General features: G+C 42.7%; 1 protein-coding gene across 1 annotated transcript; it reads left to right on the forward strand.

Annotated features, from left to right (window-relative positions):
• Window positions 1–12848: 12848 nt before the first annotated feature.
• Window positions 12849–40099, forward strand: LOC311124295 (uncharacterized protein; the record flags this gene model as incomplete). The annotated part of the gene is made up of 3 exons (XM_084198463.1): window positions 12849–13227; window positions 19417–20070; window positions 40026–40099. The coding sequence occupies exons 1-3, from the start codon at window positions 12858–12860 to the stop codon at window positions 40097–40099; spliced, it is 1098 nt and encodes a 365-aa protein (XP_084054589.1). The 5' UTR covers window positions 12849–12857.
• Window positions 40100–72089: the final 31990 nt, after the last annotated feature.

Genomic DNA, 72089 nt, shown 5'->3' on the forward strand with positions numbered 1-72089 from the left:
GTTTTAGCCAATACGTAATGTAGAATGATGAAAACAATTTTGGTTGCCTTCTAGAGTGTCGTGAGGATTGCACAGAAACCGAACTTGACTGGGTGAAACCAGGTTTAGCGTTTAGATTTCATCGATTGTTTTGCTGCAAGTTGAGAGAGTCGGAATTCATGCGAAACGCTGTATACAACATGGTTCGTGTTAGGATATAAAAATGGATTTTATCATTATTACCAAATACTTATTTATCATTATTGTAGGATTTTTAATGAATTTATTTGCAAATTATGGTGGAAAATAAGTATTTGGTCACCTACAAACAAGCAAGATTTCTGGCTCTCACAGACCTGTAACTTCTTCTTTAAGAGGCTCCTCTGTCCTCCACTCGTTACCTGTATTAATGGCACCTGTTTGAACTTGTTATCAGTATAAAAGACACCTGTCCACAACCTCAAACAGTCACACTCCAAACTCCACTATGGCCAAGACCAAAGAGCTGTCAAAGGACACCAGAAACAAAATTGTAGACCTGCACCAGGCTGGGAAGACTGAATCTGCAATAGGTAAGCAGCTTGGTTTGAAGAAATCAACTGTGGGAGCAATTATTAGGAAATGGAAGACATACAAGACCACTGATAATCTCCCTCGATCTGGGGCTCCACGCAAGATCTCACCCCGTGGGGTCAAAATGATCACAAGAACGGTGAGCAAAAATCCCAGAACCACACGGGGGGACCTAGTGAATGACCTGTAGAGAGCTGGAACCAAAGTAACAAAGCCTACCATCAGTATCAGTAACACACTACGCCGCCAGGGACTCAAATCCTGCAGTGCCAGACGTGTCCCCCTGCTTAAGCCAGTACATGTCCAGGCCCGTCTGAAGTTTGCTAGAGTGCATTTGGATGATCCAGAAGAGGATTGGGAGAATGTCATATGGTCAGATGAAACCAAAATAGAACTTTTTGGTAAAAACTCAACTCGTCGTGTTTGGAGGCCAAAGAATGCTGAGTTGCATCCAAAGAACACCATACCTACTGTGAAGCATGGGGGTGGAAACATCATGCTTTGGGGCTGTTTTTCTGCAAAGGGACCAGGACGACTGATCCGTGTAAAGGAAAGAATGAATGGGGCCATGTATCGTGAGATTTTGAGTGAAAACCTCCTTCCATCAGCAAGGGCATTGAAGATGAAACGTGGCTGGGTCTTTCAGCATGACAATGATCCCAAACACACCGCCCGGGCAACGAAGGAGTGGCTTCGTAAGAAGCATTTCAAGGTCCTGGAGTGGCCTAGCCAGTCTCCAGATCTCAACCCCATAGAAAATCTTTGGAGGGAGTTGAAAGTCCGTGTTGCCCAGCGACAGCCCCAAAACATCACTGCTCTAGAGGAGATCTGCATGGAGGAATGGGCCAAAATACCAGCAACAGTGTGTAAAAACCTTGTGAAGACTTACAGAAAACGTTTGACCTGTGTCATTGCCAACAAAGGGTATATAACAAAGTATTGAGAAACTTTTGTTATTGACCAAATACTTATTTTCCACCATAATTTGCAAATAAATTCATTAAAAATCCTACAATGTGATTTTCTTGAAAAAAAATTCTCATTTTGTCTGTCATAGTTGACATGTACCTATGATGAAAATTACAGGCCTCACAATTGGTGGCTGACTAAATAAACATTTTCCCCACTGTACTCCTGCGGTTAAATTCCCATCTACCGAATAAAGAAACAACAAGTTCAATGGGAATCGGCAGCCAAGCATCGATCATCATGTCACCAGAATAAGACCGTCGATACTTATTGGAATTGGAGCGTCAAGCTCATCACCGTGGCACTTTCACCACCCTGTGAAGTTCATCATAACTTATTTCATCTGTAGCCTAAATAAACTGCATGGTTTCCTGAGTGTTGGTGGGAGGACCACACAACATGTCATCGCTTGACTCCAAGTGTACTTTGATATGATGGTTATTATATCAATATTGGCACATAAAAGCGTTTCCGCTGCCATTTCTCGAATAATTAATATTACTGACAGAAAAGATTCCCACCATGTTGAATGAACAAATGTCTGTCGGTATTTATAAAATTGTACCTGCATTTCCTGTTTCCATCAGCCCAGTCCTGACCTTTTTCATGTGTTCATCTGAATGAAATGGTTGAATGGAAACCTGGTTAGTGACTGTGTGACTTTGTCGTTCACACAGGAGAGAGACGTGACTATCGTGGATCCTCTGGGGAGCCTCAACAACATCATGATGCTGACGAGGCAGAGAAGAGTCTCTCCACATCAGAACACCTCAAGAAACCTCACTGTGGGAAACGTTGCAAATCTTCATCAAAACATGAAATACACCAGCGAGTACACACAGGAGAGAAATCTTATAGCTGTGATCAATGTGGGAAGTGTTTTGCTCATTCAAGAAATATGAAAACACATCAGCGGATACACACAGGAGAGAAACGTTATAGCTGTGATGAATGTGACAAGAGTTTTACTCAGCCAAGCAACCTGAAAACACACCAGCGGACACACACAGGAGAGAAGCTTCACCACTGTTCAGATTGTGGGAAAAGCTTTTCAACATCACAGACTTTGATGCTGCACCAGAGAACCCACACAGGAGAGAAGCCTTATAGCTGTGATCGGTGTGGGAAAAGTTTTTCTCGTATAGAACACCTTAAAGACCACCAGAGAACCCACACAGGAGAGAAGCCTTATAGCTGTGATCAATGTGGGAAGAGATTCACTCAGTCAGCACACCTGACTGTACACCAGAGAATCCACACGGGAGTGAATCCTTATAGCTGTGATCGGTGTGGGAAAAGTTTTTCTCGTATAGAACACCTTAAAGAACACCAGAGAACACACACAGGAGAGAAACCTTATAGCTGTGATCAGTGTGGGAAAAGCTTTGGTAGAGCTTATTATCTGACTGAACATAAGCAAACACACACAGGAGACAAACCTTACCACTGCTCTGACTGTGGGAAGAGCTTTGCTTCCCTAAGAAACCTGACACAACACCAGAGAACACACACAGGAGAGAAACCTTATAGCTGTGATCAATGTGACAAGAGATACTCTCATTCAAGTTCTCTGATTAAACATCAGAAAATACATGCGGGAGATCCACAGAGTGTGGAATGATCTCCAACACCAGACCTGGGTAGTAGAACACAGAGTGTGGAATGATCTCCAATACCAGACCTGGGTAGTAGAACACAGTGTGGAATGATCTCCAACACCAGACCTGGGTAGTAGAACACAGTGTGGAATGATCTCCAACACCAGACCTGGGTAGTAGAACACAGAGTGTGGAATGACCTCCAACACCAGACCTGGGTAGTAGAACACAGAGTGTGGAATGATCTCCAACACCAGACCTGGGTAGTAGAACACAGAGTGTGGAATGATCTCCAATACCAGACCTGGGTAGTAGAACACAGAGTGTGGAATGATCTCCAATACCAGACCTGGGTAGCAGAACAATCATCATTGCATATCGTTTTTATATAGCACATGCGCAGAGCGTTATGTCAGACATTTAGAAAATGCAAAAAAGTTTGTTTGTGTTGGAGGTGTTTTTATTCACACTCATGGGTTATTAAATCACTTTTTATCTTTAGTTTTTACCGCATGGAATGGGCTTTAAAATTATGCTCCCTAGTGAAAATTATTGTTATCAATCAATAATGACAAACCTCCTGGCATTGACAACTTAGATGAAAAGCTACTGAGGATGTTAGCTGACTCTATAGCCACTCCTATCGGTCATAACTTTAATCTGAGCCTAGAGGAAAGTCTTTGTCCTCAGGCCTGGAGGGAAGCCAAAGTCATTCCGCTACCCAAGAATGGTAAAGCATCTTTACTGGTTCCACCAGCCGACCTATCAGCTTGCTGCCAGCTCTTAGTAAACTGTTTGACCAAATACATTTTCTCTGTAAACAACAGACTTTTCAGCATGCTTATAGAGAAAGGCACTCAACATGTACTGCACTGACGCTAATTACTGATGATTGGTTGAAAGAAATTGATAATTAGAAGATTGTGGGAGCTATACTGTTAGATTTCAGTGCAGCCTTTGATATGATTGACCATAACCTGTTGTTGAAAAAAAAATTGTGATGGCTTTTCAACCTCCGCCATATCGTGGATTCAGAGCTATCTATGTAAAAGAACACAGAGGGTTTTCTTTAATGGAAGCTTCTCTAATGTTTAACATGTAAAGTGTGGTGTACCGCAGGGCAGCTATCTAGGCCCTCAACTCTTTTCTATTTTTACCAATGACAACGTAATGGATCCAGATAAAATAAAATAAAATAAATACTCAATTCTGTTCTTTGTATTTTATGCTACCCTTGTAAAAGAGACAGTCTCAATGTAACCCAGAACTAAAATATTTCTAAATTTGGTCAGATGCTCTATTTAATTCTGGTTTAAATTGAGATTTTCCACCCTCACCAATGGAAACTCTCAGCAAAAGGCTGATGTTTACATGCACACCATGTGAAGCAGTGAAGGAACATGGAAGTGTTCAGACTACATTTTACATTCGGAAAGTATCCAGTGAGCTCGGGACAGACACAGCTGTAGGCGATTTTGCGCCAAGGGATAAGAAGCGGTGGTTGACTAGCTGAGTACCAGCACCTCAGATGTTCTACTGCTTGAGCTCCTGTTCCTTCCTTTTATAGAATTATTAGCTCAAAAGAATTGTGGAGCTCCTGCACCTAAATATAAACAGTACCAGCACCCAAAATGAGTACCGGAACCTATTTCAGTCCAAGTCAAGCACTGATAAGAAGGAATCGGCTAGGCCTGTTTTATGATGTTTCCACTGGATCAGAGCATGACATTTTTCGCTTTCACGCTGAGTGGTTATCGAAAGGGAGAGAGCTGGAAAGATTTTTTTCAGGCCAGGTAGCCTATAGTCCTACTTCTATGCGTAATCAGGTGAGTGTCCATTACTCAACATTGACAGGAGCGCTCCAAACAAAAGACAAAACTCGTAAATGTTAATTTAGGTTAATCAAAATTCTATCTAAATCTAAATGAAGATTATACAAATCTAAAAGTAACTTCTATTGCCATGGTCAACTATTTAAAAATAGCCAACATAAAGCTAACCAAAAAAAATCTTTGCAGCCTGCAGGTAGAAAATCTCCTGATCAAAATAAATATCCTATAAATCACATTGACTACGAATGGCCTGTCTGCAACGAACTTGAAACATGGTATCAACTGGGTCCGGCCTGAAGCTCATGCTGGCAAACTTGCAACATTGTATAAAATATTCTGGGCCCTCAGACTTTTCGATGCCAGTGAGCTCCGAACAGACACAGCTGTAAGCTATTTGCGGGATAAGAAGTAATCAGGTAAGGCCCTATTTTATGATGTTTCCACTGGATCAGAGCAAGACCATTTCTTTCCTTTCACGGTGAGTGATTATCGAAAGGGAGAGAGCTGGAAAGATTTGAGGAACTATTGTAATTCTCAATTAATGTAAAAACAGACTTTGTTTACTTGCTGTTTGAGGTGAAGAAAAAAAATAATTTGAGAAGCTCTACAGCTCATTAGTGGTGGTGCGTTAAGCCAATCAGAAATACTATCAGATCCCCAAATGGGGACAATTAATAAATTGACAAAACTCATAAATGCAATGAAATAAACCATAACTTGTTTCTCACAAGTGTAGCAGGTTGTTGTGGTCCTCAAACAACGTGTCCACTCTGACAATGAGAATGTTTAAAATGCTGTAATAATAATATATTGAATGCATTAACAGAAGTTACCGTAACAAACATTGTAGATTAGAAATTATAGAAATTACGGTAAATGTACTTCTGGTGATGTATGTAATGGGGAATTGATAGACACTGACAATCAAACACAAACAATTCACACAATGAAGTTATGAAACAATGAATGTGCACAAATTGGTGGGAGAGAGTGCATTCTGGAGAGAGAAGTGCATTGTGCATCTGAGTGCATGGTCAATCCCAACGTCTCCATTGGCCATGCAGTATTTACGGTGATACGGCCTCAGCAGAAGTTAGGGCATTCACACTTCTTGCTCTTCACGGAGCAGTTCATTGTTACAAACATTTTGGGAGGCGCACGGCGATGCGGTACAGTGCGTCGATTTGGCCTCTGGAGGCTGTGCAATTGCGTCTTAATATGGAGCCTCTGACCACATTTTTGGATCAAGCATTAATTGTATTTTAGTCTAGGACTCCGCATTGGATTAGAACACAGAGATGGGCGCAAGTTTAAATTGATTTGAGCTGCAAATATACAGCCTTTTTTTTATTGAACCTTTACTTTAGCAGGGAAATTATATTTTACACATGTACAAACACAGTCATGGGAAAATATATTTTACACATGTACAAACACAGTCATGGGAAAATATATTGAGTCCTAGGTCTCTTTTACACATGTACATACAACATCAATATACACATTATACACAAACATATACTAATTAAAATACAAAAACACAGTCATGGGAAGCAAAAATAAAACATCGCAAAATCTCCCAGAAAAACAGTTACATTCCTCCACAAATAATTCCCCAATCAATACTTTAAATTGCCTGAACAGCGCCAGAACATCAAGATAAAATGTATTTAGAATTTTATTCCAGCAACACGGTGTGTGATGGACATTTTATTTTATATTTAGCACAATGCTGCTTTTCTAATATCCAACTTGCGAGTGACTGACTGATTGTACATCGAGGAATCCCTTCTATCACTGATAAGCATTGGCAGTACGCCCAGAACATTGCTCTGGGAACTATAAGGAGTATCACAGTTTCAAGGTAAGAAGCCTGGTGTGGTATATCAGTCAGTCTCATGCAGGAACCAACCATGGTTATAATGACTTGTTTGTGTAGCAGTATAAAGGGACTGAAAAGGGAACGTCCCTTTTCAGAGTTTCATCGGGCTTGTATTGAGTTTGTGAACCTCTCCGTGATAATAAAGATTGCTTCATTTACTTTGAATTTGAGTCCTTAGTGGTGAATTTAAACTAAAAGCAGATTTACCCAGCTCGGTGGAGAACCTAGGAAACTCAAGAGTTAACCAATCCTGTGAACGAGTTAAACAACTCAGGTGCCTATACTTCAACAGTAAAGTTAGATAAGACAGAAGGTTATGAAGTAGGGCCTTGGAAACAGAAAGGGGGTAATGTAGAAATCTACGGGTCTTTAGCGAAGTCCAGCCAACCTTTTGAAACAGGATGCAGTGATGAGTATTAAAACTGTCGCCTGTAACAAAACGAAGGGCACTGTGGTAGACGGCATCCAAAGGTTTAGGAGTCGTAGCAGCTGGACTTTGATAAATAATATCACCATAATCAAGAACAGTTAAAAAGGTTGACTGAATAATCTGCTTCCTACTGCTTAGAGAAAGGCACCATCTGTTTCTGTAGAAAAAAACAACTTTAAATCTTAGCTTCTTAACCAGCTCATCTATATGTATTTTAAACATAAAATCCATGTCAATCCAAATGATTAAGTATTTATATGCGGGGCACACGTTCGATTGGAGAACCATCTAATGAGTGAACATGTAGTTCATCTGAAACATTCTTACGAGAGTTTGAAAACAACATGTATTTAGTTTTACTTGTATTAAGCACACGTTTTAAATCAGCAAGGGATTCCCGCATAGCTCTAAATTCTGACTAGTTTTGACACAGCCAGATCATTACCCATCATACCATGAGACATCCATGTCTTCATCACTGGAAAAGATAAAACGGTTCAGATCGATATCATTTAAAACAAACAGGGTTATCAAACTATTTCATCATTTCTGGGAAAAAATCAAATAAAATCTGTAATATTTGCACCTTTAAAGTCAATTATCTTAAACTTGTAAACTCAGATTTTTTTTTCATATTCGCATTCAGTATGTTGTAGCTTAGACCCTATTTTACATGAGAGGTTCCTGTGTTGTGCCGTCTGTTGAGAATAAAAGGTGGTGTCATGTTTTGGCTGATACATTTTACTAAAATGGGAATAACATTTCAACTTTCAAATGGAACCACAAAGATCGTTGGAGGTCCACAGAGAATGTTGACTTGAAAATATGTGTTAAATCCGGGACGGGCAGCTCCAGTCCTCGGGGACGGAGTGGTGTCACACTTTCCCCCCATCCCTAGAAAACACAGCTGATTAAACTAAATGCATTCTAAACTGAAGATCATGATTAGTTGATTATTGGGGTCAGGTTTATTAGCTGGGATTGGGGCAAAAGTGACACCAATCAGGCCTTTATTAAAACACTTTTTTCTAAAGAAATAATCAAATAGTTTGACCACCCTGTTTGGAAGCTTTTAAATGATCTCAAACTCAACCGTTAATATTTTCCAGTGATGAAGACGATGGATGATTCATTGCATGGTGGGGTTTGCAAAAAGAGTCAACTTTGAGCACCTTTTATGTCATGAATGTTTTGGCTTTCAGTTCCAAAAAGTCACTGTCTTGCCACTTCTTCCAAAGGCAAATATGTAAGGAAAGCTTTTTTTAAATCAAAAGGGATGCTGTCAAAAATGTATTGAATTCAAATGGATTTACCCAGTCTACAAAGCACTACAGCCACTCTGTGATGACAAGCTCTGCTCTTTTATTGAGGGATCTAGTCTGGATTAAACCTCATAGGAAGACAGTTTTATCATGTGGAGGTTTCATTCAAGTCTCTAAATAATCTGTTTGTCTTTGGCAGGAGAGAGACCAGACTCTCACTTTGACAGCGGGAAGAGTCCTTCAGCGGAACCAGACCCAGAGACGCCCAAACCAGCGAGACAACACCACTGCTTCCAATGTGAAAAGAGATTTTCCCGATCAGGGGACCTCAAAGCTCATGAGAGGACACACACAGGAGAAAAGCCTTTCCAATGTTCCCAGTGTGGAAAGAGTTTTACCATGTTAAATAACCTGAAAAGGCATGAGAGAATACACACAGGAGAAAAGCCATTCCAATGTTCCCATTGTGGAAAGAGTTTTACTCAGATAGGGCACCTAAAAGAGCATGAGCGAAAACACACAAGAGAAAAGCCTTACCACTGCTCCCAATGTAAAAAGAGATTTTCCCGATCAGGGGACCTAAAAGCTCATGAGAGGACACACACAGGAGAAGAGCCTTTCCAATGTTCCCAGTGTGGAAAGATTTTTACCCTGTTAGCTAACCTGAAAAGGCATGAGAGAATACACACAGGAGAAATACCTTACCACTGCTTCCAATGTGAAAAGCGATTTTCCCGATCAGGTGACCTAAAAGCTCATGAGTGGACACACACAGGAGAAGAGCCTTTCCAATGTTCCCAGTGTAGAAAGCGTTTTACCGTGTTAGCTAACCTGAAAAGGCATGAGCGAATACACACAGGAGAAAAGCCTTATCAATGTTCCCAATGTGGAATGAGTTTTATTCAGTTAGGGAGCCTGAAGGAGCATGAGTGGACACACACAGGAGAAAAGCCTTTCCAATGTTCCCAGTGTGGAAAGAGTTTTATCGTGTTAACTAACCTGAAAAGGCATGAGCGAATACACACAGGAGAAAAGCCATTCCAATGTTCCCAGTGTGGAAAGAGTTTTACTCAGATAGGGCACCTAAAAGAGCATGAGAGAAAACACACAGGAGAAAAGCCTTACCACTGCTCCCAGTGTAAAAAGAGATTTTCCCGAGTAGGGTACCTAAAAGCTCATGAGAGGACACACGCAGGAGAAAAGCCTTACCAATGCTCCCAGTGTGGAAAGAGTTTTACCGTGTTAGCTACCCTGAAAAGGCATGAGAGAATACACACAGGAGAAAAGCCATTCCAATGTTCCCAGTGTGGAAAGAGTTTTACCTGGTTAAGGAACCTGAAGGAGCATAAGAGAACACACACGAAAAAAGCCCCACCACTGCTCTCTCTCTGTGTGGAAAGACATTTTCCCAGTCAGAGAACCTGAAATCACATGAGAGAATAGAGAGGCTGTGTTCTGACTTATGTTTTTGACTGACAATTTGTGTTTTTGTTTATGCCACATGAAATCATTTTGTTTATATGAATTCTTACTCAGCAATAGGCATATTTTTGTTTTTTCACCTCGAGGCCTGATCATATCTAAAATCAGATTAAATACTATAAAATGTGTATTTTGTTTTGGTTATGAACTTTAATGCATTGGTTACAGGTATACACCCTCAGTTGTTCATTATATTATTTGGATATTGCTAAATGTAAATTATTATATAGATGAATGGAACTTTGCATTTCTTGATTCTAACCTTGAAACCTATAGACTTTGATTTGATATATAAGATTAGGCTTTTGCTAAATTAATTTGATTAAAATTGATTGGATATATGATTTGGATATTGCAAAATTAATTTGATCACATTATTTGGATATTGCAAAATGTAAATGATTAACTAGATTCATAGAATGTGCATTTCTTGATTCTAACATTGAAACCTTTTGAATTTACTTGTGTTTCATTTAGTTAATTTGTATAGTCAAGTCCTCAAGCTAAAGGTGTATGAAAATGTGATGTTCTGGTAACATTGATAAGTTGTTGACATGAAAAACATTCACTACCTAATGGCTGTTCCCATCAGTATTATTCCACCATGTCAGAGAAAACTGGTGCTGATTGTAAAAATGATTTTATTAATGCAGCGTAATTTTATCTGAATATAAATAAAATCACATGAGAGAATAGAGGCTGTGTTCTGACTTATGTTTTTGACTGAGAATTAGTGTTTTTGTTCATGGCACATGAAATCATGTTGTTTACGATTATACCTGTCTATATAAGGTCCCACAGTTGACAATGCATGTCAGAGCAAAAACCAAGCCATGAGGTCGAAGGAATTGTCCGTAGCGCTCTGAGACAGGATTGTGTCTGGGGAAGGGTACCAAAAAATGTCTGCAATATTGAAGGTTCCCAAGAACACAGTGGCCTCCATCATTCTTAAATGGAAGAAGTTTGGAACCACCAAGACTCTTCCTAGAGTTGGCCGCCCGGCCAAACTGAGCAATCGGGGGAGAAGGGCCTTGGTCAGGGTGGTGACCAAGAACCTGATGGTCACTCTGACAGAGTTCCAGAGTTCCTCTGTTGGGATGGGAGATCCTTCCAGAAGGACAACAATCTCTGTAGCACTCTACAAATCAGGCCTTTACGGTAGAGTGGCCAGACGGAAGCCACTCCTCAGTAAAAGGCACATGACAGCCTGCTTGGAGTTTGCCAAAAGGTACCTAAAGACTCTCAGACCATGAGAAAGAAGATTCTCTGGTCTGATGAAACCAAGATTGAACTCTTTGGCCTGAATGCCAAGCGTCACGGGTGGCGTAAACCTGGCATCCTCCCTACGGTGAAGCATGGTGGTGGCAGCATCATGCTGTGGGGATGTTTTTCAGTGGTAGGGACTAGTCAGGATCGAGGGAAAGATGAATGGAGCAAAGTACAGATGAAAACCTGCTCCAGAGCTCTCAGGACCTCAGACTGGGGTGAAGGTTCACCTTCCAATAGGACAACGACCCTAAGCACACAGCCAAGACAACGCAGGTGTGGCTTCGGGACAAGTCTCTGAATAACCTTGAGTGGACCAGCCAGTGCCCAGACTTGAACCCGATCTAACATCTCTGGAGAGACCTGAAAATAGCTGTGTAGCGACGCTCCCCATCCAACCTGACAGAGCTTGAGATGATCTACAGAGAAAAATGGGAGAAACTCCCCAAATACAGGTGTGCCAAGCTTGTAGCGTCATACCCAAGAAGACTCGATGCTGTAATCGCTACCAAAGGTGCTTCAACAAAGTACTGAGTAAAGGGTCTGAATACTTATGTAAATGATATATTAAAGTTTTTATTAATGTATTAATTAATTAATGTTAATATTAATATTTATGTAAATGTAATACTTCATTATTTGTTTATTTATATAAATTAGCAACAAAAACGTGTTTTTGCTTCGTCATTATGTGTATATTGATGAGGATTTTTATTTAATTTTAGTCTATTTTAGAATAAGGCTGTAACGTAACAAAATGTGGGAAAAGCCAATGGGTCCGAACACTTTCTGAATAAACTGTATTGTTACACCATGGAGGAGCAGTATAGACCTAGTCTGTTCATTATATACATCTATATGATGTATTGTTACACCATGTAGGAGCAGTATAGACCTAGTCTGTTCATTATATACATCTATATGATGTATTGTTACACCATGTAGGAGCAGTATAGATCTAGTCTGTTCATTATATACATCTATATGATGTATTGTTACACCATGTAGGAGCAGTATAGACCTAGTCTGTTCATTACATACATCTACTTTATGTATTGTTACACCATGTTGGAGCAACATGTTAGATAGTTACTTATTTAGATTTTGTTTGACTTAATGAAACTGCCTTAAATGCAGATGTGCTGTAGTATAATTGTTTTTATTCTTACTCATTAAAAATCTGCACTAATCAATCAGCACATCCCTGTGTTAGTACGACTCAATATAATAGTATTATATAATTAAATACATTTAAAATATACTTTGTCAATAAAAAAAGATCCTCAACTGCGTTACCCACTCCAGTCAGCAGATGGCGATGTGCGTCTTTCAGGCGATGCTGAAAGCGTGACGTATAATCTAGTGGACGGGAGGCAACAGTCAACCACCTCCGTAGCTGGTTAGCCAACAGCCGAAAGATTCAAGCACTAGACGCTTTCGGTGTATATTAGCCACTGTGTTTTAAACACACTTCGGACGTATCTACTTGTTAACCTATTTAATTTAATATTAAGTTGTTATTAGTCAGCTACAGTAGCTGGCTGGTTAAGTTAGCACTAGCCTAGCTAGCTAACATCCCCGACCATGAGCTCACTAAGCTACTCTCTTCCTGCTAAAGAAGAGGAGGTCTGCTGGACGGAGAAAGAAGCTCTAGTGAAAGAGGAGGAGGAAGAGGAGGATGTTACAATACAAAAACAAGTAGAGGGTGAGGCTGTTACCGTGAAAGAGGAGGAGGATGTTACAGTGAAAGAAGAGGAAGACGCGTTCAGAGTGAAAGAGGAGGAGGATGTTACAGTGAAAGAAGAGGAAGACGCGTTCAGAGTGAAAGAGGAGGAGGATGTTACAGTGAAAGAAGAGATAGAGGAGGATGCAGTTTTTGGAGTGAAGAAGGAGGGAGAGATTACTGTCACGTTGAAAGATGAAGAGGAGGAGATAGGAGATCTGATTAACACCAGTAAGTACCGCCTTAATGTGTTTTTCACTTTGGATATTTGGAGTTCGCTCGTCAATTCAATGGAGAGAGATGAAAGAGGAGGAGGAGGAGATGACTGTCACATCGAAAAAGGAGGAGGAAGAAGAGGAGGAAACTGGATATCTGGTTCCGGTTTCCCAAAGGCATCTTAAGGCATCCAATGGTTCTAATGATGAACTTAGCAGTAAGATGCTTTTGAGAAACCGGGCCCTGATTAACACTAGTAAGTACTGTCTTAAAAACAGAGGCACAAACTCTGCAGTTGTTGAACTGATGTGTGGTGTTAAAGGGGGGATCTGCAGTTGCTACATCCATATTTGGACTTTTATATTATTTATATATATCCATTGATTCTTGAAGAATATAACACATGCCTCATGAGCTTAGTTCAACTGTCGTACCCCATCAGATCCCAAAATAAGCTTTTTCTACTCCAATGTTTAGAAACAGTGTAAATGTAAACCAACACTGTATAGCCTCAACATGGTTAAAACTATAATATTGATGTCATGGATGGTCCGACCTTGCATCCATAGGTCTGTCTATGATTTTGAGAGTAGTTACATTTCTCCAGTCCCATCCACCATCTTATTACCAAAACAGTGGTGGAATGACAGCTTTGTTATTGTTTGAACTGCAGATTGGTTGATTGATTGATGTGTGGCTTTTTTTAAAGGGGCAACCTAGGTTTTAAACAGCAGCAAAATTGGGGGCTGGAGAAATGTAACCACTCTCAAATTCATAGAGAAAGCTATTGTAGCAACCTTAACCCAAAACCTAGCGACCTCATCAAGAAGTTCAGACATCTTGGTATAACAGTTATAAGGTGTTGGCTTGACAGTCTCTGGACCCAGGTTTGAGTCCAGCTCAGGGCTACCCCCCGGAATTCACTACACTGTGAATACAAGGACTGGCCATCCATAAGGTCAAAATCACAGTTTTAACCTGGTTTTGAAGATATACAGTGTTTGTTTACAACCAGTGGCATTATACAAGCTTATGCTTTGGTTTCTGATGGGGAAATACATTTGAGGCATTTATAAGTTATATTCTTCAAGAATCAATGGCTATATAGTATATGGGTTTTTCTATAACTGCCAGTGAGGATTTCCTTGCATTTATGGCAGTGTAGTTCCCTTAAGAGTCAGTCAACTTTGGTAAAACATACTATGGGGAGTCGTGACTTAGGTTGAAGGATCTAAACGGACACCTGAAAAGGCCAATGAAATCCGCGCCTCGCTGGAAGCCCCACCTTCCACAGGTGATGAGCGTTAGGCTCGGATTCATTCCTTCAATTATTCCGCTCTTTACCTCGTTGTGAACAGGAACGATTCATGCTACAGGTGTAGACCTTACTTACAAGCTACCTGCCGGAATACATAGTGCCAACTGTAAAGTTTGGTGGAGGAGGAATAATGGTCTGGGGCTGTTTTCATGGTTCATGCTCCTTAGTTCCAGTGAAGGGAAATCTTAATGCTACAGCATACAAATTCAAATCTAATTGTATTTGTCACGTGCGCCAAATAGACCTTACCGTGAAATTCTTACTTACAAGCCCTTAACCAACAGTGCAGTTAAATAAAGTCAATAAAATATTTACTAAATAAACTAAAGTAAAAAGTAACACAATAAAATAACAATAACGAGGCTATATATAGGGGGTACCGGTACCGAGGTAATGTGCCGGGGTACAGGTTAGTCCAGGTAATAATGAGGCTATATACAGGGGGTACTGGTACCGAGGTAATGGGCTGGGATACAGGTTAGTCCAGGTAATAATGAGGCTATATACAGGGGGTACCGGTACCGAGGTAATGTGCCGGGGTACAGGTTGGTCCAGGTAATAATGAGGCTATATACAGGGGGTACCGGTACCGAAGTAATGGGCTGGGGTACAGGTTAGTCCAGGTAATAATGAGGCTATATACAGGGGGTACCGGTACAGAGGTAATGTGCCGGGGTACAGGTTAGTCCAGGTAATAATGAGGCTATATACAGGGGGTACCGGTACCGAGTCAATGGGCTGGGGTACAGGTTAGTCCAGGTAATAATGAGGCTATATACAGGGGGTACCGGTACCGAGGTAATGGGCTGGGATACAGGTTAGTCCAGGTTATAATGAGGCTATATACAGGGGGTACCGGTACCGAGGTAATGGGCTGGGATACAGGTTAGTCCAGGTTATAATGAGGCTATATACAGTGGGTACCGGTACCGAGGTAATGGGCTGGGATACAGGTTAGTTGAGGTAATTTGTACATGTACAGTACCAGTCAAAAGTTTGGACACTCCTACTCATTCCAGGGTTTTTCTTAATTTTTTACTATTTTCTACATTGTAGAATAATAGTGAAAACATCAAAACTATGAAATAACACATATGGAGTCATGTAGTAACCAAAAAAGTGTTAAACAAATCAAAATATACAGTGGTGTGAAAAAGTGTTTGCCCCCTTCCTGATTTCTTATTTGTTTGCATGTTTGTCACACTTAAATGTTTCAGATCATCAAACAAATTTAAATATTAGTCAAAGATAACACAAGTAAACACAAAATGCAGTTTTGAAATGAAGGTTGTTATTATTAAGGGAAAACTAAATCCAAACCTACATGGCCCTGTGTGAAAAAGTGTTTGCCCCCCCCCCCCCCGTTATAACACAACTCAACTGTGGTTTATCACACCTGAGTTCAATTCCTCTAGCCACACCCAGGCCTGATTACTGCCACACCTGTTCTCAATCAAGGAATCACTTAAATAGGACCTGCCTGACAACGTGAAGTAGACCAAAAGATCCATCAGTCTGGAAAAGGTTATAAAGCCATTTCTAAAGCTTTGGGACTCCAGCGAACCACAGTGAGAGCCATTATCCACAAATGGCGAAAACATGGAACAGTGGTGAACCTTCCCAGGAGTGGCCGGCCGACCAAAATTACCCCAAGAGCACAGCAACGACTCATCCAAGAGGTCACAAAAGACCTCACAACAACATCCAAAGAGCTGCAGGCCTCACTTGCCTCAGTTAAGGTCAGTGTTCATGACTCCACCACAAGAAAGAGACTGGGCAGAAATGGCCTGCATGGCAGAGTTCCAAGACGAAAACTACTGCTGAGCAAAAATAACATTAAGGCTCGTCTCATTTTTGCCAGAAAACATCTTGATGATCCCCCAAGACCTTTGGGAAAATACTCTGTGGACTGACGAGACAAAAGTTGAACTTTTTGGAAGGTGTGTGTCCTATTACATCTGGCGTAAAAGTAACACTGCATTTCAGATATGGCAATATAGAAGCAAACCGGATGGACATCATGAAAATGATCGGAGAGGTTGAGAGTAGAAGAAGTTCAGGAGCAAAAACAAAAAAAAATTATAATATATATAATATAATTATTGTAAAATTGACTGTGTCCATAAGGGGTAGATCGTAAGTATAGGCTGGAAGTAGAGGCCTGGGCATTGTTGTTCACTAATTTACCCCAAGTAGGGAAATGATGGTGGGGTTGAAAAGTAATAAAGGGGAGTATATATATAAAAATAAAAAATAAACATGGGGGATTGGAAGTGATGCAGACAATTACATTGATAGAAGATACAATCTATCTGCAATATTAAGCTGATTCCCCCCCCCCCCCCTCTGCATTTCAGAAAAATAACATCATACCAACAATAAAATATGGTGGTGGTAGTGTGATGGTCCGGGCCTGTTTTTCTGCTTCAGGACCTGGAAGACTTGCTGTGATAAATGGAACCGTGAATTCTGCTGTCTACCAAAAAATCCTGTCCGTCCATGTGTTCGTGACCTCAAGCTGAAGCGAACTTGGGTTCTGCAGCAGGACAATGATCCAAAACACACCAGCAAGTCCACCTCTGAATGGCTGAAGAAAAACAAAATGAAGACTTTGGAGTGGCCTAGTCAAAGTCCTGACCTGAATCCTATTGAGATGCTGTGGCATGACCTTTAAGAAGGCAGTTCATGCTCGAAAACCCTCCAATGTGGCTGAATTGGATTTTGTTTTCCCTTAATAATAACAACCTTCATTTCAAAACTGCATTTTGTGTTTTACTTGTGTTATCTTTGACTAATATTTAAATTCGTTAGATCTTAAACATTTAAGTGTGGCAAACAAATAAGAAATCAGGAAGAGGGCAAATACTTTTTTCACACCACTGTATTTTATATTTGAGATTCTTCAAAGTAGCCACCCTTTGCCTTGATGACAGCTTTGCACACTCTTGGCATTCTCTCAACCAGCTTCATGAGGTAGTCACCTGGAATGCATTTTCAATTAACAGGTGTGCCTTCTTAAGTTAATATGTGGCATTTTTTTCCTTCTTAATGCGTTTGAGCCAATCAGTTGTGTTGTGACATGGTAGGGTTGGTATACAGAAGATAGCCCTATTTGGTAAAAGACCAAGTCCATGTTATGGCAAGAACAGCTCAAATAAGCAAAGAGAAACGACAGTCCATCATAACTTTAAGACATGAAGGTCAGTCAATCCGGAAAATTTCAAGAACTTTGAAAGTTTCTTCAAGTGCAGTCGCAAAAACCATCAAGTGCTATGATGAAACTGGCTCTCATGAGGACCGCCACAGGAATGGAAGACCCAGAGTTAGCTCTGCTGCAGAGGATAAGTTCATTAGAGTTACCAGTCTCAGAAATTGCAGCCCAAATAAAGACTTCACAGATTTCAAGTCACAGACGTATCTCAACATCAACTGTTCAGAGGGGACTGGGTAAATCAGGCCTTCATGGTTGAATTGCTGCAAAGAAACAACTACTGAAGGACACCAATAAGAAGAAGAGATCTGCTTGGGCCAAGAAACACGAGCAATGGACATTAGACCGGTGGAAATTGAGATTTTTGGTTCCAACCGCCGTGTCTTTGTGCGACGCGATGTGGGTGAACGGATGATCTCCGCGTGTGTAGTTCCCACCGTGAAGCATGGAGGAGGAGGTGTGGTGATGTGGGGGTGCTGTGATGGTGACACTGTATGTGATTTATTTAGAATTCAAGGCACACTTAACCAGCATGGCTACCACAGCATTCTGCAGTGATACGCCATCCCATCTGGTTTGGGCTTAGTGGGACTATCATTTGTTTTTCAACAGGACAATGACCCAACACACCTCCAGGCTGTGTAAGGGCTATTTTACCAAGGATGGAGTGCTGCATCAGATGACCTGGCCTCCACAATCCCCCGACCTCAACCCAATTGAGATGGTTTGGGATGAGTTGAACCGCAGAGTGAAGGAAAAGCAGCCAACAAGTGCTCAGCATATGTGGGAACTCCTTCAAGACTGTTGGAAAAGCATTCCAGATGAAGCTGCTTGAGAGAATGCCAAGAGTGTGCAAAGCTGTCATCAAGGCAAAGCGTGGCTATTTGAAGAATCTCAAATATAAAATATATTTTGATTAGTTTAACACTATTTTATTATTATTATTATTATTTTGGTCACTACATGATTCCATGTGTGTTATTTCATAGTTTTGATGTCTTCACTATTGTCCTACAATGTAGAAAATAGTAAAAATAAAGAACAACCCTTGAATGAGTAGTTGTGTCCAAACTTTTGATTGGTACTGTATGTTATTGTTAGGTGAAGTTATGGGCCAGTTTGGCATACACTTAGTGTGCAAAGGTAGCCAAAGAGCATTTTACGACACAGAGCTTAATGTGAGTTTCCTTGAGTAGCACTCCCGATCTTGCTCTGATAATGTGTGGTAATATTCAGAATACATTGTGAAAAACTAAAATCTTTGCTCACCATTTTTGCTCCATGCAGATGTACTACATCCATAACTAGCGATTTCTGCATTAGCATGGAGGAGTTTCTGCAGCCGAATTGTGTTGCATAGCAACAAACGGCAAACACAGAAAGGGTCCTATATTGGAGAGTAAAAGTCTTCTGGCACTCTGCTTAGGATTTTACCAACTTTAATAACTTATTTCGAGCCTAGAATCATCGATGTTACTACTAATCTGAAAACAAGACAAAAGATGACTATTGTTGCTCACTTGACTGTCTTAAGACAATTGTCAAATAATTAAAGATGTCAGTTGTTGTACAATTTCATGGGTACGCTCTGGGTATCACCTTTTACCTCAAATAAACAGTGTATTTCTGCTGTTGTGGTTCTTTAACCATCTGTCTGACTTTGTCGTTCACACAGGAGACAGACGTGGCTATCGTGGATCCTCTGGGGAGCCTCAACAACATGATGCTGACGAGGCAGAAAGGTCTCTCTCCAGATCAGAACACCTTAAGAAAAACCATCTGAGACCCACTGGGAAGAAATCTCACTGCTGCTCTGACTGTGGGAAACGTTGCAAGTCTTCATCAGAACTTAAAATACACCAGCGAGTACACACAGGAGAGAAACCTTATAGCTGTGATCAATGTGGGAGGAGTTATACTCGGTCAAGCTCCCTGATAGTGCACCAGAGAACACACACAGGAGAGAAACCTTATAGCTGTGATCAATGTGGGAGGAGTTTTATTCGGTCAACCTCCCTGATAGTGCACCAGAGAACACACACAGGAGAGAAACCTTACGACTGCTCTGACTGCAGAAAGACTTTTGTTAATTTAATAGATTTAAAATCACACCAGAGAACACACACAGGAGAGAAATCACCATATAGGTGTACTCAATGTGGGAAGAGTTTTACTCGGCCAAACACCCTGATAGTGCACCAGAGAACACACACAGGAGAGAAATCACCTTATAGTTGTACTCAATGTGGGAAGAGTTTTACTCGGTCAACCTCCCTGATAGTGCATCAGAGAACACACACAGGAGAGAAACCTTATAGCTGTACTCAATGTAGGAAGAGTTTTACTCAGTCAAGCGCGCTGATAGTACATCTGAGAACACACACAGGAGTGAAACCTTACGACTGCTCTGACTGTGGAAAGACTTTTGTTAGGTTAAGAAATTTAAAAACACACCAGAGAACACACACAGGAGAGAAATCACCATATAGTTGTACTCAATGTGGGAAGAATTTTACTTGGTCAAGCTCCCTGATAGTGCACCAGAGAACACACACAGGAGAGAAACCTTATAGCTGTACTCAATGTGGGAAGAGTTTTGTTGCATCTTGCGATCTGACGAAACACCAGAGAACACACAGGAGAGAAACCTTATAGCTGTACTCAATGTGGGAAGAGTGTTACTCGGTAAAAGTTATCTCCCATTTCCATGTGTTTTTTTAGTTGTGTTAGTTTCAACAGCAGGTACAACCTGATCTCCCCCATAATCGATATCAGTGACTTATTGTTGATGCTTGTGCAGTTTATAAGGTGTGTAGATAGTTTGTGTAGATAGTACATTTGTGTAGATAGTACAGTTTAGGTTTAGGTTTTCAATATATCACAAACTGTTTTTGCATATTGGTTATTGATTTGGACATGTTAAAACTGTGTTTTGACATTGAGGTTTCCCACGTAGCAAAATGTCATTGAAAAGACATTGAAAAGAAGACTATGCCTGATGTCCAATATAAACTCAGCAAAAAAAGAAACGTCCCCTTTTCAGGACCCTGTCTTTCAAAGATAATTTGTAAAAATCCAAATAACTTCACAGATCTTCATTGTAAAGGGTTTAAACACTGTTTCCCATGCTTGTTCAATGAACCATAAATAATTAATGAACATGCACCTGTGGAACGGTCGTTAAGACTTACAGATGGTAGGCAATTAAGGTCACAGTTATGAAAACTTAGGACACTAAAGAGGCCTTTCTATTGACTCTGGAAAACACCAAAAGAAAGATGCCCGAGGTCCCTGCTCATCTGCGTGAACGTGCATTATGCATGCTGCAAGGAGGCATCCTCCCTCATGTGGTACCCTTCCTGCAGGCTCATCCTGACATGACAATGCCACCAGCCTTACTGCTCATTCTGTGCGTGATTTCCTGCAAGACAGGAATGTCAGTGTTCTGTCATGGCCAGTGAAGAACCCGGATCTCAATCCCATTGAGCACGTCTGGGACCTGTTGGATCGGAGGGTGAGGGCTAGGGCAATTCCCCCCAGAAATGTCCGGGAACTTGTATGTGCCTTGGTGGAAGAGTGGGGTAACATCTCACAGCAAGAACTGGCAAATCTGGTGCAGTCCATGAGGAGGAGATGCACTGCAGTACTTAATGCAGCTGGTGGCCACACCAGATACTGACTGTTACTTTTGATTTTGACCCCCCCCAGGGACACATTATTTGTGTGTGGAACTTGTTCAGTTTATGTCTCAGTTGTTGAATCTTGTTATGTTCATACAAATATTTACACATGTTAAGTTTGCTGAAAATAAACGCAGTTGACAGTGAGAGGACTTTTTTTGTTGCTGAGTTTACATTCGGTTTTAGTTGAAAATATGTATTTTCAGGTCGTTTTTTTCAACGACTTGAAAACAACTTAATTTCAACGTACTTGCAGCTTACACATGGATGCAGTATAATAAATTGGTCTATAATCAGTTTTATTAACAATCTTACATCACTCCAGTATTTCTTTACAACATTCAAGTGCTACTTGTCTTTATTCCACTACTGAAGAAGCATGACTCAAATAACCTACTCATATTTCAAACATCCAGCCTGACAAAATATACATTTTAAATTATTCAATGCCTCACCATTAAGTGAATTATTGCCAATACATATTAACAAAGGGGTGTACATTCTGTTTTGATATTTTATATTTACAATTCATGCAACATTTAGTAATCATAATTTATGCAACGAACTGACCATTTTGGGGTACAATTATATTGACATTGTTGCACTGCTTGTAGAATATCAGGGTTCATTCTCAGATGTGCCAACCCAAATGTACTAGAGCATGACATTGGGGACTCGGCCCCGATCCAACAACATGCCTATCGAGTGAACCCTGAAAAGAGAGAGAAGCTCTGCAGTGAGGTGTAAAGTTACTGAGGATATTGCAGGAGTTTCCTCTTGAAATCAGACATGTCCGTGGTAAGGACAACTTGGTTGCTGATTGTCTCAAGGGTGGGCAGTCAAAAGGATTTGTGTTTTGCATTTAGCCAGTGCGTTGTCATGGATCACAATTTATTTTGACTGCACGTTTTTCTGTATTGGAGATTAGTTTTGTTTGGGCTCGTTCCAATGGGACGAGAGTTCTAGAAGCTAGTGAGTTTTAGGAAGACCAGAGTTCTAGAAGCTAATGAGTTTTAGGAAGACCAGAGTTCTAGAAGCTAGTGAGTTTTAGGAAGACCAGAGTTCTAGAAGCTAATGAGTTTTAGGAAGACCAGAGTTCTAGAAGCTAATGAGTTTTAGGAAGACGAGAGTTCTAGAAGCTAGTGACTTTTAGGAAGACCAGAGTTCTAGAAGCTAATGAGTTTTAGGAAGACGAGAGTTCTAGAAGCTAGTGAGTTTTAGGAAGACCAGAGTTCTAGAAGCTAGTGAGTTTTAGGAAGACCAGAGTTCTAGAAGCTAGTGAGTTTTAGAAGCTAGTGAGTTTTAGGAAGACCAGAGTTCTAGAAGCTAGTGAGTTTTAGGAAGACCAGAGTTCTAGAAGCTAGTGAGTTTTAGGAAGACCAGAGTTCTAGAAGCTAGTGAGTTTTAGCAAGACGAGAGTTATAGAAACTAGTGAGTTTTAGGTCAGTAACTTATAACCATTGGAACCACCCCAGACCTTTCATGCATGTCTTAAAGCACCTAAGTATTAGATTTACTGCCAGGTCTGATTTTCTCTTTGGTTTTGAGCCCACGGCAAGAAGGCACCAGAGCCTATTGTGGTAACAGGTTCACACTAGATAACACAACCACACAGTGCATGAAAAACATGAGGTGTGGCTAACGTTATCTAGCTTGAGTTAGCTTCCGAGCTAGCATACAAACTCGGTAGCACAGAGTAGATTCTCCATATGACGTTGAGAAATAGTGCATTGTGGGTAGTTTAGAAGATATCCGGAAATAAGTTAATAAATATGAAATAACGCAAAAACATAACTGTTTGAACTTAATAGGTAACCAGATCGTGACTACAACTAAGTTCCTAAGTCTTTAACCACACTGTGTTGTTACATTCGTGAGTAAAAACTCATGCTTCCTACCCTTTAACTTTTTGTCTGAAAATAAAATCTACATTTTACTCAACTTCGTTACCCACTCCAGTCAGCAGATGGCGATGTGGGACTTTAAGGCTATGCTGCTAGTGTGACGTATAATCTAGTGGACGGGACGCTTCTTTCAACAGCAGCAACAGTTAGTCAGACACCTCGGTAGCTTGCTAGACAAAATAGCCCAACCAATAAAGCTCTTTAGACGCTTTAGTGTATATTAGCCACTGTGTTTTAAACCTACTTCTGTCGTCTAGTTAGTTATCCCATTTAATTTCATATTTACGGTGTTGTTGTTATTGGTCAGCTAGCTGGCTGGTTAAGTTAGCACTAGCCTAGCTAGCTAACATCCCCGACCATGAGTTCACTAAGCTACTCTCCTCCTGCTAAAGAAGAGGAGGTCTGCTGGACGGAGAAAGAAGCTCTAGTGAAAGAGGAGGAGGAAGAGGAGGATGTTATAATACAAAAACAAGTAGAGGGTGAAGCTGTTACCGTGAAAGAAGAAGAGAAAGACGTTACAGTGAAAGAAGAGGAAGACGCGTTCAGAGTGAAAGAGGAGGAGGATGTTACAGTGAAAGAGGAGGAAGACGCGTTCAGAGTGAAAGAGGAGGAGGATGTTACAGTGAAAGAAGAGGAAGACGCGTTCAGAGTGAAAGAGGAGGAGGATGTTACAGTGAAAGAAGAGGAAGACGCGTTCAGAGTGAAAGAGGAGGAGGATGTTACAGTGAAAGAAGAGGAAGACGCGTTCAGAGTGAAAGAGGAGGAGGATGTTACAGTGAAAGAAGAGGAAGACGCGTTCAGAGTGAAAGAGGAGGAGGATGTTACAGTGAAAGAAGAGGAGGCTCCCGTTTTTGGAGTGAAAGAGGAGGAGGGGGAGATGACTGTCACATCGAAAAAGGAGGAGGAAGAAGAGGAGGAAACTGGATATCTGGTTCCGGTTTCCCAAAGGCATCTTAAGGCATCCAATGGTTCTAATGATGAACTTAGCAGTAAGATACTTTTGAGAAACCGAGCCCCGATTAACACTAGTAAGTACTGTCTTAAAAACAGAGACACAAACTCTGCAGTTGTTGAACTGATGTGTGGTGTTAAAGGGGGAATCTGCAGTTGCTACATCCATATTTGGACTTTTACATTATTTATATATATCCATTGATTCTTGAAGAATATAACACATGCCTCATGAGCTTAGTTCAACTGTCGTACCCCATCAGAACCTAAAATAAGCTTTTTTTACTCCAATGTTTAGAAACAATGTAAATGTAAACCAACACTGTAGATTGGTTGATTGATGTGTGGCTTTTTTAAAAGGACAACCTAGGATTTAAACAGCAACAAAATGGCTGCCCTTAGACTTGGTTTGGTAAACAGCTGAGGGATGGGGGCTGGAGAAATGTAACCACTCTCAAATTCATAGAGAAAGCTATTGTAACAACCTTAACCCAAAACCTAGCGATCTCATCAAGAAGTTCAGACATCTTGGTATAACAGTTATAAGGTGTTGGCTTGACAGTCTCTGGACCCAGGTTTGAGTCCAGCTCAGGGCTACCCCTGGAATTCACTACACTATGAATACAAGGACTGGCCATCCATAAGGTCAAAATCACAGTTTTTACCAAATTGAGACTAAACAGTGTTTGTTTCCAAACAGTGGCGTTATATGAGCTCATGTTTTGGTTTCTGATGGGGTAAGACAGTTGAAACATTTGAGGCATTTAAAAGTTATATTCTTCAGGAATCAATGGCTATACAGTTTATGGGTCTTTCTATATCTGCCAGTGAGGCTTTCCTGTGGGGGTCAAATTGTTGGAGCTGTTGATAAGTCATTGGATAATATTCTGCAAATGTATTTTCATTTTTATTAGGGCTGACCCAAGTCGACTGGTCGATTGTTTGGTCGATAGGCTGTTTTGTCTACAGAGATTTTTTTAGACTGAGATTTTTTCAGTCGAGCAGTTGCAAATACACTATATATACAAATGTATGTGGACACCCCTTCAAATTAGTCGATTCAGCTGTTTCAGCCACAACCGTTGCTGACAGGTGTATAAAATCGAGCACACAGCCATTCAATTTCCATAGACAAACATTGGCAGTAGAATGGCCTTACTGAAGCGCTCAGTGACTTTAAACGTAGCACCGTCATAGGATGCCACCTTTCCAACAAGTCAGTTCGTCAAATTTCTGCCCTGCCAGAGCTGCCCCGGTCAACTGTAAGTGCTGTTATTGTGAAGTGTAAATGTCTAGGAGCAACAACGGCTGAACCGCGAAGTGGTAGGCCACACAAGCTCACAGAACGGGCCCGCCGAGTGCTGAAGCGCGTTCCAAACTGCCTCTGGAAGCAACGTCAGCAGAATAACTGTTAGTCGGGAGCTTCATGAAATGGGTTTCCATGGCCGAGCAGCCGCACACAAGCCCCAGATCACCAAGCGCAATGCCAAGTGTCGGCTGGAGTGGTGTAAAGCTCGCTGCCATTGGACTCTGGAGCAGTAGAAAGGCGTTCTCTGGAGTGATCAATCCGACGGACGAATCTGGGTTTAGCGGACGCCCGGAGAACACTACTTGCCCCAATGCATAGTGCCAACTGTAATGTTTGGTGGAGGAGGAATAATGGCCTGGGGCTATTATTCATGGTTCGGTCCCCTTAGTTCCAGTGAATGGAAATCTTAACGCTACAGCATACAGTGACATTCTAGACGATTCTGTGCTTCCAACTTTGTGGCAACAGTTTGGGGAAGGCCCTTTCCTGTTTCAGCATGACAATGCCCCTGTGCGTAAAGCGAAGTCCAAACAGAAATGGTTTATCGAGATCGGTGTGGAAGAACTTGACTTGCCTGCACAGAGCCCTGACCTCAACCCCATCGAACACCTTTGGGATGAATTCGAAGGCCGACTGCGAGCCAGGCCTAATCGCACAACGTCAGTGCCCGACCTCACTAAAGCTCTTGTGGCTGAATGGAAGCAAGTCCCCGCAGCAATGTTCCAACATCTAGTGGAAAGCCTTCCTAGAAGAGTGGAGGCTGTTATAGCAGCAAAGGGGGGACCAACTCCATATTAATGCCTCTGCTTGAAACATGTAGTAGGTATTACAGACGCGGTCAGGGAGACGTTTTAAAATGTCAGTGAAGACTCTTGCCAGCTGGTCAGTGCATGCTCTGAGTACGCGTCCTGGTAATCTGTCTGTGAAGATTAACCTGTTTAACCCCTTGGAGTCAATTGACGCAAATTTGCTTCAATCTAAGTAATTTAAGTAATCCATAGTACGACCATCTTAAAACAATTCCATATGTCAGTTTAGACCCCCTCCCCCAACGGCTTAGATTTACAGGGGTTAAAGGTCATACTCACATCGGCTAAGGAGAGAGTGATCATACAGTCGTCCGGAACAGCTGGTGCACAAGACTTTGTGGAGGCCACGGAGATGGCACAGTCCATCGCTCTAAGACATGTGATACATAAATTGTATATGGTTATATTATGTACAAATAATGATGCAACACTAATAAATCTAATATTATTTTTTAACAAATGTACTTTCTCCGGCTTTGGATACTGTCGCTGTCCGCGGTTCTGAATGTAATTATATGCACAAGCACAAAACACCACATCTGTAATTTTTGTCCCGTCTGAATCTGCCCTGTCAGTCATTTTTACATGGCAGGAGAGGAACAATTCAAGCCAGAATAACCTACTGTTTTTTGGCAAACTCCAAGGTCCTCTGGTAATACTAGTCCCGTGTGAATCGACATCCCTGTGTTTTGAGAGAAATGAGTTTGACAGGTGTTGCTCACGGTTTGATCAAGGAAAACAATAACTGATTTGATCAATTTAACGAAGTGCTGCTCATAGCCTACATATGAAGGGCCTGCAAGTATCAACTTTCACAGTGGATGATTTTGTTCATATGTTTTGTGTGTATTAATATTTCTAGCCTACAATCATCGATGTTACTACTAATGTGAAAACAAGACAAAATATTACTATTATTGCTCACTTGACTGTCTTAAGACAATTGTCAAATAATTTAACAGATGTCAATTGTTGTACAGCTTCATGGGTACGCTCTGGGCATCACCTTTTACCTCAAATAAACAGTATTTCTGCTGTTGTGGCCCTTTAACCATCTGTCTGACTTTGTCGTTCACACAGAAGAGAGACGTGACTATCGTGGATCCTCTGGGGAGCCTCAACAACATCATGAAGCTGAGGAGTCAGAGAAGAGTCCCTCCAGATCAGAACACCTCAAGAAACACCAGTGGAAACCCACAGGGAAGAAATCTCACTGCTGCTCTGACTGTGGGAAGATATTCAACTCTTCAGCAGACTTTAAAAGACATATGAGAATCCATACAGGAGAGAAACCTTATAGCTGTAATCAATGCGGGAAGAGTTTTACTCACTCAAGCTGCCTGATAGTACATCAGAGAACACACACAGGAGAGAAACCTTATAGCTGTGATCAATGCGGGAAGAGTTTTACTCAATCAAGCTGCCTGATAGTACATCAGAGAACACACACAGGAGAGAAACCTTATAGCTGTGATCAATGCAGGAAGAGTTTTACTCAATCAAGCTGCCTGATAGTACATCAGAGAACACACACAGGAGAGAAACCTTATAGCTGTGATCAATGTGGGAAGAGTTTTAGTGATTCAAGCAACCTGATGACACATTTGAGAACGCACACTGGAGAGAAATCTTATAGCTGTGATCAATGTGGGAAGAGTTTTGGTCAATCAAGCAACCTGATGGTACATTTGAGAACACACACTAGAGAGAAATCTTATAGCTGTGATCAATGTGGGAAGAGTTTTAGTCAATCAAGCAACCTGATGGCACATTTGAGAACACACACTGGAGAGAAGCCTTATAGCTGTGATCAATGTGGGAAGAGTTTTAGTCAATCAAGCAACCTGATGACACATTTGAGAACACACACTAGAGAGAAATCTTATAGCTGTGATCAATGTGGCAAGAGATACGCTGGTAAAAGAACTCTGATTAAACATCAGAAAGTACATACATGAAGGAGTTGTTTCATGATATCAATTAAATAATGTCACAATGTTTTAACATTGTTGTATGAGTATTTTAATGAATTTCACAATGTAGAACCATTTACATTTTACATTTTTAGTCATTTAGCAGACGCTCTTATCCAGAGCAACTTACAAGTGCATACATTATTTTTTTATTTTTCATACTGGCGCCCCGTGAGAATCGAACCCACAACCCTGGCGTTGCAAACGCCATGCTCTACCAACTGAGCTACATCCCTGCTGGCCATTCCCTCCCCTACCCTGGACGACGCTGGGCCAATTGTGCGCCGCCCCAACCGTTTTCCCCCTGTTCTATTGATTTCAGCGTGATATGGATATTAGCCTCATCAGGGGGAAAATCCAGGCTCTGAAATGAGTTGTGTTACACTTACCACGTTGGCGACCCACTTGAATCAAAATGCAACACTTCTAAATGTAGCTAGCTGTTTTCTACAAATTGTCCTCTGACCAGTGATGTACACATTATTCCCAGATTCCGTGTGGTTTTTGAGCTGTTAGTTTTAACAGGACGTGCAACCTCATCTCCCCCCTCTCCTGCAATTGATTTCAACGTGATATCGATATGAGTGATGACAAATAAGTGTTGCGTTTCTCTTCGTTTTGGGGACCGCTAAATTTAAATACATCACTCCAAAATGTAGCTGACTGTCTTCTGCAGGTTGTCCTCTAACCAGTGAAGTAAAAGATATCGCCCGTTTCCATGTGTATTTTTTTGTTGTGTTAGTTTCAACAGCACGTACAACCTGATTTTCCCCCCTAATCGATATTAGTGATTTATTGCCACTTGTCAAAACAACAGTGTTTTTGGTGCTTGTGCAGTTAATAAGGTGGTTGTTTAAAAAAATACAAGTATTATGATTACTATTGTGGAACATGTTTGTGTAGATAGTACATGTTATGTTTAGGTTTTCCATTTATCACAAACTATTTCTGCATATTGGTTATTGATTTGGACATGTTAAAACTGTGTTTTGACATTGGGCAGTATCCCACCTTGGAAAATATAGTTGAAAAATTGTTGAAAAGAAGACTATGCTCGAGGTCCAATCTACGTTTGGTTTTGGTTGAAAGTTAAAGTTAAAAATATTAATTTTTTAGGTCGTTGTTTCAACGATTTGAAAACAACTTAATTTCAACGTACTTGCAGCCTATAAACATGAACGCAGGATAAAACATGCGTCTATGAACTGTTTTATTAACAATCTTACATCACTCCAGTATTTCTTTACAACATTCAAGTGCTAATTGTCTTTATTCCACTGCTGAAGAAGCATGACTCAAATCACCTACTCATATTTCAAACATCCAGCCTGACAAAATATACATTTTTAATTATTCCATGCCTCCCTATTGGAAATGAATTATTGCCAATACATATTAACAAAGGGGTGTACATTCGGTTTTGATATTTCATAATATTTCCATTTCATGTAACATTTAGTAATCATAATAATTTATGTGATTAACTGATTTTTTTTGTTGCACAATTATATTGTTTATAAACAGTGTAGTAAAACCAGCTTATATTTTGGGCTGGATATTACATCATATTCTTACTGTTTTAACCAATGTTATTTCCTTAGATGCTCTTTAGTCTTTCAGCTTTTATTGATATTCTTTAGTTTTTTATCCACTGTTTGTTGTCTAGTAAATATTTCAGTTTTTATTTTCATAGCTTTTATTCATTTCTTCCTGTGAATTGCGTTGCATTTCATGTCTGAAATGTGCTATATAAATAAACTATACTGAACAAAAATATAAACGCAACAACGTAAAGTGTTGGTCCCATGTTTCATGAGCTGAAATAAAAGATCCCAGAAATGTTCCATACTCACAAAAAGCTTATTTCTCTCAAATGTTGTTCACATCCCTGTTAGTGAGCATTTCTCCTCCTTTGCCATAATAATCCATCCACTTCACAGCTGTGGCATATCAAGAAGCTGATTAAACAGCATGATCATTACACAGGTGCACCTTGTGCTAGGCACAATAAAAGGCCACTTTAAAATATGCAGTTTTATCACACAATGCAATGCCACAGATTTCTAGAGTTTTGAAGAAGCATGTAATTGGCGTGCTGACTGCAGGAATGTCCACCAGAGTTGTTGCCAGAGAATTGAATGTTAATTTCTCTACCATAAGCCGCCTCCAACGTTGTTTTAGAGAATTTGGCCGTACGTCCAACCGGCCTCACAACTGCAGAGCACGTGTATGGCGTCGTGTGGGTGAGCGGTTTGCTGATGTCAACAGAATGCCCCATGGTGGGGTTATGGTATGGGCAGGCATAAGCTACGGACACAAATGCATTTTACCGATGGCAATTTAAATGCCAAAGATACCGTGACGAGATCCTGATCCTTTTTTTTGCGCCGCCTCATGGGTCTCACAGTCACGGCAGGCTGTGACACCGCCTGGGATCGTACCCGGGTCTGTAGTGACGCCTCAAGCACTGCGACACAGTGCCTTAGACCGCTACACCACTTGGGAGGCCTGGGTAAATCTACAGTCCAGAATTCTCATCAGTAACTAACTTTTGGATTACTGATACTCAGTAACGTAATCTGATTACTTTCAGTTACTTTACACTGCTAACCCTAATGCCTAACCCTAACATGAAATAACCCTAACCTTAACCACACTGCTAACCCTAATGCCTAACCCTAACATTAAATAATCCTAACCTTAACCACACTGCTAACCCTAATGCCTAACCCTAACATTAAATAACCCTAACCTTAACCACACTGCTAACCCTAATGCCTAACCCTAACTGTCAAGGCGTGCTGAAGGTGGGTGTGGTGTAGGAATCAAGCGCAGGACGCAGAGGCTCAGTCCAAAGGCTTAGTGCAATATATATATTATATATACAATAGAAGCACCATAAGCCCGAAGGCAAAATACAAGACCCACACAGGCGACAAAAACAAATGACGCACAAACATGTGCAAACAACCCTCTCCAAACACTGGAGGGAAAATGTAGCTCCAAACACGAAACAGATGCTTCTTCTCAGGACTTTAAAGGGCCCCACAAACCGCCGACCCAGCTTCCGGCAGGGCAGGCGGAGGGGCAGGTTTCTGGTAGAGAGCCAGACTCGATCTCCGGGTGCGTACACCGGCCCCTCACTGCGGTGGAGATCGGCGCTCGCCTTGTGACGAAGGACGGCCCGCTGCAGGTGGACGGGGGCAGCGTTCCACGTCTCTTCCGAGCGCCTCATCCAATCATCCACCGCAGGGGCCTCGATCTGGCTCTGCTGCCAAGGTGCCAGAACCGGCTGGTAACCTAACACACATTGGAAGGGGGTTAGGTTAGTAGAGGAGTGGCGGAGAGAGTTCTGGGCCATCTCGGCCCAGGGAATGTACCGTGCCCACTCCTCCGGCCGGTCCTGGCAATACGACCTCAGAAACCTACCCACATCCTGGTTGACACGTTCTACCTGCCCGTTACTCTCCGGGTGGTACCCTGAGGTAAGGCTAACCGAGACCCCCAAACGCTCCATGAACGCTCTCCAAACACGAGAGGTAAACTGGGAACCTCGATCAGACACTATATCCTCGGGTACCCCGTAATGCCGGAAGACATGGGTAAAGAGGGCCTCAGCGGTCTGTAGGGCAGTAGGAAGACCCGACATAGGGAGAAGACGACAGGCCTTAGAGAACCGGTCCACAACGACCAGGATGGTGGTATTCCCCTGAGAGAGGGGAAGGTCTGTCACAAAATCCACCGAGAGGTGGGACCATGGTCGTTGTGGAACGGGCAGGGGTTGTAACTTACCCCTGGGCAGATGTCGGGGCGCCTTACACTGGGCACACACCGAGCAGGAGGAGACATAAACCCTCACATCCCTAGCCAAAGTGGGCCACCAGTATTTAGTGCTAAGGCAATGCACCGTCCAGCCGATACCCGGATGTCCAGAGGAGGGTGACGTGTGAGCCCAGTAAATGAGTCGATCCCGGATCTCGCGCGGAACGTACTTCCGACCCTCAGGACACTGTGGAGGGCTGGGGTCGGTACGCAACGCTCGCTCGATTTCGGCATTGACCTCCCACACCACCGGTGCCACAAGGCAAGACTCCGGTAGTATGGGAGTGGGCTCAACGGACCTCTCCTCCGTGTCATACCGCCGGGACAGCGCATCTGCCTTACCATTCTGGGACCCAGGGATGTACGTGATTTTAAATACGAACCTGGTGAGAAACATACTCCATCGAGCCTGGCGAGGGTTCAGTCTCCTCGCTGCCCGGATGTAATCCAGGTTCCGATGGGTCAGTCAAAATGAGGAAAGTGTGTTGAGCACCCTCAAGCCAATGCCTCCATACCTTAAGGGCTTGAACTACAGCTAACAGCTCCCTGTCCCCAACGTCATAGTTACGCTCCGCCGGGCTGAGCTTCTTAGAGTAAAAAGCACAGGGGCGGAGTTTAGGTGGCGTGCCGGACCGTTGAGAGAGAACGGCCCCTATACCAGCCTCAGACGCGTCTACCTCGACCTGAAAGGGTAATGCGGGATCCGGATGCGCCAGCACCGGAGCCGACGTAAACAGGTCCTTCAGTCTCCTAAAGGCCCTGTCCGCATCGGCCGACCACTGCAGGCGCACCGGACCCCCTTCAGAAGGGACGTGATGGGAGCTGCCACCTGTCCAAAACCCCGGATAAACCTCCGGTAGTAATTCGCAAAGCCCAAAAACTGCTGCACCTCTTTTACAGTAGTTGGGGTTTGCCAATTACGCACAGCGGACACACGATCCACCTCCATTCTCACCCCTGACGCGGACAACCGATAACCCAAAAAGGAGACCGACTCCTGGAAAAACAGACATTTCTCTGCCTTGACATATAGGTCGTGCTCCAACAGCCTCCTCAATACACGACGCACCAGGGTTATATGCTCGGCTCGGGTAGACGAGTACACCAGAATGTCATCAATGTACACGACCACCCCTTGTCCCTGCATATCCCGGAAAATGTTATCTACGAAGGATTGGAAGACTGAAGGAGCATTCATCAACCCATATGGCATGACGAGATATTCGAAATGACCTGACGTGGTACTAAATGCTGTCTTCCATTCGTCACCCTCCCTAATGCGCACCAAGTTATACGCGCTCCTGAGATCCAGTTTTGTGAAAAACCGCGCTCCATGCAATGACTCCGTCATGGTCGCAATCAGAGGGAGTGGATAACTGTATTTCACAGTAATCTGATTGAGACCACGGTAATCAATGCACGGGCGCAACCCTCCATCTTTCTTTTTCACAAAAAAGAAGCTCGAGGAGGCGGGAGAAGTGGAGGGCCGAATGTATCCCTGTCTCAAAGATTCGGCTATATAAATCTCCATAGCTTTTCTCTCCTCTTGAGACAAAGGATACACATGGCTCCGTGGGAGCGCTGCTCCTGCCTGGAGATCAATCGCACAATCCCCCTGTCTATGAGGAGGCAACTAAGTCGCCCTAGTCTTGCTAAAAACGAGTGCTAAATCCCCATATTCAGGCGGAATGTGCAGTGCGGGCACTTGGTTTGGACTTTCCACCGAAGTCGCCCCCACGGAAACACCCAGACATCGCCCCTCGCACTGAGCAGACCACCCATCGAGAGCCCTCTGTTGCCACGAAATAGCAGGGTTATGGGTGCTTAACCAGGGAATCCCCAGCACCACTGGGTACGCAGGAGAGTCGATCAGATACAACTGTATAGTCTCCTCATGACCCCCCTGCGCACACATCCGAAGTGGCGCTGTGATCTCCCTGATCAACCCCGACCCCAACGGCCGGCTGTCTAAGGCATGAACGGGAAAAGGTTTGTCAACAGGTAGGAGAGGGATCCCTAACTCAAAACAAAACTTACGATCAACAAAATTCCCAGCTGCGCCTGAATCTACTAGCGCCTTATGCTGGGAATGAGGTGCAACCTGTGGAAAACAAACAGGTATACAAAAGTGTGCAACAGAAAGCTCTGGGTAAGTGGGACGTCTACTCACCTGGGAGGCCCCCCCCCAGTGCGTGGCCTGTTGCCGTTACTCCCGGAGAACCCTCCCCAGCACCTGGCCGTAGTGTGCCCTCCACGACCGCACTTGGTGCAGGAGACAGGCCCCCTCGGGCTCTTCCTACTCCGTTCTCTAGCGCCGGCACCCCCGAGCTCCATAGGGCTCGGCTCGGAGGTGCCGGAGGGCGGAATGGACGGACTCCCCTCGGGACGTCCACGGGTGGCCAGCAGGGTGTCCAGACGGATGGACATATCGACCAACTGGTCGAAGGTAAGATGGGTATCCCTGCAGGCCAACTCACGTTGAACGTCCTCTCGTAAGCTACATCGAAAATGGTCGATGAGAGCCCGTTCATTCCACCCTGCATCCGCCGCTAGAGTCCGGTTCTCTAGAGCGAACACCTGAGCGCTCCTCCTCCCCTGTCTCAAATGGACTAGCCGCTCCCCCGCCGCTTTGCCCTCTGGTGGATGGTCGAACACGGCCTTGAAGCGGCGGGAGAACTCGGCGTAGGTGATGGTGTTGGTGTCCATCCTCCTCCACTCGGCGTTAGCCCACTCCAACGCCTTGCCCGTGAGACATGAGATGAGGGCGGAAACGCTCTCGTATCCCGAGGGCACCGGGTGTACAGTGGCCAGGTAGAGCTCCACCTGCAGGAGGAACCCCTGACACCCGGCAGCTGTTCCGTCATACGCCCTCGGGAGCGAGAGCCGAATCCCCCTGGGTTCCGAACCTGGGACTGGTGGACCGACCGATGGGATGGACAGGGTAGGTGGAGGTGTGGGTATCCTGCTGGCCTCCCATCGGTGCATGATGTTGATTACCTCCTGTAGAGCGGTCTCCAGTTGTCGGATCTGGTCCTCTTGCCCACGGAGATGCTCCTCGAGCGACACAGGCGTCACTGCCGATCCTGCTGATTCCATTACGAGGTGTGTGATTCTGTCAAGGCGTGCTGAAGGTGGGTGTGGTGTAGGAATCAAGCGCAGGACGCAGAGGCTCAGTCCAAAGGCTTAGTGCAATATATATATTATATATACAATAGAAGCACCATAAGCCCGAAGGCAAAATACAAGACGCACACAGGCGACAAAAACAAATGACGCACAAACATGTGCAAACAACCCTCTCCAAACACTGGAGGGAAAATGTAACTCCAAACACGAAACAGATGCTCAATCACACACAACGACAAGCACACACAATGAGAACTAAATAGGACACTAACGAGGACTAACAAGACACAGGTGTACAACATCCAGACAAAACCAAATGAACATGAAACATAGATCGGTGGCAGCTAGTACTCCGGGGACGACGACCGCCGAAGCCTGCCCGAACCAGGAGGAGGAGCAGTCTCGGCCGAAACCGTGACACTAACATTAAATAACCCTAACCTTACATTTGTGTTTTCATGTAAAATTGACAGTATAGCCAATGTTGACTGCAGCTGGCCCATCTAGCAGAAATCCCTCAGTTCTGCCTCCAGGACAAGACTCATCACAACGTCACGTCAACCTGCTTAAGAGGCATTAGAAGAAGACACATTTAATATTACCAATTGAACATCTATTGCAGGATAAGTCAATGTTAGAGGTTATGTAGCTGGCCATAAATGGATGTTGCATTTAACTTTATGAGTTTGTTATGTAGGCATCTTCTAACCCATTGCTTTCTACTATAGATAATAATATGATTAGGTTATATCTTTAGGCCTACAGAAAAAAACAGTCTGTCGGATTTCCAGTCTTCAAGAACAGGAGTTGGAATTATGGAAGTATAGATTAGACAAATTGTTTCTCCTGAGCATAACTCAAAAACGAAGGATTGAATAGCCCCATTCTGTTGCTTATGATGTTGTTGTCATGGAGGACTGATTGGGCTCATTGTTTCCAGTTGAAAAATAAATGCTGCTCCCCATTCAGAGGACCTTATAAATACTACGTAACCTCCAAGATCCTACAAGACCTCCAAGATCCTACAAGACCTCCAAGATCCTACAAGACCTCCAAGATCCTACAAGGCCTCCAAGATCCTACAAGACCACCAAGACTCACCAGATTTCCCCACCATTGATTTCTCTACCCTTGACTAGTCCCCCTAACAGAAATTGGAAACCAGAACAGTTGAGTAAGGAAAATGGCATACTGACAATAGTAAAGAGCACAAGAAAAAGACAGAGAAGAGAAACAGACAGGATTGGAATGTATATTATTGCACAAGCAGGAACCACAACTGAAGTACAGAAAGGGATCGCTATTAAAGTACGAGGGTCAAATGATTATTGGAACCAGCACAAGGATTATGGGGAAATTGCGTTGGGTAACTGTGACCTCAGGATAATAAAAGGAACGACAGGTGGATCATGGGTAACTGTGACCTCAGGATAATAAAAGGAACGACAGGTGGATCATGGGTAACTGTGACCTCAGTATAATAAAAGGAACGACAGGTGGATCATGGGTAACTGTGACCTCAGGATAATAAAAGGAACGACAGGTGGATCATGGGTAACTGTGACCTCAGTATAATAAAAGGAACGACAGGTGGATCATGTGTAACTGTGACCTCAGGATAATAAAAGGAACGACAGGTGGATCATGGGTAACTGTGACCTCAGGATAATAAAAGGAACAACAGGTGGATCATGGGTAACTGTGACCTCAGGATAGTAAAAGGAATGACAGGTGGATCATGGGTAACTGTGACCTCAGGATAATAAAAGGAACGACAGGTGGATCATGGGTAACTGTGACCTCAGGATAATAAAAGGAACGACAGGTGGATCATGGGTAACTGTGACCTCAGGATAATAAAAGGAACGACAGGTGGATCATGGGTAACTGTGACCTCAGGATAGTAAAAGGAACGACAGGTGGATCATGGGTAACTGTGACCTCAGGATAGTAAAAGGAACAACAGGTGGATCATGGGTAACTGTGACCTCAGGATAATAAAAGGAACGACAGGTGGATCATGGGTAACTGTGACCTCAGGATAGTAAAAGGAACGACAGGTGGATCATGGGTAACTGTGACCTCAGGATAATAAAAGGAATGACAGGTGGATCATGGGTAACTGTGACCTCCGGATAATACAAGGAACGACAGGTGGATCATGGGTAACTGTGACCTCAGGATAATAAATGGAACGACAGGTGGATCATGGGTAACTGTGACCTCAGGATAATAAAAGGAACGACAGGTGGATCATGGGTAACTGTGACCTCAGGATAATAAAAGGAACGACAGGTGGATCATAGACATAAGAATAACAGCCCAAGACTTAGATAAACAATTTGATGTAGTACTTACAAGTACTACGTTTCCAGGGGGCAGTGTTGCCGAAGTATTCCTTGGGAAAGTTCACTAAACCCCTTACATGTTAGAGCCCCAGCAGAAGCAGAAGGAAGAGAATGGAAGGAGGAGCTAAACAATGACTGGTATAGATGGCCACAATATACTACATTACAATGACTGGTATAGACGGCCACAATATACTACATTACAATGACTGGTATAGACGGCCACAATATACTACATTACAATGACTGGTATAGACGGCCACAATATACTACATTACAATGACTGGTATAGACGGGCACAATATACTACATTACAATGATTGGTATAGACGGCCACAATATACTACATTACAATGACTGGTATAGACGGGGACAATATACTACATTACAATGATTGGTATAGACGGCCACAATATACTACATTACAATGACTGGTATAGACGGGCACAATATACTACATTACAATGACTGGTATAGACGGGCACAATATACTACATTACAATGACTGGTATAGACGGGCCCAATATACTACATTACAATGACTGGTATAGACGGGCACAATATACTACATTACAATGATTGGTATAGACGGCCACAATATACTACATTACAATGACTGGTATAGACGGGGACAATATACTACATTACAATGAAAGAAAACTGTCTAATCTGCACTTCATCTCCCTTTTTAAAATAATTAACAGTAGTACCAAATCCCCACAGCTACCAGGACTGGGCTACGTTTAAATCATAACTTCTGTCGTCTAAGGGACTCGGAAAGACCGTATTGCCCAGCAGAATGTTTGTCATATTTTAGGAAATCCTAAATATGAACAATTTTATAATCAACCAGGATGGGGAGAGAAGTGTAAGCGATTAGACGTTAGAATAGGAACCAGGAAAAGGGAAGCACCAGAGAAATATCAAACAGACTATGAGCGGAAATATGAGTGTTACAACAAAACAATCGGGTTATATAATTTGGGAGAATTCAAGGGAGAATGTGAAACAACATGACACCTAGATACAGATAGCTTTTGGAATGCAGACACCCCTCAAATAAAAATGGATCAGGCAGCAGGGTCAAGTACTGGGGTAATAGTTATCCCGGAAGGATGCGGAAATCAGACACTGGCATCACCACTGATCGTTCCTTATGAGGATCAGTCGGGGGGCCATTGCGAATTTCTTCTGGGTCTGTCAGGGGCCAACTAAGGACATTATGGCCAAAAGGATGGAAAGGGATCTGTGCCAGAGTACAGCTGATACAAAATGTTTTAAATAGTTGACTGGAAGGCCTTAAACGTTGATATACAAGATACTAAATTAAATAGATCAGAAAGGGCATATGAAGCTGAACCCAACGTACAGATAGGTGCTAAAGGCCAACCTAGAGGAATTCCCAATGAATTTAAAGCTAGGAGTGAGAATAAATCAGGATTTGAATCAATATTTCTTTGGATAACTCTTAATAAAAATGTGGAATGGAACAATTAAATACATTACAATCAACAGAGGTTCATAAATTATACTGACTCAGTGTAACAGTGTTGCTTCCGTCCCTCTCCTCGCCCCTACCTGGGCTCGAACCAGGGACCCTTGATACACTGTTACCCGTCGCTCCACAAAAGGCCGCGGCCCTTGCAGGGAAACAACTACTTCAAGGTCTCAGAGCGAGTGACGTCACCGATTGAAACGCTACTAGTGCGCACCGTTAACTAACTAGCCATTTCACACCAGTTACATCAGCATTGTCAGCGCTGGGAGAACAAGTACAGGGAACAAGTAGGATGACCTGGCAGAATAGACAGGCTCTGGATTGGCTCCTAGCAGAAAAAGGCGGAGTCTGTGTTATGTTGGGAAGCATGGGCTGAACTTTTAGTCCTAATAATACTGCCCCAGGAGGAATATTCTCTGAGGCAATGATCAAGCTTAAAGGATTGAGACAGGAAGTCAAGATAATACCGCCCCAGGAGGAATATTCTCTGAGGCAATGATCAAGCTTAAAGGATTGAGACAGGAAGTCAAGATAATACCTCCCCAGGAGGAATATTCTCTGAGGCAATGATCAAGCTTAAAGGATTGAGACAGGAAGTCAAGATAATACCTCCACAGGAGGAATATTCTCTGAGTCAATGATCAAGCTTAAAGGAATATTCTCTGAGGCAATGATCAAGCTTAAAGGATTGAGACAGGAAGTCAAGAATAAAGCTGGGCAGGACACGTGTGCCTGGGATTGGCTGAATTTGACATTTGGAAAACGGGGAGCAATGTTCACAAAAAATGGCAATGATAATAAGCATAGCACTGGTAGTAACGGGAATAGTCTTTTTGCTGTTTGTTGCCATTGCTGAAAACCCAGTTGATCAGAACCACGGTGAAACAAATGACTGTGAGGAGAACGACCATAAGGACCGGAACCCGAATGGGACATGAACTTGACAGAGGTGATCCCAGTTACCAGGGAAACCAGGACACTATAGATTCAGAAGTTGGTTGTTAGGGAAGTAAACAGGTTCTGCTTAGATTCAGAAGTCGGTTGTTAGGGAAGTAAACAGGTTCTGCTTAGATTCAGAAATCGGTTGTTAGGGAAGTAAACAGGTTCTGCTTAGATTCAGAAGTCGGTTGTTAGGGAAGTGAACAGGTTCTGCTTAGATTCAGAAGTCGGTTGTTAGGGAAGTAAACAGGTTCTGCTTAGATTCAGAAGTCTGTTGTTAGGGAAGTGTCCGAAATGGAGAGCAACCATTACTAGACCTTGTAAACATTAATAAATTATATTATGAGAAATAATATTAGAAATAATCCACTAGTTCATGTATTGCTTATTCAATTGCAAGATAACTGTCTTAAATAGATATTATGGTTGAAACAGAGCTGCATTATTGTTGTATATTTTTTATGTGTTTGGATACTGACACTTATATTTTATTTTGAGTAGAATTATTTATGTTGTTACCTTTTGAATTGGTAATGTTTGAAAGTATAACCTTACTGCTTTAGAACATGGTTGTTCTTATGTTAGTATTCTTATGTTAGTCACTACATATCCCTGTATTCATATATTAGTCACTATATCCATTTGTAAAGATGTGGGACCAATAAAGTCCCAGAGGGGGGATAAGATGGGAATTTTTCAGTGGACAGTAGTTACATCTCTTCAGACTCAGACTACAGATAAACATAGTTAATCACAACATGACGAACACGGAGCTAAAAAAAAGAGATCTTATTTTTTAAATTTGTATATATTGTAAAGTGGTTGTCCCACTGGCTATCATAAGGTCGCCATCTGCTGACTGGAGTGGGTAACGAAGTTGAGTCTGGACTACTGCAACTCTCCCGTCTGGACTACTGCAACTCGCTGTTGGCTGGCCTCCCTGCCTGTGCCATTAAACCCCTACAACTCATCCAGAATGCCGCAGCCCGTCTGGTGTTCAACCTTCCCAAGTTCTCTCACGTCACCCCCCTCCTCCGCACACTCCACTGGCTTCCAGTTGAAGCTCGCATCCGCTACAAGACCATGGTGCTTGCCTATGGAGCAGTGAGGGGAACGGCACCTCTGTACCTTCAGGCTCTGATCAGTCCCTACACCCAAACGAGGGCATTGCGTTCATCCACCTCTGGCCTGCTGGCTCCCCTTCCTCTGCGGAAGCATAGTTCCCGCTCAGCCCAGGCAAAACTGTTCGCTGCTCTGGCACCCCAATGGTGGAACAAGCTCCCTCACGACGCCAGGACAGCGGAGTCACTCACCACCTTCCGGAGACATTTGAAACCCCACCTCTTTAAGGAATACCTGGGATAGGATAAAGTAATCCTTCTACCCCCCCCCCCCCAAAAAAAAAAAAAAAAAATAGATAAATTGTAAAGTGGTTATCCCACTGGCTATAGGGTGAATGCACCAATTTGTAAGTCGCTCTGGATAAGAGCGTCTGCTAAATGACGAAAATGTAAATGTTAATCACAACATGACGAACACGGAGCCAGAGTTAAACATGGGTACATCTCTGTTGCTAGGCAAGAACTTAATTGGTTCCTCTCACTGGTGTAGTTACTGCCCTGCCTGGTATACAGTTGAAGTCAGAAGTTTACATACACCTTAGCCAAATACATTTAAACTCAGTTTCACAATTCCTGACATTTAATCCTAGTAAAAATTCCCTGTCTTAGGTCAGTTCGGATCACCACTTTATTTTAAGAATGTGAAATGTCAGAATAATAGTAGAGAGAATGATTTATTTCAGCTTTAATTTTTTTCATCACATTCCCAGTGGGTCAGAAGGTTACATACACTCAATTAGTATTTGGTAGCATTGACTTTAAATTGTTTAACTTGGGTCAAACGTTTCGGGTAGCCTTCCACAAGCTTCCCACAATAAGTTGGTTGAATTTTGGCCCATTCCTCCTGACAGAGCTGGTGTAACTGAATCAGGTTTGTAGGCCTCTTTGCTCGCACACGCTTTTTCAGTTCTGCCCACACATTTTCTATAGGATTGAGGTCAGGGCTTTGTGATGGCCACTCCAATACATTGACTTTGTTGTCCTTAAGCCATTTTGCCACAACTTTGGAAGTATGCTTGGGGTCATTGTCCATTTGGAAGACCCATTTGCGACCAAGCTTTAACTTCCTGACTGATGTCATGAGATGTTGCTTCAATACATCCACATAATTTTCCTTCCTCATGATGCCATCTATTTTGTGAAGTGCACCAGTCCCTCCTGCAGCAAACCACTCCAACAGCATAATGCTGCCACCCCCGTGCTTCACGGTTGGGATGGTGTTCTTCGGCTTGCAAGACCCCCTTTTTCCTCCAAACATAACGATGGTCATTATGGCCAAACAGTTATATTTTTGTTTCATCAGACCAGAGGACATTTCTCAAAAAAGTACGATCTTTGGGCTTCCTCTTCAAAGTGAAGTCATTTTGGCATGGATGCTGCTATTCCAGACTGTACCACTGGGGGGAGCTTCCTCTTCAAAGTGGAGTCATCATGGCATGGATCCAACAGGCCATCGGCAAACTGCAACCATTGTGGCAACAGGAACAAACCAACAGGTTTGTAGATGCTGAGTGTGAAGCCCCCTTCTGACATTCCCTCAAGCACTGAAGATAGTTAGGACTCTAGGACACCATCGGCAGAGTTGGTTATTGACAACATTTTCCCTCACATTGCACTCTCGAAAACGATTGACAATTCTCTCCAAGGATCATCCAGACCTGCCTAAAGACCCAAGAACCCTGCTGGGAAAAGAACAGACCTCTGGAGGTATATAATAATAATAATATGCCATTTAGCAGACGCTTTTATCCAAAGCGACTTACAGTCATGCGTGCATATATTTTTGTGTATGGGTGGTCCCGGGGATCGAACCCACTACCTTGGCGTTACAAGCGCCGTGCTCTACCAGTTGAGCTACAGAGGACCACGGTATATATCACCATTCTGGAATTGAGCATGGAATACTGGCCCAGAATTCCCAGACTTGCAGACATTTAAGTCAATTTCTATCCAAATCAACATTGATGGCACTCCCACTTTACAAAAAGTTCAACTGCCCAGTTCTGGCCAATCCTTGGATGAATTTAGCAATAGGTGGATAATGTCCAGCAAAACAAACTCCCGTTTCTCATTGGCCTTTACTTTGGGAAGAAGAAGCCAAACAGTCTGGGTTTTTGAATCATTTTGTTGAGGAGGCACAGCCACCGGAAAGGGAAGGAGTTCGGAAGGGACACGGCTTCCTTTCAAGATGTCAGCGTTCATCTGTGACACCCCTGCTCAGGCAATTGGGGGGAAAATGTTAAGGGCCACAGTGGACGCTGTGGATGTGACAAGTGCACTCAAAAAGGGTTCTACTCTACGAGAACAGAATGACTTTCCCTCAAACAGATGCAACTCTGAGACTGGACAATGCGGTCCCTGATGAACTCCCAAATGACAGCCATCGGTGTGGAGAAACACCACTTGCTTTGCTGTCTGTTGGTTTGGTGACACAGTTCCCACTGGATTACATCTGGTGACTAGGAGTGACAAGGAAGTTGTTGCATCTTTTGGCTAAAAGGACATCTGGCAACAAGATTGGCGCCCCAGTGTGGTAAAGGAGACCTCCAAAAGTACTCATGACCTTCAGACCCAATGTTCCGTGCGAGTTCAACAGGAAGCAAAGTTGGAAGTTGAGCGCTGGAAAGCTACTGAATTCAGACAGTTCCTCATGTACACTGGGCCAGTCAGATTGAAAGGGCTTGTACCAACTCGAGTGTACAACACCTCCATGCTTCTTGCAGTTGGCATCACCATCCTGTTGAATGTAACACTCCAGATCAAGCTGCCCACAGCCTCTTGGTTCTGTTTGTTGACCACTGCAGCAAACCTGATGGAAAATAACAAGTGTCATACAACATGCATGGATTGGTGCACCGCTGCCAAGGATTGATTTATTTTATTTAACCCGTGTTTTACCAGTTAAGTTGACTGAGAACACATTCTCATTTACAGCAACGACCTGGGGAATTGTTACAAGGGAGAGGACGAAGCCAAGAAGTATAGTGACCTTGACAACATCTCTTGTTTCCCATTTGAGAACTTCCTTGGGCAAATGAAGGGACTGCTTCGGAAGCCTGCCAACTGGAGCAGGTTGTTCATCAGCCCACCCACTGGAGCAGGTTGTCCATCAGCCTGCCCACTGGAGCAGGTTGTTCATCAGCCCACCCACTGGAGCAGGTTGTTCATCAGCCCACCCACTGGAGCAGGTTGTTCATCAGCCCACCCACTGGAGCAGGTTGTTCATCAGCCCACCCACTGGAGCAGGTTGTTCATCAGCCCACCCACTGGAGCAGGTTGTTCATCAGCCCACCCACTGGAGCAGGTTGTTCATCAGCCCACCCACTGGAGCAGGTTGTTCATCAGCCCACCCACTGGAGCAGGTTGTTCATCAGCCCACCCACTGGAGCAGGTTGTTCATCAGCCCACCCACTGGAGCAGGTTGTTCATCAGCCCACCCACTGGAGCAGGTTGTTCATCAGCCCACCCACTGGTTAGTGAGTCATTTAGCAGACGCTCTTATCCAGAGAGACTTACAGTTAGTGAGTCATTTAGCAGACGCTCTTATCCAGAGCGACTTACAGTAGTGAGTCATTTAGCAGACGCTCTTATCCAGAGAGACTTACAGTTAGTGAGTCATTTAGCAGACGCTCTTATCCAGAGAGACTCACAGTTAGTGAGTCATTTAGCAGAATGCTCTTATCCAGAGAGACTTACAGTTAGTGAGTCATTTAGCAGACGCTCTTATCCAGAGCCACTTACAGTTAGTGAGTCATTTAGCAGAACGCTCTTATCCAGAGAGACTTACAGTTAGTGAGTCATTTAGCAGACACTCTTATCCAGAGAGATTTACAGTTAGTGAGTCATTTAGCAGACGCTCTTATCCAGAGAGACTTACAGTTAGTTAATGCATACATTTTCATACTGGCCCCCCATGGGAAACGAACCCACAACCCTGGCGTTGCAAGCGCCATGCTCTACCAACTGAGCTACATGGGGACACTTCAAGGGGCCAAGAGACCGAAGACAAAAATATAAACGCAACATGCAACAATTAACGATTTTGCTGAGTTACAGTTCATATGAGGAAATCAGTCAATTGAAATACATTCATTAGGTCCTAGTCTATGGATTTAACATGACTGGGAATACAGATATGCATCTGTTGGTCAGAGATACTGTAAAAAAAATAAAAAATAAAAGTACGGGCGTGACTACCATTTGCCTCATGCTGTGCGACACAAATATTAGAAATAATTCACTAGTTCATGTATTGCTTATACAATTGCAAGATAACTGCCTTAAATAGATATTATGGTTGAAACAGAGCTCCTGCGCATAGAGTTGATCAGGCTGTTGGTTGTGGCCTGTGGAATGTTGTCCCACTCCTCTTCAATGGCTGTGCAAAGTTGCTGGATATTGGCGGGAACTGGAACACGCTGTCGATCCAGAGCATCCCAAACATGCTCAATGGGTATGTCACCCATGTTATCTGGCGAGTGTGCAGGCCATGGAAGAACTGGGACATTTTCAGCTCCCAGGACGTGTACAGATCCTTGGGGCCGTGCATTATCATGCTAAAACATGAGGTGATGGCAGCTGATGAATGGCACGACAATGGGCCTCAGGAACTCGTCATGGTATCTCTGTGCATTCAAATTGCCATCGATAAAATACAATTGTGTTTGTTGTCCATAGCTTATGCCTGCCCATACCATAACCCCACCGCCATCATGGGGCACTCTGTTCACAATGATGACATCAGCAAACATGACGCCTCGATGTCTCGGAGCTCTACAGACAATTCCTTCGACCTTATGGTTTGGTCTTTGCTCTGACGTGCACTGTCAACTGTGGGACCTTATATAGACAGGTGTGTGCGCCTTTCCAAATCATGTCCAATCATTTGAATTTACCCCAGGAGGACTCCAATTCAAGTTGTTGAAACATCTCAAGGATGATCAATGGAAAGAGGGTGAGGTCATCCGCTAACTGACTAATAATGATCTCCTGCAGTAGAAATACCCTTTAAAACACTTCTCTTAATATGAGAAGTAAGAAGCTGTGTGTCTAATAGGAAGAGAGGTGAACTTGGTCACCCTTGTCTGATACCCCACATTAATTCAAACCTTGTGGTCCTCTGTAGCTCAATTGGTAGAGCATGGCGCTTGTAACGCCAGTGTAGTGGGTTCGATCCCCGGGACAACCCATACGTAAAAATGTATGCACACATGACTGTAAGTTGCTTTGGATAAAAGCGTCTGCTAAATGACATATTAAGTACATTTCTGCTTTCAATTTGATAGAGCTATTATCATTTCTATATAGAGTATTAATAGATTTACAAAATAAATCTCCAAAGACAAACGTTTTAAGGGCATGAAAAATAGTAATGTTCTACTTTATCCCTGTAGCTCAGTTGGTAGAGCATGGCGCTTGCAACGCCAGGGTTGTGGGTTCGTTTCCCACGGGGGGGGGGGCAGTATGAAAATGTATGCACTCACTAACTGTAAGTCGCTCTGGATAAGAGCGTCTGCTAAAATGACTAAAATGTATCGAAGGCTTTATAAAATCCCAAAAGAGAATAAAACTCTCATCAGAGACCAAATCTGAGTAATCTATGATATTTAATACCAGTGTGACATTATTCGAGATTTGTCTATTTCTCATCAACCCTGACCGGGACTCATCTATAATGGCATCCAAAACCAGAGCTATTAGCTTAGAATCGTTATTTAAAAGACAAAGTGGACGCCAATTATCAATGAGTAACAAGTATTTTTTTTAGGTTAGAGTAATTAAACCTTTCGTTAGAGGGGCTAGCATACAAACTGTAGCACAGTCTAGATCAATATGATGTTGAGAAATAGTGCATTGTGGGTAGTTTAGAAGATATTGGAAATAAGTTAATAAATACGTAATAACCCCAAAAACATAATAATGTTTGTACTTATAGGTAACCAGATTATGACTACAACTACGTTATTACGTCTTTAAAACGCCACTGTGTTGTTACATTGGTGAGTAAAAACTCATGCTTCCTACCCTTTAACTTTTTGTCTGAAAATAAAATCTACATTTTACTCAACTTCGTTACCCACTCCAGTCAGCAGATGGCGATGTGGGACTTTAAGGCTATGCTGCTAGTGTGACGTATAATCTAGTGGACGGGACGCTTCTTTCAACAGCAGCAACAGTTAGTCAGACACCTCGGTAGCTTGCTAGACAAAATAGCCCAACCAATAAAGCTCTTTAGACGCTTTCGTGTATATTAGCCACTGTGTTTTAAACCCACTTCTGTCGTCTAGTTAGTTATCCCATTTAATTTCATATTTACGGTGTTGTTGTTATTGGTCAGCTAGCTGGCTGGTTAAGTTAGCACTAGCCTAGCTAGCTAACATCCCCGACCATGAGGTCACTAAGCTACTCTCCTCCTGCTAAAGAAGAGGAGGTCTGCTGGACGGAGAAAGAAGCTCTAGTGAAAGAGGAGGAGGAAGAGGAGGATGTTACAATACAAAAACAAGTAGAGGGTGAAGCTGTTACCGTGAAAGAAGAAGAAGCTGTTACCGTGAAAGAAGAAGAGGAAGACGTTACAGTGAAAGAAGAGGAAGACGCGTTCAGAGTGAAAGAGGAGGAGGATGTTACAGTGAAAGAAGAGGAAGACGCGTTCAGAGTGAAAGAGGAGGAGGATGTTACAGTGAAAGAAGAGGAAGACGCGTTCAGAGTGAAAGAGGAGGAGGATGTTACAGTGAAAGAAGAGGAAGACGTGTTCAGAGTGAAAGAGGAGGAGGATGTTACAGTGAAAGAAGAGGAAGACGTGTTCAGAGTGAAAGAGGAGGAGGATGTTACAGTGAAAGAAGAGGAGGCTACCGTGTTTGGAGTGAAAGAGGAGGAGGAGGAGATGACTGTCACATCGAAAAAGGAGGAGGAAGAAGAGGAGGAAACTGGATATCTGGTTCCGGTTTCCCAAAGGCATCTTAAGGCATCCAATGGTTCTAATGATGAACTTAGCAGTAAGATGCTTTTGAGAAACCGGGCCCTGATTAACACTAGTAAGTACTGTCTTAAAAACAGAGGCACAACCTCTGCAGTTGTTGAACTGATGTGTGGTGTTAAAGGGGGAATTTGCAGTTGCTACATCCATATTTGGACTTTTATATTATTTATATATATCCATTGATTCTTGAAGAATATAACACATGCCTCATGAGCTTAGTTCAACTGTCGTACCCCATCAGATCCCAAAATAAGCTTTTTCTACTCCAATGTTTAGAAACAATGTAAATGTAAACCAACACTGTATCGCCTCAACATGGTTAAAACTATAATATTGATGTCATGGATGGTCAGTCCTTGCATCCATAGGTCTGTCTATGATTTTGAGAGTAGTTACATTTCTCCAGTCCCATCCTCATCTTATTACCAAAACAGTGGTGGAATGACAGCTTTGTTATTGTTTGAACTGCAGATTGGTTGATTGATTGATGTGTGGCTTTTGTAAAGGGGCAACCTAGGTTTTAAACAGCAGCAAAATTGGGGGCTGGAGAAATGTAACCACTCTCAAATTCATAGAGAAAGTTATTGTAGCAACCTTAACCCAAAACCTAGCAACCTCATCAAGAAGTTCAGACATCTTGGTATAACAGTTATAAGGTGTTGGCTTGACAGTCTCTGGACCCAGGTTTGAGTCCAGCTCAGGGCTACCCCCGGAATTCACTACACTATGAATACAAGGACTGGCCATCCATGAGGTCAAAATCATAGTTTTAACCTGTTTTTGAAGATATACAGTGTTTGTTTACAACCAGTGGCATTATACAGTGGGGAAAAAGTATTTAGTCAGCCACCAATTGTGCAAGTTCTCCCACTTAAAAAGATGAGAGAGGCCTGTAATTTTCATCATAGGTACAGGTCAACTATGACAGACAAAATGAGAGAGAAAAAATCCAGAAAATCACATTGTAGGATTTTTTATGAATTTATTTGCAAATTATGGTGGAAAATAAGTATTTGGTCAATAACAAAAGTTTCTCAATACTTTGTTAAATACCATTTGTTGGCAATGACACAGATCAAACGTTTTCTGTAAGTCTTCACAAGGTTTTCACACACTGTTGCTGGTATTTTGGCCCATTCCTCCATTCAGATCTCCTCTAGAGCAGTGATGTTTTGGGGCTGTTGCTGGGCAACACGGACTTTCAACTCCCTCCAAATATTTTCTATGGGATTAAGATCTGGAGACTGGCTAGGCCACTCCAGGACCTTGAAATGCTTCTTACGAAGCCACTCCTTCGTTGCCCGGGCGGTGTGTTTGGGATCATTGTCATGCTGAAAGACCCAGCCACGTTTCATCTTCAATGCCCTTGCTGATGGAAGGAGGTTTTCACTCAAAATCTCACGATACATGGCCCCATTCATTCTTTCCTTTACACGGATCAGTCGTCCTGGTCCCTTTGCAGACAAACAGCCCCAAAGCATGATGTTTCCACCCCCATGCTTCACAGTAGGTATGGTGTTCTTTGGATGCAACTCAGCATTCTTTGTCCTCCAAAAACGACGAGTTGAGTTTTTACCAAAAAGTTATATTTTGGTTTCATCTGACCATATGACATTCTCCCAATCCTCTTCTGGATCATCCAAATGCACTCTAGCAAACTTCAGACGGGCCTGGACATGTACTGGCTTAAGCAGGGGGACACATCTGGCACTGCAGGATTTGAGTCCCTGGCGGCGTAGTGTGTTACTGATGGTAGGCTTTGTTACTTTGGTCCCAGCTCTCTGCAGGTCATTCACTAGGTCCCCCGTGTGGTTCTGGGATTTTTGCTCACCATTCTTGTGATCATTTTGACCCCACGGGGTGAGATCTTGCGTGGAGCCCCAGATCGAGGGAGATTATCAGTGGTCTTGTATGTCTTCCATTTCCTAATAATTGCTCCCACAGTTGATTTCTTCAAACCAAGCTGCTTACCTATTGCAGATTCAGTCTTCCCAGCCTGGTGCAGGTCTACAATTCTGTTTCTGGTGTCCTTTGACAGCTCTTTGGTCTTGGCCATAGTGGAGTTTGGAGTGTGACTGTTTGAGGTTGTGGACAGGTGTCTTTTATACTGATAACAAGTTCAAACAGGTGCCATTAATACAGGTAACGAGTGGAGGACAGAGGAGCCTCTTAAAGAAGAAGTTACAGGTCTGTGAGAGCCAGAAATCTTGCTTGTTTGTAGGTGACCAAATACTTATTTTCCACCATAATTTGCAAATAAATTCACAAAAAATCCTACAATGTGATTTTCTGGAATTTTTTTCCTCAATTAGTCTGTCATAGTTGACGTGTACCTATGATGTAAAGTACAGGCCTTTCTCATCTTTTTAAGTGGGAGAACTTGCACAATTGGTGGCTGACTAAATACTTTTTTCCCCCACTGTACAAGCTTATGTTTTGGTTTTTGATGGGGAAATACATTTGAGGCATTTATAAGTTATATTCTTCAAGAATCAATGGCTATACAGTATATGGGTCTTTCTATAACTGCCAGTGAGGATTTCCTTGCATTTATGGCAGTGTAGTTCCCTTAAGGGTCAGTCAACTTTGGTACAACATACTATGGGGAGTCACACTCTCGCGACTTCGAGGCTATATACAGGGGGTACCGGTGCCGAGGTAATGTGCTGGGGTACAGGTTAGTCCAGGTAATAATGAGGCTATATACAGGGGGTACCGGTACCGAGGTAATGTGCCGGGGTACAGGTTAGTCCAGGTAATAATGAGGCTATATACAGGGGGTACCGGTACCGAGGTAATGTGCTGGGGTACAGGTTAGTTCAGGTAATAATGAGGCTATATACAGGGGGTACCGGTACAGAGTCAATGGGCTGGGGTACAGGTTAGTTCAGGTAATAATGAGGCTATATACAGGGGGTACCGGTACCGAGGTAATGTGCTGGGGTACAGGTTAGTCCAGGTAATAATGAGGCTATATACAGGGGGTACCGGTACCGAGGTAATGGGCTGGGATACAGGCATAACAAGACAAAACAAAGGAGGGAGGGGATTAATTGTTCAGCAGTCTTATGGCTTGGGGGTAGAAGCTGTTAAGGAGCCTTTTGGTCCTATACTTGGCGCTCCGGTACCGCTTGCTGTGCGGTAGCAGAGAGAACAGTCTATGACTTGGGTGACTGGAGTCTTTGACGATTTTCCTCTGACATGCCTAGTATCTAGGTCCTGGATGGCAGGAAGCTTGACCCCAGTGATGTAAAAAACAAACAAAATATAACTATTGTAAAATAGATTGTGTCCGTAAAATGTTGGAAATAGAAGCCTAAGTGTTGTTGTTCATTAGTTTGCTGCAATTAGGGGAGAGGTGGTAGGGTTAGTGGAAAATAATACATTTATATTTAAGTCATTTAGCAGACGCTCTTATCCAGAGCGACTTACAGGAGCAATTAGGGTTAAGTGCCTTGCTTAAGGGCACATCGACAGATTTTTCACCTAGTCGGCTCGGGGATTAGAACCAGCGACCTTTCGGTTACTGGCACACCGCTCTTAACCACTAAGCTACCTGCCGCCATAATAAAGGAAAATATATTTTTAAAAGATATATATATATATGTCTGTGTATATTTATATGTGTATATTTACATTTGAGTCATTTAGCAGACGCTCTTATCCAGAGCGACTTACAGTTAGTGTACACTATGTACACTACCAGTCAAAAGTTTGGACACACCTACTCATTCAAGGGTTTTTCTTTATTTTTTACTATTTTCTACATTGTAGAATAATAGTGAAGACATCAAAACTATGAAATATCACACATGGAATCATGTAGTAACCAAAAAAGTGTTAAACTAATCAAAATATATTTTTTATTTGAGATTCTGTAAAGTAGCCACCCTTTGCCTTGATGGCAGCTTTGCACTCTTGGCATTCTCTCAACCAGCTTCATGAGGTAGTCACCTGGAATTGTCAAGGGGTGCTGAAGGTGGGTGTGGTGCAGGAATCAAGCGCAGGACGCAGAAGCTAAGTCCAAAAGACTTTAGTGAGTTATTCACGTAGTACACGAGAACAATAAGCCCGGAGGCGAAATAACGGCACACACAGGCGTCAAACAAACGGCGCACTAACATGTGCGAAAACCTCTCCAAACACGGAGGGAAGAATACGTAGCTCAGAACACCAAACAGAGGAGCAATCACACACAACACCATACACACACAACGAGAACTAAATAGGACACTAATGAGGACTAACTAGACACAGGTGTACAACATCAAGACAAAACCAAACGAACATGAAACATAGATCGGTGGCAGCTAGTACTCCGGGGACGACGACCGCCGAAACCTGCCCGAACAAGGAGGAGGAGCAGCCTCGGCCGAAACAGTGACAGTACCCCCCCCTTGACGCGCGGCTCCAGCCGTGCGCCGACCCCGGCCTCGGGGACGACCAGGAGGACGCGGAACAGGGCGCGCGGGATGGTCCCGGTGGAACTCCGACAGGAGAGATGGGTCTAGGATGTCCCTCCGCGGCACCCAGCACCGCTCCTCCTGGCCGTACCCCTCCCACTCCACGAGATACTGGAGACCCCCCATCCGGCGTCTCGAGTCCAAGATGGACCGAACGGTGTACGCCGGATCCCCCTCGATGTCCAGTGGGGGCGGAGGAGTCTCTCCTATCTCACCTTCCTGGAGTGGACCAGCTACCACCGGCCTGAGAAGAGACACATGGAACGAGGGGTTAATATTCTTGTATTCAACAGGCAGATGTAACCTATAACACACCTCGTTCAATCTTCTCAGGACTTTAAAAGGCCCCACAAACCGCCGACCCAGCTTCCGGAAGGGCAGGCGGAGGGGTAGGTTTCTGGTAGAGAGCCAGACTCGATCTCCGGGTGCGTACACCGGCCCCTCACTGCGGTGGAGATCGGCGCTCGCCTTGTGACAACGGATGGCCCGCTGCAGGTGGACGTGTGCAGAGAACGCACACCAGAGAACGCACACATGAGAGAAACCGTATAGCTGTACTCAATGTGGTAAGAGTTTTACTCAGTCAAGCAGCCTGGTAGTACACCAGAGAACACACACAGGAGAGAAACCGTATCACTGCTCTGACTGCAGAAAGAATTTTGTTAGGTTAAGAGATTTAAAATCACACCAGAGAACACACACAGGAGAGAAACAATTTAGCAGGAGATAAATGATATAGCTGGAGATAAATGATATAGCTGTGATCATGTGACAAGAGATACTTTGATAAAAGATCTTTGATCAAACATCTGAAAATACATACATGAGTTGTTTCATGATATCAATGAAATAATGTCACAATGTAGAATGTTTTAACATTGTAGAAGGAGTACTTTAATTAATAATGTCCCAATGTAGAACCCTAAACATTTCCCCCTGTTCAATTTATTTCAGCGTGATATGGATATTAGCCTCTGGGAAAAACCCAGGCTATGAATTGAAAGAGTATTTATGTGATTTAACAAAAAGTAAAAAAAAAAAAAAAAAAAAGTTGTTACACGTTAATCAAAATGTATCTAGCTGTTTTCTACAAATTGTCCTCTGACCAGAGATGTACACATTATTCCCAGATTCCATGTGGTGTTTGAGCTATTCGTTTTAACAGGATGTGCAACCTCATCTCCCCCCTCTTGCGCAATTGATTTCAACATGATATCGATGAAATAAGTGTTGCGTTCCTTTGTTTAGCGACCCATAAATAGAAATACATCACTCCAAAATGTAGCTGACTGTCTTCTGCAGGTTGTCCTCTAACCAGTGAGGTAAAATATATCTCCCATTTCCATGTTTTTTTAGTTGTGTTAGTTTCAACAGCAGGTACAACCTGATCTCCCCCATAATCGATATCAGTGACTTATTGTTGGTGCTTGTGCAGTTTATAAAGTGCTTGTTTTAATATGATTATTGTGGCACATTTGTGTAGACAAACTGTTTTTCAATGACATTTGTGTCACAAACTGTTTTTGCATATTGGTTATTGATTTGGACATGTTAAAACTGTGTTTTGACATTGAGGTTTCCCACGTAGCAAAATGTCATTGAAAAGACATTGAAAAGAAGACTATGCCTGATGTCCGATATAAACTCAGCAAAAAAAGAAACGTCCCTTTTTCAGGACCCTGTCTTTCAAAGATAATTTGTAAAAATCCAAAATAACTTCACAGATCTTCATTGTAAAGGGTTTAAACACTGTTTCCCATGCTTGTTCAATGAACCATAAATAATTAATGAACATGCACCTGTGGAACGGTCGTTAAGACTTACAGATGGTAGGCAATTAAGGTCACAGTTATGAAAACTTAGGACACAAAAGAGGCCTTTCTATTGACTCTGGAAAACACCAAAAGAAATATGCCCAGGGTCCCTGCTCATCTGCGTGAACGTGCCTTATTCATGCTGCAAGGAGGCATCCTCCCTCATGTGGTACCCTTCCTGCAGGCTCATCCTGACATGACAATGCCACCAGCCATACTGCTCATTCTGTGCGTGATTTCCTGCAAGACAGGAATGTCAGTGTTCTGTCATGGCCAGTGAAGAACCCGGATCTCAATCCCATTGAGCACGTCTGGGACCTGTTGGATCGGAGGGTGAGGGCTAGGGCAATTCCCCCCAGAAATGTCTGGGAACTTGTATGTGCCTTGGTGGAAGAGTGGGGTAACATCTCACAGCAAGAACTGGCAAATCTGGTGCAGTCCATGAGGAGGAGATGCACTGCAGTACTTAATGCAGCTGGTGGCCACACCAGATACTGACTGTTACTTTTGATTTTGACCCCCCCCCCCAGGGACACATTATTTGTGTGTGGAACTTGTTCAGTTTATATCTCAGTTGTTGAATCTTGTTATGTTCATACAAATATTTACACATGTTAAGTTTTCTGAAAATAAACGCAGTTGACAGTGAGAGGACTTTTGTTGTTGCTGAGTTTACATTCGGTTTTAGTTGAAAATATGTATTTTCAGGTCGTTTTTTCAACGACTTGACAACTTAATTTCAACGTACTTGCAGCCTATAAACATGGACGCAGTATAATAAATTGGTCTATAATCAGTTTTATTAACAATCTTACATCACTCCAGTATTTCTTTACAACATTCAAGTGCTACTTGTCTTTATTCCACTACTGAAGAAGCATGACTCAAATAACCTACTCATATTTCAAACATCCAGCCTGACAAAATATACATGTTTTATTATTCAATGCCTCACCATTAAGTGAATTATTGCCAATACATATTAACAAAGGGGTGATCATTCTGTTTTGATATTTCATATTTACAATTCATGTAACATTTAGTAATCATAATTTATGCAACCAACTGACCATTTTGGGGTACAATTATATTGACATTGTTGCCTTGCTTGTAGAATATCAGGGTTCATTCTCAGATGTGCCAACCCAAATGTACTAGAGTATGACATTGGGGACTCGGCCCCGATCCAACAACATGCCTATCGAGTGAACCCTGAAAAGAGAGAGAAGCTCCGCAGTGAGGTGGGAAGTTCCTACGGATATTGCAGGAGTTTCCTCTTGAAATCAGACATGTCCGTGGTAAGGACAACTTGGTTGCTGATTGTCTCAAGGGTGGGCAGTCAAAAGGATTTGTGTTTTGCATTTAGCCAGTGCGTTGTCATGGATCACAATTTATTTTGACTGCACGTTTTTCTGTATTGGAGATGAGTTTTGTTTGGGCTCGTTCCAAGGGGACGAGAGTTCTAGAAGCTAATGAGTTTTAGGAAGACCAGAGTTCTAGAAGCCAGTGAGTTTTGGAAGCTAGTGAGTTTTAGGAAGACCAGAGTTCTAGAAGCTAGTGAGTTTTAGGAAGACCAGAGTTCTAGAAGCTAGTGAGTTTTGGAAGCTAGTGAGTTTTAGGAAGACCAGAGTTCTAGAAGCTAATGAGTTTTAGGAAGACCAGAGTTCTAGAAGCCAGTGAGTTTTGGAAGCTAGTGAGTTTTAGGAAGACCAGAGTTCTAGAAGCTAGTGAGTTTTAGGAAGACCAGAGTTCTAGAAGCTAGTGAGTTTTAGGAAGACCAGAGTTCTAGAAGCTAGTGAGTTTTAGGAAGACCAGAGTTCTAGAAGCTAGTGAGTTTTAGGAAGACCAGAGTTCTAGAAGCTAGTGAGTTTTAGGAAGACCAGAGTTCTAGAAGCTAGTGAGTTTTAGGAAGACCAGAGTTCTAGAAGCTAGTGAGTTTTAGGAAGACCAGAGTTATAGAAGCTAGTGAGTTTTAGCAAGACGAGAGTTATAGAAACTAGTGAGTTTTAGGTCAGTAACTTATAACCACGGAACCACCCCAGACCTTTCATGCATGACTTAAAGCACCTGAGTATTAGATTTACTTCCAGGGTCTAGTATGTCACTGCCAGGTCTGATTTTCTCTTTGGTTTTGAGCCCACGGCAAGAAGGCACCAGAGCCTATTGTGGTAACAGGTTCACACTAGATAACACAACCACACAGTATATGAAAAACATGAGGTGTGGCTAACGTTTGCAAGCTTGAGCTAGCTACCGAGCTAGCATACAAACTCGGTAGCACAGAGTAGATCCTCCATATGACGTTGAGAAATAGTGCATTGTGGGTAGTTTAGAAGATATCTGGAAATAAGTTAATAAATATGTAATAACGCAAAAACATAACTGTTTGAACTTAATAGGTAACCAGATCGTGACTACAACTAAGTTCCTAAGTCTTTAACCACACTGTGTTGTTACATTGCTGGATAAAAACTCATTGCTACCCTTTAACCTTTTGTCTGAAAATAAAATCTACATTTTACTCAACTTCGTTACCCACTCCAGTCAGCAGATGGCGATGTGGGACTTTAAGGCTATGCTGCTAGTGTGACGTATAATCTAGTGGACGGGACGCTTCTTTCAACAGCAGCAACAGTTAGTCAGACACCTCGGTAGCTTGCTAGACAAAATAGCCCAACCAATAAAGCTCTTTAGACGCTTTCGTGTATATTAGATACTGTGTTTTAAACCCACTTCTGTCGTCTAGTTAGTTATCCCATTTAATTTCATATTTACGGTGTTGTTGTTATTGGTCAGCTAGCTGGCTGGTTAAGTTAGCACTAGCCTAGCTAGCTAACATCCCCGACCATGAGCTCACTAAGCTACTCTCCTCCTGCTAAAGAAGAGGAGGTCTGCTGGACGGAGAAAGAAGCTCTAGTGAAAGAGGAGGAGGAAGAGGAGGATGTTACAATACAAAAACAAGTAGAGGGTGAAGCTGTTACCGTGAAAGAAGAAGAGAAAGACGTTACAGTGAAAGAAGAGGAAGACGCGTTCAGAGTGAAAGAGGAGGAGGATGTTACAGTGAAAGAAGAGGAAGACGCGTTCAGAGTGAAAGAGGAGGAGGATGTTACAGTGAAAGAAGAGGAAGACGCGTTCAGAGTGAAAGAGGAGGAGGATGTTACAGTGAAAGAAGAGGAAGACGCGTTCAGAGTGAAAGAGGAGGAGGATGTTACAGTGAAAGAAGAGGAAGACGCGTTCAGAGTGAAAGAGGAGGAGGATGTTACAGTGAAAGAAGAGGAAGACGCGTTCAGAGTGAAAGAGGAGGAGGATGTTACAGTGAAAGAAGAGGAAGACGCGTTCAGAGTGAAAGAGGAGGAGGGGGAGATGACTGTCACATCGAAAAAGGAGGAGGGAACTGGATATCTGGTTCCGGTTTCCCAAAGGCATCTTAAGGCATCCAATGGTTCTAATGATGAACTTAGCAGTAAGATGCTTTTGAGAAACCAGGCCCTGATTAACACTAGTAAGTACTGTCTTAAAAACAGAGGCACAAACTCTGCAGTTGTTGAACTGATGTGTGGTGTTAAAGGGGGAATCTGCAGTTGCTACATCCATATTTGGACTTTTAAATTATTTATATATAGCCATTGATTCTTGAAGAATATAACACATGCCTCATGAGCTTAGTTCAACTGTCGTACCCCATCAGGACCTAAAGTAAGATTTTTTTACTCCAATGATTAGAAACAATGTAAATGTAAACCAACACTGTATCGCCTCAAAGTTAAAACTAAGTTTATTTTTCATGGATGGTCAGTCCTCGCATCCATAGGTCCTCTGTAGCTCAGCTGGTAGAGCACGGCGCTTGTAACGTCAAGGTAGTGGGTTCGATCCCCGGGACCACCCATACACAAAAATGTATGCACGCATGACTGTAATTCGCTTTGGATTAAAGCGTCTGCTAAATGGCATATTATTATTATATTATGAATGTGAGAGTAGTTACATTTCTCCAGCCCCATCATCATCTTATTACCAAAACAGTGGCAGAATTACAGCTTTGTTATTGTTTGAACTGCAGATTGGTTGATTGATTGATGTGGCTTTTTTAAAGGAACAACCTAGGATTTAAACAGCAACAAAATGGCTGCCCAGAGAGACTTGGTTTGGTAAACAGCTGAGGGATGGGGGCTGGAGAAATGTAACCACTCTCAAATTCATAGAGAAAGCTATTGTAGCAACCTTAACCCAAAACCTAGCGACCTCATCAAGAAGTTCAGACATCTTGGTATAACAGTTATAAGGTGTTGGCTTGACAGTCTCTGGACCCAGGTTTGAGTCCAGCTCAGGGCTACCCCCTGGAATTCACTACACTATGAATACAAGGACTGGCCGTCCATAAGGTCAAAATCACAGTTTTAACCAAATTGAGGCTATACAATTTACAAACAGTGGCGTTATATGAGCTTATGTTTTGGTTTCTGATGGGGTGAGACAGTTGAAACATTTGAGGCATTTAAAAGTTATATTCTTAAAGAATCAATGGCTATCCAGTTTATGGGTCTTTCTATATCTGCCAGTGAGGTTTTCCTGTGGGGGTCAAATTGTTGGAGCTGTTGATAAGTCATTGTATAATATTCTGCAAATGTATTTTCATTTTTATTAGGGCTGACCCTAGTCGACTGGTCGATTGTTTGGTCGATAGGCTGTTTTGTCGACAGAGATTTTTTTAGTAGAGCAGTCGCAAATACACTATATATACTAAAGTATGTGGACACCCCTTCAAATTAGTCGATTCAGCTGTTTCAGCCACAACCGTTGCTGACAGGTGTATAAAATCGAGCACACAGCCATGCAATTTCCATAGACAAACATTGGCAGTAGAATAGCCTTACTGAAGCGCTCAGTGACTTTAAACGTAGCACCGTCATAGGATGCCACCTTTCCAACAAGTCAGTTCGTCAAATTTCTGCCCTGCTAGAGCTGCCCCGGTCAACTGTAAGTGCTGTTATTGTGAAGTGGAAACGTCTAGGAGCAACAACGGCTGAACTGCGAAGTGGTAGGCCACACAAGCTCACAGAACGGGCCCGCCGAGTGCTGAAGCGCGTTCCAAACTGCCTCTGGAAGCAACGTCAGCAGAATAACTGTCAGTCGGGAGCTTCATGAAATGGGTTTCCATGGCCGAGCAGCCGCACACAAGGCCCAGATCACCATGCTTAATGCCAAGTGTCGGCTGGAGTGGTGTAAAGCTCGCTGCCATTGGACTCTGGAGCAGTAGAAAGGCGTTCTCTGGAGTGATCAATCCGACGGACGAATCTGGGTTTAGCGGACGCCCGGAGAACACTACTTGCCCCAATGCATAGTGCCAACTGTAATGTTTGGTGGAGGAGGAACAATGGCCTGGAGCTGTTATTCATGGTTCGGTCCCCTTAGTTCCAGTGAAGGGAAATCTTAACGCTACAGCATACAGTGACATTCTAGACGATTCTGTGCTTCCAACTTTGTGGCAACAGTTTGGGGAAGGCCCTTTCCTGTTTCAGCATGACAATGCCCCTGTGCGTAAAGCGAAGTCCAAACAGAAATGGTTTGTCGAGATCGGTGTGGAAAAACTTGACTTGCCTGCACAGAGCCCTGACCTCAACCCCATCAAACACCTTTGGAATGAATTGGATGGCCGACTGCGAGCCAGGCCTAATCGCCCAACGTCAGTGCCCGACCTCACTAAAGCTCTTGTGGCTGAATGGAAGCAAGTCCCCGCAGCAATGTTCCAACATCTAGTGGAAAGCCTTCCCAGAAGAGTGGAGGCTGTTATAGCAGCAAAGGGGGGACCAACTCCATATTAATGCCTCTGCTTGAAACATGTAGGTATTACAGACGCGGTCAGGGAGACGTTTTAAAATGTCAGTGAAGACTCTTGCCAGCTGGTCAGTGCATGCTCTGAGTACGCGTCCTGGTAATCTGTCTGTGAAGATTAACCTGTTTAACCCCTTGGAGTCAATTGACGCAAATTTGCTTCAATCTAAGTAATTTAAGTAATCCATAGTACGACCATCTTAAAACAATTCCATATGTCAGTTTACACCCCCTCCCCCAACGGCTTAGATTTACAGGGGTTAAAGGTCTTACTCACATCGGCTAAGGAGAGAGTGATCATACAGTCGTCCCGGAACAGCTGGTGCACAAGACTTTGTGGAGGCCACGGAGATGGCACAGTCCATCGCTCTAAGACATGTGATACATAAATTGTATATGGTTATATTATGTACAAAATAATGATGAAACACTAATAAATCTAATATTATTTTATAACAAATGTACTTTCTCCCGCTTTGGATACTGTCGCTGTCCGCGGTTCTGAATGTAATTATATGCACAAGCACAAAACACCACATCTGTAATTTTAGTCCCGTCTGAATCTGCCATGGCAGTCATTTTTACATGGCAGGAGAGTAACAATTCAAGCCAGAATAACCTACTGTTTTTTGGCGAACTCCAAGGTCCTCTGGTAATACTAGTCCCGTGGGAATCGACATCCCTGTGTTTTGAGAGAAATGAGTTTGACAGGTGTTGCTCACGGTTTGATCAAGAAAACAATAACTGATTTGATCAATTTAACGAAGTGCTGCTCATAGCCTACATATGAAGGGCCTGCAAGTATCAACTTTCACAGTGGATGATTTTGTTCATATGTTTTGTGCGTATTAATATTTCTAGCCTACAATCATCGATGTTACTACTAATGTGAAAACAAGACAAGATATTACTATTATTGCTCACTTGACTGTCTTAAGACAATTGTCAAATAATTTAACAGATGTCAATTGTTGTACAGCTTCATGGGTACGCTCTGGGCATCACCTTTTACCTCAAATAAACAGTATTTCTGCTGTTGTGGGCCTTTTAACCATCTGTCTGACTTTGTCGTTCACACAGAAGAGAGACGTGACTATCGTGGATCCTCTGGGGAGCCTCAACAACATCATGAAGCTGAGGAGGCAGAGAAGAGTCCCTCCAGATCAGAACACCTCGAGAAACAGCAGCGGAAACCCACAGGGAAGAAATCTCACTGCTGCTTTGACTGTGGGAATATATTCAACTCTTATACAGACCTTAAAAGACATATGAGAATCCATACAGGAGAGAAACCGTATAGCTGTAATCAATGTGGGAAGAGTTTTACTCGCTCAAGCAACCTGAGGGTACATTTGAGAACGCACACTGGAGAGAAACCTTATAGCTGTGATCAATGTGGGAAGAGTTTTACTACATCTAGCCAGCTGACTATACACCAGAGAACACACACTAGAGAGAAACCTTATAGCTGTGATCAATGTGGGAAGAGTTTTACTCGCTCAAGCCACCTGAGGGTACATTTGAGACCGCACACTGGAGAGAAACCTTATAGCTGCGATCAATGTGGGAAGAGTTATACTACATCTAGCCAGCTGACTATACACCAGAGAACACACACAGGAGAGAAACCTTATAGCTGTGATCAATGTGGCAAGAGATACGCTCGTAAAAGAACTCTGATTAAACATCAGAAAGTACATACATGAAGGAGTTGTTTCATGATATCAATTAAATAATGTCACAATGTTTTAACATTGTTGTATGAGTATTTTAATGAATTTTACAATGTAGAACCATTTACATTTTACATTTTTTGTCATTTAGCAGACGCTCTTATCCAGAGCGACTTACAGTTTGTGAGTGCATACATAATTTTTTTATTTTTCATACTGGCCCCCCGTGGGAATCGAACCCACAACCCTGGCATTGAAAACGCCATGCTCTACCAACTGAGCTACATCCCTGCTGGCCATTCCCTCCCGTACCCTGGACGACGCTGGGCCAATTGTGCGCCGCCCCAACCGTTTCCCCCTGTTCTATTGATTTCAGCGTGATATGGATATTAGCCTCATCAGGGGGGAAATCCAGGCTCTGAAATGAGTTGTGTTACACTTACCACGTTGGCGACCCACTTGAATCAAAATGCAACACTTCTAAATGTAGCTAGCTGTTTTCTACAAATTGTCCTCTGACCAGTGATGTACATATTATTCCCAGATTCCGTGTGGTTTTTGAGCTGTTAGTTTTAACAGGACGTGCAACCTCATCTCCCCCCTCTCCTGCAATTGATTTCAACGTGATATCGATATGAGTGATGACAAATAAGTGTTGCGTTTCTCTTCGTTTTGGGGACCGCTAAATGTAAATGCCTCACTCCAAAATGTAGCTGACTGTCTTCTGCAGGTTGTCCTCTAACCAGTGAAGTAAAAGATATCGCCCGTTTCCATGTGTATTTTTTTGTTGTGTTAGTTTCAACAGCACGTACAACCTGATTTTTCCCCATCGATATTAGTGATTTATTGCCACTTGTCAAAACAACAGTGTTTTTGGTGCTTGTGCAGTTAATAAGGTGGTTGTTTAAAAAAATACAAGTATTATGATTACTATTGTGGAACATGTTTGTGTCGATAGTACATGTTATGTTTAGGTTTTCCATTTATCACAAACTATTTCTGCATATTGGTTATTGATTTGGACACGTTAAAACTGTGTTGTGACATTGGGCAGTATCCCACCTTGCAAAATATAGTTGAAAAGACGTTGAAAAGAAGACTATGCTCGAGATCCAATCTACGTTTGGTTTTGGTTGAAAGTTAAAGTTAAAAATATGTATTTTTTAGGTCGTTGTTTCAACGACTTGAAAACAACTTCATTTCAACGTACTTGCAGCCTATAAACATTGACGCAGGATAACAAATGCGTCTATGAACTGTTTTATTAACAATCTTACATCACTCCAGTATTTCTTTACAACATTCAAGTGCTAATTGTCTTTATTCCACTGCTGAAGAAGCATGACTCAAATCACCTACTCATACAGTGGGGAAAAAAAGTATTTAGTCAGCCACCAATTGTGCAAGTCCTCCAACTTAAAAAGATGAGAGAGGCCTGTAATTTTCATCATAGGTACACGTCAACTATGACAGACAAAATGAGGAAAAAAAATCCAGAAAATCACATTGTAGGATTTTTAATGAATTTATTTGCAAATTATGGTGGAAAATAAGTATTTGGTCAATAACAAAAGTTTCTCAATACTTTCTTATATACCCTTTGTTGGCAATGACACAGGTCAAACGTTTTCTGTAAGTCTTCACAAGGTTTTCACACACTGTTGCTGGTATTTTGGCCCATTCCTCCATGCAGATCTCCTCTAGAGCAGTGATGTTTTGGGGCTGTCGCTGGGCAACACAGACTTTCAACTCCCTCCAAAGATTTTCTATGGGGTTGAGATCTGGAGACTGGCTAGGCCACTCCAGGATCTTGAAATGCTTCTTACAAAGCCATTCCTTCGTTGCCCGGGCGGTGTGTTTGGGATCATTGTCATGCTGAAAGACCCAGCCACGTTTAATCTTCAATGCCCTTGCTGATGGAAGGAGGTTTTAACTCAAAATCTCATGAAACATGGCCCCATTCATTCTTTCCTTTACACGGATCGGTCGCCCTGGTCCCTTTGCAGAAAAACAGCCCCAAAGCATGATGTTTCCACCCCCATGCTTCACAGTAGGTATGGTGTTCTTTGGATGAAACTCAGCATTCTTTGTCCTCCAAACACAACGAGTTGAGTTTTTACCAAAAAGTTATATTTTGGTTTCATTTGACCATATGACATTCTCCCAATCCTCTTCTGGATCATCCAAATGCACTCTAGCAAACTTCAGACGGGCCTGGACATGTACTGGCTTAAGCAGGGGGCCACGTCTGGCACTGCAGGATTTCAGTCCCTGGCGGCATAGTGTGTTACTGATGGTAGGCTTTGTTACTTTGGTCCCAGCTCTCTGCAGGTCATTCACTAGGTCCCCCCGTGTGGTTCTGGGATTTTTGCTCACCGTTCTTGTGATCATTTTGACCCCACGGGGTGAGATCTTGCGTGGAGCCCCAGATCGAGGGAGATTATCAGTGGTTTTGTATGTCTTCCATTTCCTAATAATTGTTCCCACAGTTGATTTCTTCAAACCAAGCTGCTTACCTATTGCAGATTCAGTCTTCCCAGCCTGGTGCAGGTCTACAATTTTGTTTCTAGTGTCCTTTGACAGCTCTTTGGTCTTGGCCATAGTGGAGTTTGGAGTGTGACTGTTTGAGGTTGTGGATAGGTGTCTTTTATACTGATAACAAGTTCAAACAGGTGCCATTAATACAGGTAATGAGTGGAGGACAGAGGAGCCTCTTAATGAAGAAGTTACAGGTATGTTAGAGCCAGAAATCTTGCTTGTTTGTAGGTGACCAAATACTTATTTTCCACCATAATTTGCAAATAAAGTCATAAAAAATCCTACAATGTGATTTTCTGGATATTTTTTTCTCAATTTGTCTGTCATAGTTGACGTGTACATATGATGAAAATTACAGGCCTCTCTCATCTTTTTAAGTGGGAGAACTTGCCCAATTGGTGGCTGACTAAATACTTTTTTCCCCACTGTATTTCAAACATCCAGCCTGACAAAATATACATGTTTAATTATTCCATGCCTTTGATGTTAAAACGTTCATAGATGACCAGCAGGGTCAAATAATAATCCCAGTGGTTGTAGAGGGTGCAACAGGTCAGTACCTCAGGAGTTGGTGTAGTATATGAAGAATTATGACTTTGATAAGGTTTTAAGTGGAACCTGAGAGGATGTTTATTTAGCAGAAAGGGAGCCATTTTGTAGTGACACCCCTGTTCGTTGGACACAGGTGATTGGACAGTAGAGGGAGCCACCCATATTTTTGTATATCTTATAAGGCTACAGACAAAAAACGTTAGAGCAGACATTGTAATTTGGAGGACACTGCTCTCCGGGTGATCATGACATCCGTAAACTTATGCTGAAATCTTGTGATATGAATAAACTTATATGATCAAAGTTCAGTATGGGCGGACTCCTTTGTTTAACAGCAATAATTAGCAACATTGACTCGACACTACCTTGGCTTTTCATAGCTGAGCATTCTGAGGTCAAAACAGCAGGTGCGGTGGAGAGAGGGTCGAAATCAGCAGGTCCATGACAAAGGATCACGTCTGGTGAACAGGTCAGGGTTCCATAGCCGCAGGCAGAAGAGTTGAAACTGGAGTGGCAGCACGACCAGGTGGACTGGGGACAGCAAGGAGTCATCAGGCCAGGTAGTCCTGAGGCGTGGTCCTAGGGCTCAGGTCCTCCGAAAGAAAGAGAGAGAGAGAGGAGAATTAGAGGGATTATACTTAAATTCACACAGGACACCAGATATGACCCCTCTCTGGCTGTAGAAGTGTTCTTCCTAACCAGTCCCTCAACAGCTCTCTGGCTGTAGAAGTGTTCTTCCTAACCAGTCCCTCGACAGCTCTCTGACTGTAGAAGTGTTCTTCCTAACCAGTCCCTCAACAGCTCTCTGACTGTAGAAGTGTTCTTCCTAACCAGTCCCTCAACAGCTCTCTGGCTGTAGAAGTGTTCTTCCTAACCAGTCCCTCAACAGCTCTCTGGCTGTAGAAGTGTTCTTCCTAACCAGTCCCTCAACAGCTCTCTGGCTGTAGAAGTGTTCTTCCTAACCAGTCCCTCAACAGCTCTCTGGCTAAAGAACTGGGGAGGGGTCTTATCTGGTGTCCTGTGTGATCCATTCATCCTTCCATCCCTCCTCAGCCTTCCTCTCCTCTGAAGACCCAGTGAGGGTGGAGCTCAGTCACAGAGCTGTTGAGGGACTGGTTAGGAAGAACACTTCTTCTATCCAGCGCTGAGTCTGGTTTGATTATGTTCCTGCTATCTCTTACCTATCCAGCTCTGAGTCTGGTTTGATTATGATACTTCTATCTCTTACCTATCCAGCTCTGAGTCTGGTTTGATTATGTTCCTGCTATCTCTTACCTATCCAGCGCTGAGTCTGGTTTGATTATGTTCCTGCTATCTCTTACCTATCCAGCTCTGAGTCTGGTTTGATTATGTTCCTGCTATCTCTTACCTATCCAGCTCTGAGTCTGGTTTGATTATGTTCCTGCTATCTCTTACCTATCCAGCTCTGAGTCTGGTTTGATTATGTTCCTGCTATCTCTTACCTATCCAAGAGGTCAACTCCTGATTTCTGGGTCACTGAAGCAGCCTGGGATGGTGCAGCCTGCCCTTTGACCTCTTGAGGAAGATCCAATCTGTCAACAAGCGGCTCTGTTTCTTCACCAGACAGTGGAGTCATCAGTGACAGCAGCTCCTTGGTCTCCTCATCCTGAGGGAGAGTAACACTGAACACACCCTTCCCTGTGTCCTACACAGGACTCATAACAAGTTAGTCTACTGTAGGGGGGCATCTCAATAGTCTACAGTGGCTTCCTCTATCTCCTTTTCTTTCATTGTCATTGATCTCAACAGCAGACAGGTGAAAGCGTTATGGTTTCTGTTTTCACCTGTCCGGTTCTTTCAGATCAGTATGAGCAGAGAACAGAAAACAGTGACAGTGAGTCACTTCAGACTATTGAGATGCACCCATAACCTTGGGTTCAGACTATTGAGATGCACCCATAACCTTGGGTTCAGACTATTGAGATGCATCCATAACCTTGGGTTCAGACTATTGAGATGCATCCATAACCTTGGGTTCAGACTATTGAGATGCACCCATAACCTTGGGTTCAGACTATTGAGATGCATCCATAACCTTGGGTTCAGACTATTGAGATGCATCCATATTTTATTTATTTTATTCATTTATTTATTTTTATTTCACCTTTATTTAACCATGTAAGCCAGTTGAGAACAGGTTCTCATTTACAACTGCGACCTGGCCAAGATAAAGCAAAGTAGTGCAATAAAAACAACACAGAGTTACATATGGGGTAAAAAAAAAACATAAAGTCAGAAATACAACAGAAAATATATATACAGTGTGTGCAAATGTAGCAAGTTATGGAGGTAAGGCAATAAATAGGCTATAGTGCAGAATAATAACAATAGTATTAACACTGGAATGCTAGATGTGCAAGAGATTATGTGCAAATAGAGATACTGGGGTGCAAAAGAGCAAATTAAATAACAATATAGGGATGAGGTAGTTGGGTGGGCTAATTTCAGATGGGCTGTGTACAGGTGCAGTGATCGGTAAGGTGCTCTGACAACTGATGCTTAAAGTTAGTGAGGGAGATAAGAGTCTCCAGCTTCAGAGATTTTTGCAATTCGTTCCAGTCACTGGCAGCAGAGAACTGGAAGGAATGGCGGCCAAAGGAGGTGTTGGCTTTGGGAATGACCAGTGAGATATACCTGCTGGAGCGCAGACTACGGGTGGGTGCTGCTATGGTGACCAATGAGCTAAGATAAGGCGGGGATTTGCCTAGCAGTGATTTATAGATGGCCTGGAGCCAGTGGGTTTGACGACGAACATGTAGTGAGGACCAGCCAACAAGAGCGTACAGGTCACAGTGGTGGGTAGTGTATGGGGCTTTGGAGACAAAACGGATGGCACTGTGATAGACTACATCCAATTTGCTGAGTAGAGTGTTGGAGGCTATTTTGTAAATGACATCGCCGAAGTCAAGGATCGGTAGGATAGTCAGTTTTACGAGGGCATGTTTGGCAGCATGAGTGAAGGAGGCTTTGTTGCGAAATAGGAAGCCGATTCTAGATTTAACTTTGGATTGGAGATTCTTTATGTGAGTCTGGAAGTTGAGTTTACAGTCTAACCAGACACCTAGATATTTGTAGTTGTCCACATGCTCTAGGTCAGACCCGTCGAGAGTGGTGATTCTAGTCGGGTGGGCGGGTGCTAGCAGCGTTCGATTGAAAAGCATGCATTTAGTTTTACTAGTGTTTAAGAGCAGTTGAAGGCTACTGAAGGATTGTTGTATGGCATTGAAGCTCGTTTGGAGGTTTGTTAACACAGTGTCCAATGAAGGGCCAGATGTATACAAAATGGTGTTCATAACCTTGGGTTCAGACTATTGAGATGCATCCATATCCTTGGGTTCAGACTATTGAGATGTATCCATAACCTTGGGTTCAGAGTATTGAGATGCATCCATATCCTTATAGCTTCTGTACTGTACCTTGAATTTGAGCTTGGCTCTGTTGATGTCATTCAGAAACTGCAATGTGTCTATCATCATTAATTCCATTTAGACTTACAAATGACCAAACCCAGTCTCAGGCTTGGATAACTCTGGAGGCCCCTTGGGTTTCCACAGAGTTGGGTAAGAGCTCTCTGATATTAGATATTTTATTCCCCTGGCATCTAAAGACCCTTGATGCAGCTGACCAGTTGATAGTAAAGTAGGATGAATGATGCAGCTGGCCAGTTGATAGTAAAGTAGAATGAATGATAGATACAGCTGGCCAGTTGATAGTAAAGTAGTATAAATGATGCAGCTGGCCAGTTGATAGTAAAGTAGAATGAATGATGCAGCTGGCCAGTTGATAGTAAAGTAGAATGAATGATGCAGCTGGCCAGTTGATAGTAAAGTAAGATGAATGATACAGCTGGCCAGTTGATAGTGAAGTAGGATGAATGATGCAGCTGGCCAGTTGATAGTAAAGTAGAATGAATGATGCAGCTGGCCAGTTGATAGTAAAGTAGAATGAATGATACAGCTGGCCAGTTGATAGTGAAGTAGGATGAATGATGCAGCTGGCCAGTTGATAGTAAAGTAGAATGAATGATGCAGCTGGCCAGTTGATAGTAAAGTAGAATGAATGATGCAGCTGGCCAGTTGATAGTAAAGTAGGATGAATGATAGATGCAGCTGGCCAGTTGATAGCGAAGTAGGATGAATGATAGATGCAGCTGGCCAGTTGATAGTAAAGTAGAATGAATGATAGATGCAGCTGGCCAGTTGATAGTAAATTAGGATGAATGATAGATGCAGCTGGCCAGTTGATAGCGAAGTAGGATGAATGATAGATGCAGCTGGCCAGTTGATAGTAAAGTAGAATGAATGATAGATACAGCTAGCCAGTTGATAGTAAAGTAGGATGAATGATGCAGCTGGCCAGTTGATAGTAAAGTAGGATACATGATAGGTACATCTAGCCAGTTGATAGTAAAGTAGGATGAATGATGCAGCTGGCCAGTTGATAGTAAAGTAGAATAAATGATAGATACAGCTAGCCAGTTGATAGTAAAGTAGGATGAATGATAGATGCAGCTGGCCAGTTGATAGTAAAGTAGGATGAATGATACAGCTGGCCAGTTGATAGTAAAGTAGGATGAATGATAGATACAGCTAGCCAGTTGATAGTAAAGTAGGATGAATGATGCAGCTGGCCAGTTGATAGTAAAGTAGGATGAATGATGCAGCTGGCCAGTTGATAGTAAAGTTGGATGAATGATGCAGCTGGCCAGTTGATAGTAAAGTAGGATGAATGATAGATACAGCTAGCCAGTTGATAGTAAAGTAGGATAAATGATGCAGCTAGCCAGTTGATAGTAAAGTAGGATGAATGATGCAGCTGGCCAGTTGATAGTAAAGTAGGATGAATGATACAGCTGGCCAGTTGATAGTAAAGTAGAATGAATGATAGATACAGCTGGCCAGTTGATATTAAAGTAGAATGAATGATACAGCTGGCCAGTTGATAGTAAAGTAGGATGAATGATGCAGCGAGCCAGTTGATAGTAAAGTAGGATGAATAATAGATACAGCTGGCCAGTTGATAGTAAAGTAGGATACATGATAGATACAGCTAGCCAGTTGATAGTAAAGTAGGATGAATGATAGATACAGCTAGCCAGTTGATAGTAAAGTAGGATGAATGATGATGCTGGCCAGTTGATAGTAAAGTAAGATACATTATAGATACAGCTAGCCAGTTGATAGTAAAGTAGGATGAATGATAGATACAGCTGGCCAGTTGATAGTAAAGTGGGATGAATGATGCAGCTGGCCAGTTGATAGTAAAGTAGGATGATTGATACAGCTGGCCAGTTGATAGTAAAGTAGTATGGATGATAGATACAGCTGGCCAGTTGATAGTAAAGTAGGATACATGATAGATACAGCTAGCCAGTTGATAGTAAAGTAGGATGAATGATAGATACAGCTGGCCAGTTGATAGTAAAGTAGGATGAATGATGCAGCTGGCTAGTTGATAGTGAAGTAGGATGAATGATAGATACAGCTAGCCAGTTGATAGTAAAGTAGGATGAATGATGCAGCTGGCCAGTTGATAGTAAAGTAGGATGAATGATAGATACAGCTGGCCAGTTGATAGTAAAGTAAGATAAATTATAGATACAGCTAGCCAGTTGGTAGTAAAGTAGGATAAATGATAGATACAGCTGGCCAGTTGATAGTAAAGTAGGATGAATGATGCAGCTGGCCAGTTGATAGTAAAGTAGGATGAATGATACAGCTGGCCAGTTGATAGTAAAGTAGGATGAATGATAGATACAGCTGGCCAGTTGATAGTAAAGTAGGATAAATGATAGATACAGCTAGCCAGTTGATAGTAAAGTAGGATGAATGATGAAGCTGGCCAGTTGATAGTAAAGTAGGATGAATGATAGATACAGCTAGCCATTGATAGTAAAGTAGGATGAAATGCAGCTGGCCAGTTGATAGTAAAGTAGGATGAATGATACAGCTGGCCAGTTGATAGTAAAGTAGGATGAATGATAGATACAACTGGCCAGTTGATAGTAACGTAGGATGAATGATGAAGCTGGCCAGTTGATAGTAAAGTAGGATGAATGATAGATACAGCTAGCCAGTTGATAGTAAAGTAGGATGAAATGCAGCTGGCCAGTTGATAGTAAAGTAGTATGAATGATGAAGCTGGCCAGTTGATAGTAAAGTAGGATGAATGATAGATACAGCTAGCCAGTTGATAGTAAAGAAGGATGAATGATGAAGCTGGCCAGTTGATAGTAAAGTAGGATGAATGATAGATACAGCTAGCCAGTTGATAGTAAAGTAGGATGAAATGCAGCTGGCCAGTTGATAGCAAAGTAGGATGAATGATACAGCTGGCCAGTTGATAGTAAAGTAGGATGAATGATAAATACAGCTGGCCAGTTGATAGTAAAGTAGGATGAATGATGAAGCTGGCCAGTTGATAGTAAAGTAGGATGAATGATAGATACAGCTAGCCAGTTGATAGTAAAGTAGGATGAAATGCAGCTGGCCAGTTGATAGTAAAGTAGGATGAATGATGAAGCTGGCCAGTTGATAGTAAAGTAGGATGAATTATAGATACAGCTAGCCAGTTGATAGTAAAGTAGGATGAAATGCAGCTGGCCAGTTGATAGTAAAGTAGGATGAATGATGAAGCTGGCCAGTTGATAGTAAAGTAGGATGAATGATAGATACAGCTAGCCAGTTGATAGTAAAGTAGGATGAAATGCAGCTGGCCAGTTGATAGTAAAGTAGGATGAATGATACAGCTGGCCAGTTGATAGTAAAGTAGGATGAATGATAGATACAGCTAGCCAGTTGATAGTAAAGTAGGATGAATGATACAGCTAGCCAGTTGATAGTAAAGTATGATTAATGATGCAGCTAGCCTGTTGATAATAAAGTAGGATAATTGATAGATACAGCTAGCCAGTTGATAGTAAAGTAGGATGAATGATAGATACAGCTAGCCAGTTGATAGTAAAGTAGGATGAATGATAGATACAGCTGGCCAGTTGAT

This window comes from Coregonus lavaretus, assembly GCF_964263955.1.
Source record: "Coregonus lavaretus genome assembly, contig: HAP1_SCAFFOLD_69, whole genome shotgun sequence".
NCBI classification, from domain to species: domain Eukaryota; kingdom Metazoa; phylum Chordata; class Actinopteri; order Salmoniformes; family Salmonidae; genus Coregonus; species Coregonus lavaretus.